The sequence below is a fragment of the Xiphias gladius genome, chromosome 18 (genome assembly GCF_016859285.1).
Source record: "Xiphias gladius isolate SHS-SW01 ecotype Sanya breed wild chromosome 18, ASM1685928v1, whole genome shotgun sequence".
Taxonomy (NCBI): domain Eukaryota; kingdom Metazoa; phylum Chordata; class Actinopteri; order Istiophoriformes; family Xiphiidae; genus Xiphias; species Xiphias gladius.
Window position 1 is genome coordinate 5,130,961 of NC_053417.1, and position 72,089 is coordinate 5,203,049.

General features: G+C 40.4%; 2 protein-coding genes across 6 annotated transcripts in view; one reads left to right on the forward strand and one right to left on the reverse strand.

Moving 5' to 3' along the window:
* The first annotated feature begins 25,590 nt into the window (after nucleotides 1-25,590).
* LOC120804390 (solute carrier family 41 member 1-like) lies at nucleotides 25,591-54,879 on the forward strand. 4 transcript variants are annotated; one of them, XM_040153834.1, is made up of 11 exons: nucleotides 25,591-25,690; nucleotides 28,365-28,720; nucleotides 38,325-38,432; nucleotides 39,795-39,866; nucleotides 40,143-40,287; nucleotides 42,008-42,154; nucleotides 43,923-44,067; nucleotides 44,849-44,928; nucleotides 48,920-49,054; nucleotides 49,866-50,014; nucleotides 53,587-54,879. In XM_040153834.1, the coding sequence occupies exons 2-11, from the start codon at nucleotides 28,409-28,411 to the stop codon at nucleotides 53,758-53,760; spliced, it is 1,467 nt and encodes a 488-aa protein (XP_040009768.1). In that variant the 5' UTR covers nucleotides 25,591-25,690; nucleotides 28,365-28,408; the 3' UTR covers nucleotides 53,761-54,879. The 4 variants fall into 4 exon arrangements, with proteins under 4 accessions (XP_040009768.1, XP_040009769.1, XP_040009770.1 ...); XM_040153835.1 differs by having other exon boundaries at nucleotides 25,598-25,750; XM_040153836.1 differs by lacking the exon at nucleotides 25,591-25,690 and adding an exon at nucleotides 25,763-26,192.
* Nucleotides 54,880-62,250: 7,371 nt separating this feature from the next.
* The window catches only part of LOC120804392 (carbohydrate sulfotransferase 11-like), an 18,240-nt gene continuing 8,401 nt past the window's right edge, over nucleotides 62,251-72,089 (reverse strand). Inside the window, exons 3-5 of one of the 2 annotated variants that reach the window (XM_040153838.1) lie at nucleotides 65,749-65,825; nucleotides 64,337-64,501; nucleotides 62,251-63,897 (exon numbers count right to left, since the gene is read on the reverse strand). In XM_040153838.1, coding sequence (XP_040009772.1) covers nucleotides 63,214-63,897; nucleotides 64,337-64,501; nucleotides 65,749-65,825 — 926 coding nt within the window. In that variant the 3' untranslated portion in view covers nucleotides 62,251-63,213. The remainder of the gene's footprint in view (nucleotides 63,898-64,336; nucleotides 64,502-65,748; nucleotides 65,826-72,089) is intronic. The other variant, XM_040153839.1, reaches the window with a different exon arrangement.

A 72,089-nucleotide genomic window follows, 5' to 3' on the forward strand; every position in this document is an offset into this window, starting at 1 on the left:
GTTTTATTATCCAGTGCTGATGGCTCAGACCAATTATAAGACTGATTAGGCTTTACTTGGCAGAAAACCATGAGGCTCTGCTTGCCTGCTTAAAGTCAATAAGAAACACAGTCAAAGAGTTAAATTGTTGTTTAACACAGTCACTCACACACTCAAAATGTTGCTTATTATAGTGTCCAATAGTTTTGTGGCAGAATTATGTAAGAAGATGCATGGCCTGTCAGAAAATGTGTTTTCCAGAAACTTTCATCGTCGTTCAACATTTCCTGGTTAGCGTTACAGATTCCTCTGTGGTTGGACTATTCTCTGCCCCTTGTGTGTGTGTGTGTGTGTGTGTGTGTGTGTGTGTGTGTGTGTGTTCCTTGGTCAATTTTCTCCACTTTTATATGAATGTCAGACCAGCCCTGGTAATTTCCAAGAGAAACCATTCATTCAGTAAAATGATCCCATCACATCATACTCCAGAACCACAATGAGATGAGAAAATCAAATCCAGCACATCTCACAGATGTGTGCGTTTGTCACTTAAAAACCCCCCATTAACAGCTGAAGAAAGAATTTTTTTGGTGTGCCTGACAAATGGTAGAGAGAATTTTGTGAGGTGTATTATTTAAGGATTTTACACACTTGACATAACCTGGTGAAAAACTCAGTATATATGTTTTAAAATGAAAGGCCAGCAATATATTTATAAAACATCTCAATCACAGAGTCGTGTCCAGAGTTACTATACTTACAGCCAAAATAAGCTGGAAGAGGAACTACACACTAAATTATCATTATTTCTTTCTTTATTTATTTATTTTGTACCATACACAGAATCACATAAATTCTTCTTGGGATATGATCATACAGGAGATTTTTTAAACAGCACACTAACTTTGCATGAAAAACTAATTTTTCAACTCAAAATTAGCTTGTATGTGTCTTTTTGGGTTTGATAGCGTGGTTTAGTCGAATTCTGGCACCCTAAGGTTCTGGCAGTATTTGACGGTGTAGTTACCCTTTAAAGCGAGCGTATGTAACTTGAATTGAACTGAATTAAAGTTTTCATTTCCAAGCGAAAGATTGTGTTATTTCGTCTTTCAAAAATTGCATAGTCTCACTCAAAGGCTTCTTGACTGGGTGTTCCTGTCACAACAGGATGGAATTAAATTGAAGTGAATGAGAGATGGTTCTGCTTTTCAATGTGATATTTTAGAAAAGATATTTACTCCAAGCATGTGGTAGATGTATATGGATGCCAGGTTAGGAAACTATGGGGCCATGGTCACCAAAATAATGCATTTATACTTAGAGGGAGTTCGAGAAAGAGTTCCACTAGTGACAGATTTTGAAATTCCTATACTTCTTTCCTATACTATACTATACAGTTTTAGGTTTAACTTGTCACTGATATTTTCTGATTAATCAACAACTTCATGCTGAATGTACACCGATCAGCCACAACATTAAAACCACTTTCAGTGTTGTGGCTGAATTGTGTGCAGTATATAAATATGTATATATGTATACAGTGGCATGAAAAAGTCTGGGCACCCCTGGTCAAAATTTCTGTAACTGTGAATAGTTAAGTGAGTAGAAGATGAACCGATATCCAAAAGACATTAAGTTAAAGGTGAAACATTCTTTTCAAGATTTTTAAGTAAGATTAGTGTATTATTTTTGTTTTGTACAAGTTTAGAGAGAAAAAAGAAAAGGAGCACCATAGTTTGGGCATCCCAAGAGATTTGAGCTCGCAGATAACTGTTAACAAGGTCTCAGACCTTAATTAGCTTGTTAGGGGCTACGGCTTGTTCACAGTCGTCATTGGGAAAGGCCAGGTTATGCAACTTTCAAACCTTGCCCAACAATCAGCAGCCATGAGCTCCACTAAGCAGCTGCCCAGCACTCTGACGATTAAAATAATCGATGTTCACAAGCAGGACAAGGCTGTAATAAGATAGCAAAGTGTTTTCATGTAGCTGTTTCCTCAGTTCGTAATGCAATTTAGAAATGGCAGTTAACAGGGACGGTGAAAGCCCTATAGCTATTGTGAAACACTTGCAGGCATACCATCTGCAACAACAGCTGGATTAAAGGAAAACAAAGCAAAGTGGATTAGAATGAATGAATAAAATGCCACAATTGTGCCAACCAACTGTTGAAAATAGCATGATTATATTTTTGAATTTATTAAAGCAATGGAAATGTACATTATGCTTAACTGGAATGCACATTATATGGCAGGCACTAGATTTTACTCACCCTTGTATTTCCCCCGGGCTGTATGTTGGAGCCAACCTTTATTTGTTCTTGTCGACCACGCCCTTGGCCAGTATTGGAGACCCGCTTTTAATTGACTACCGGTTTTTATTTGAGGAAATATGGTATGAACATAATTTCTGAGAGACAGGGTTGACTAGTGGTACAGTATTCAATCAGACAGATGGCTCTGGTTTCATTTGCCAAGGTTTTCAGATCCAAATATGTGGATGTAAATGGAATTTTGGGTTGCTCATTGAAAGCATTTAAATTACCATCTCGACCCGGGGACTTTCTGTGTGGAGTTTGCATGTTCTCCCCGTGTGCATGGGTTTCCTGGTACTCCGGCTTCCTCCCACAGTCCAGAGACATGCAGGTTAGGTTGTCTGGCGACTCTAAATTGCCCGTAGATGTGAATGTGAGCACGAATGGATGTTCGGCCCTGTGATAGATTGGTGCCTGCCTCTCTTGCCCTATGTCAGCTGGGATTGGCTCCAGCCCCATAAAATAGACCAATTTTGGTCTCAGACTTTTGGACCCTTCTGTATATTGTTTAATGCATTATGACAATCAGAAAATAAATGTTTGTGTAGTCTGAATGAAATTTTTTTAATCTAATGAAAAGATCTCGTTTTACCGTCTGTGAGTAAGAGTCTTATGAGTGGGTATGCAGCTCTGCATAGCCATTGATTATATCAAGTAACAGACCAAGGTCCTACTGGGACTCTGAATGCTACTTGGCGAAGAGAGGACAAGGTTTCAAGCTCATATGCAGAATAAATAGCTCTCTCTCTCTCTCTCTCCTTCTCCCGCTCTCTCTCTCTCGGAGGCATTCACTTTGATGGTTCTCCAGAGGTTGCGTCACTACAGTCAGAAAATGAAAGGTGGCTCAGTGACATTCTTTTGTGTCATTTTGTGTACTTAACGCTTGGACTCAAACAAGCAGATTTTCGAAGCAGATTTGGCAGATTTTCGAAGCAGATTTGGCAGATTTTCGAAGCAGAAACAGCAGACGTGGTCGGGAGCAATTTCACACTTGAAGCAAAGCCACTCACACACAGAAAATACGCATTCGCAAACACCACTTATATCTCACTTTTGGAAGATCTTTGGTCCTTCAGAGTTTTTACTGTGAGAGCTGAGAAATGCTGAAGCCATACACCCTTGAGCCCACCTTATTTCCTGTGTGTGCATGTGTGTGCATGTGTGTGTGTGTCTACCAACTGATGCAGTTTGCTTGGCAGAGGACAGGAGTGAAGACATACTTTTGTGTTGTACAGACACTGACACATCACACCACCACTGGGCACAATCCGGCTGGACTCCCTCAGTGTAAGCAAAGTTATTGTACTAGTTCGGTTTTGTCTACTCGCTGTGCACAGTCAGCAACATGGAAAGAAGCAAACTAACAAACAAACCAGCAAACAATATCATATGTATTTATTCATTCTTGATTTTTGTATTTGGTTTTGTATAAAGACAGAGGAAGGAAATGTTTCATGTACTGGATCATTTGTATACTGTGGCAGAATAAAATAAACTTTATGGTGAACTGATGTGGGAGTGATTTCCGTTTTATTTACAGAGAGAAAGAGCTATTACAAAAGCATCCAACAATATGAGAGTGCAGGAAGCACGGGTAGTTAAAAATGGTATTACTGACATTCCAACAACATAAAAATAAAAATACTAATTGAAGTGCAGCTGTTGCTCGTGGTTATTTTGTTAGGCCTTGGTGACAGCAGAGTCACAGAGGTTTGGTTGTAGATGTTTTTTTTTTGCCTCTCCTCTGTTTTACAACCTTTCCTGCACTCTGGTCTGTTTCCCTTTGCTCACAGCAGGCCGCAGGCTCTGTGGGAGGAATCAAAGAGTCTGCTCACTTCATTATGTCAGAGCGCTGCAAGCGTGTTATCAACTTTTCTGGACCATCTTTCAGGCTTTTAACTTCCACGAGCTAGCAGTAGTAGTAGTAGTAATGTAGTGGTAATGCTATTATTAGCAGCATTAGCACAAGTAATAGTAGAAGCAGTAATAATAGCTGTACAAACAGCAAGGCCGTCGCACTAACACCAGTGTTAATTTCGTCAACCAAAGCAAGGACGAAAAATATTAATTGACAACTTTCTAAACAATATAAACAAGACTAAACCTAAGTAAAAATTAACATTCAAAAAGCTATGATGAACTGTATTACAATTTTCATTAACAAATTGGATGACTTTTTCATGACTTGACTGCTGTGAGGTAAAATCTATCCTCTTTCACCCAAAGCTCTTCTTCAGAGGTCGATTGACCTGTTGCGCCAATAATCAGCACCTTGCATTTCAGTAATGCTATTTGTCCGCTTGTAATGTTTGCTAGCACAAACCATAAAAACAGACAGGTCAGCACACTGACAATACAGGTAATTAATGTCATTAAAGGTAATTAATGTCAGTGCATTAGGGTGAGGCTGTCAACCATCTTGTTCACTTAGGAATATCATTGTATCAATGGTTTTCAAAGTTTTAGCTGCTCTCAGGCTAAACTCTGATAGTTGACAGTATTTTAGTCACCAAGTAAAAGTGAATCCAGCTTCTGAATGATCCAGATGCTCTGTAGTGGACAGGTAGCTGCAATAATTCCAAGGCAGCAAGAACGGGGGTCCTGACACTGAGGGCCACACTTACCAAGGCTTTTCCATCTGTTTTAAAGGTGCAGATCTGATGCATTCTGCATATGCCATATTAATCAAACAGACAGCAGACTGGAAAGGCAGTTTGTTTGTCAATTGTGTTAGCAGTGTGCATGTCTCCTCATTGCATATGCATTTATGGGGAGACTGCACAAATAATGGAAGGAGACATGTTAACAAAGGGTCAGTATGTATTCCGCTAGATTGTTCAAGTTCATGCAATACACGACCATTAGTTTTGACGGGAAAGTTCTCCACCTCTGAAAAGAAGACATAAACATAGTGCAGATGGGATTTACAAGACCCACAAAGAAGATTGTAGTGGGGGAAAGAAAAATGCAGTAAATATAAGCTTGTATATAACTAAAACCTGTCTATTATAAACAATAAAGCAGTTTGGCTAATGTGTTAATATGCTGAAATAATTTTTTGGCTTTATTTCTTCATTTTTCAGCCAGTATAGAGAAACAGGAAATATGGAGAGAGAGAGGGGAGTAAAACACATTATTTTTTTTCCCACCCAATGTGGGCTAGGACCCGTCCCTACCCTGCTCCTGCTTCCCTTCCAGGCGTCTGCTAATGTTAGCCTAGCTATGATGCTAACTGGAGCTCAGCTCACATTGTTGTTCCCGGTTGTTGCAGCACCTAAAGGTAAGCTAATGTGAAATGCAGAAGCAAATCTCAGCTAACTACAGCTAAGTTAATCAGTATTTGACACCACACCACCAACATTTATTAAAATTTTAATTATTTGTGATTGTATGAAAACAATTGAATATGGAGAGAGATGTTCACCTTTAACCTCACTTTCAAACAGATCATCCATAAATATGGACCAACACTGTGAATTATTGGTAAGTGCTACAGGTTGTCCTATGATAAACATGTAAAAACACTGTCCCATTAAACAACATCTTGTTGCAAGGATTATCAGTGCTGTTTGTGTAGGTACAAAGTTGTGAGCCAGTCCAGTGGTGACCATATCAGTTTTGATGCCACAGTACCGACGTCCCTTAAGTCGAAGGAGGAGATCCTGGCGTGGCTGAAGTCCATGGCGGTCACAGGGAGAGAGGCCCACATCAGGCCCACGAAAGGCCACAGGATCATCATCAAAGTCGGTTGTTTTTTTTTAACAAAAGAGTTGGTTTTGTGGCATCGTCCCTGGGTAGTGATTTAATTTCCAGCTAATTTCAATATGTTCAGTTGAAAGGTGACTTCTTGTCCAGGGTGTCTGCAAGTCCTTAAAAAGTCCTCAGTTTCAATTTTTATAAATATTAGGCCTTAAAGGATTTCTAAGGACTTGATTGCGAGAAAATTTCTATCTAATTTAATTTACCCGTCTTTTAATGTCTATTTATCAAAACAGGTCAAGCACTTCCCCATGAAAGTTACCATTTCTGATGTTACAAGTCTTTAAACCTCCCACTAACCCTAATGCATTCTTTATACTTTATACTTGCACTTTCCTGTTGGCAAAATGTAGATGAACTTAACTCACTCTATACTTACTCTCATGCACTATATCAACATGCACAAAACAAACCAGATTATTCACTTTAGTATTTGATGAAAGAAATTCAAAGACAATACATGGACTTCCCTGTCCCAAATTCTGTTTTAAAAAGTCCTGGTTAAAGAAAAAAAGGTAAAGGAGACTGTTAAGAACATCTAGTTAATAAGGCACCATATTCCTACATAAAACTTACCTCTGCATGGACCACATATACACTACTTTCCTTTATACTTACTTGCAATGCTAGGAGAAAAAAACTATATGTCCAAAAATCAGTCTTAAATTTTGACAAAATTTATCTTATTAGTTATTATTCCAAACACTTTAGGCAGACTACTGGTGCCAGCATAACACCAAGCCCAGGAAAACAATAAAAGCAGGCAGGGTGTCCAAAAATACAGATTGCCCTGCTAAACTTAAAGTTACCCTTGTGTGTACTGAAGTCTCCCATGGGCAATGGAGCAGGTCCAACAGACAAACCGCACTTAAATTCCAAGGCAAATCTTTTTTTAATATATGTCCGTACATATCTGTTTAACAGTATGTTCTTTTTCCCCCTTTTCCCTCCAAAAACAATGATCCTCACATACCAGACTACCCAACACTTGTAGATATCACTCATATTCACAATCACAACGTACATGTGGCAGATGCTGTGCGTCACTGGGATGTGGACACTGAGACTGCGGAAAAGCTCACAGCACCAGAGGGTCAGTTTAATTATAAAGACATGTGTTCATAATGATGCACATAAATATATACATTACTGATTAAAATACAAGATAATCCATTGCTGTTTCTTTTTTCATGATAGAGGAGCGTTCATCAATGGGGCAGAGCAGTGAAGGGTTTCAATGAGCAGCATGAGCCATGATGAAGACCGTCCACAGGCTAAACGGGACCCCGCCATGCTGCAGTCGGCGATGCACGTTTGGCCACGTTTAACTTACCCCCAGCAGCTGCAACAACCGGGAACAACATAAGCTGCAGGAGCTGAGTTGCTCTCCTCCCGGCCCTGTCAAGCTCTTAGCACCAGTTAGCATCGTAGCTAGGCTACTGTTAGCGTTTAGCAGTTGCCTGGAAGGGATTAGCCAATCAGAAGCGGGGTAGGAGAGGGTAAAAAAGTAACGCAAGAATACCGTGCAACAAAGGTCCCCCAACTGGGAATCGACTGGGATGTTGCAGTTATGCAGTGTGCACCTTAACCACCAGGCTGCTAGTGGTCAATAGAATAAAGATTATTATATCATAGTTTTATGAATAATATTTTAAGAAACAGTATTACACTACCAGTAACAGTTTGTAAAAGTAAAATGTGGAGTTAATCCATGGCCCAAGTAAATATTTTTGAAATCAAGAACACTACATTATCATTTCTTTTCTGAGCGTAGTGATCTCATAGAAATCCAACTGCTTCACTTCCAGAGTGCGTCTGGACGGCTGTACCAGGTTAAATCCAAAGCTGGCTGTGTAATGAGCTGCTGCTGTAGTAAATCAGATGCTGAATACACACAGATTGTGACCACAAACTCAGTGAAAACTGCAGTGCACATTTTTGCAAAGCAATTTTCTTAGCTGAGGAGAGTCAGTCTGTTGTTTTACTGCAGAGCAGAGAGACATGGACACCGTGTGTGATAAACATTACAGTCTGGGATAACATGGAAAAGTGCCCTTTCCACTAACTTGCGATAGACAACAGAAATACCTGAAACCATGGTACAGATGGAGGCAGCTCTAGCCTCAAAATGCTTTGAAGGCAAAAATGAGACAAAAATCTCACTGACTGAACCTGGATTAAAATGTTATTAGTTCTTGTTGACTAAAACTTGACTAAAACAATAATAACTGCATTAATTATCTCCACCTCTTCACACACCTACATCAGCTTGCTGTTTGTTGATTTCAGCTCGGTATTCATTACATCTCCCCACAAGCTTAGAACTCTGGGCTTGAGTACAACACTCTGCAATTGGATATTGGACCTCACAAACAGACCCCAGACAGTTCGGATTGGCAGTCACACCTCCTCCACTCTAGTGCTCAACACCGGAGCCCCCCAGGGTTGTGTGTTCAGCCCCCTCCTGTTCACTCTGTACACCAATGACTGCGGTCCTGGATATGGATAGAAATCTATCGTGAAGTTTGCAGATGACACCACCATCATCGGCCGGGTTACAAACAATGATGAGAATTCATTTCGGGAGGAAATCAACAATCTTGTAGAGTGGTGCACAGACAACAACCTACTGCGTCAACAAAACCAAAGAGCTGATTGTTGATTTTAGATAAAAGGACGCAAAGACACACACTCCTGTCTGCATTAGTGCAGCTGAGGGGGAGCAGGTGAACCGTTTTAGGTTCCCTGGACTCAGGAGATGTGTGATAACCATCACAGAGAACGTGTCATGGTCATCACACATCACCAGCCTGGTAAAGAAAGCTCAGAAACGACTTTACTTCTGAAAGAGACTTGAGAAGGCTAAATTCCCATGCCAAGTTGTTAACTTGTACAGGGGAGCTATAGAAAGCGTCCCAACTGGAAACATCACAAACTGGCCTGGGATGTGAACAGCCTGGGACTGCAAGCTCTGCAGGGGGTGATTCAAACCACTCAGAACATCACCGGTACCTTTCTACTGCGCATCAGTCATATCTGTGAGGTGAGGGGCCTGCGCAGAGCCCAAAGGAAACTAAAACACAATACCAATACCATTCATCCTCCACACTCCACCACAAATATAGTTTCATTTTTATGACTTGATTATTTATTCATCCTTTTATACAAGTTTTGGTTTTTTTTGAGTAGCATAAAGGGACTACAGCTGCAATTTCCTTATACAACCTTGTGTTGCATAATGATAATTAAATTTAATCTTGAATTATTAATTACAATAATTACATGACTTAAACTTCTGTACATTTTCATTGAAACACAGACTAAATCAGAGTCAGGTTCCAAAATTTACACTAACACGAATAGTACCAAATTGTAGCTGAAGTCCTTGTACTCATAGCAGTACTAATTGCAAGAGTAGCAGTATTAATAGCTTTGTTAGTCGCATTTGTAACAGCAGCAGGAATAATGGCACTGCAGGAAGAAATGACTCTCAGCGTGACATGTGAGCAGCAAAAGCTGCTGTCCCTGCACCTGTGTGCTCGTGGCAGAGTTAACAACTGGTTGAGCCACTGAGATTTACAGTGACAGTGTATAGAAATAAACCACACACACACACACACACACACACACACACACACACACACACACACACACACACACACACACACACACACACACACACACACACAGACATTACTGCATGGCATGATCTTACTGTGGAATAGGCTGTGTCGGACAAGAGGCTTGAGTGCAACATGCACCGCATTTCAAAGTGACTACATAATACAATATGTATTGTATGTTGCTGTTGCTGTCAAACATCTGAACAAATAACAAACTGGAATCGGCAACTGTGATCTTGTAATAGTGAATATAATATAATATATAATATTACATTTGACTCAGCACTAAATCCAGCTGAGTAATCCTCTTATCCCTGTAATAATTATTTATGAGACACTTAGTGAAGCAAGAAAGAAACTAGCAACACCTGCTGCTCTCAAGTTCATCTTGAGAAGAGGAGAGTGCCGGGAAAATAAATCAAAATAAGAGCTGTGAAAAAAATTAGAGACTAAGTGCTGGAAAGATGAAGAAAGGAAAGAGGTGAGACGAGCAGTGGAAACAAGGCGGTGTTTATGGGTGGGCAGAGTAATTGTAGCAATAAAACATCTCAATACTATTCACAAATGTCAAGTTACAGAACTTGTAAAACAAAATGCACAGACAAATGCAGACTGATTTGTATCTGTTAAATCTCTGCATCTGTATCTGTTCCTCTATTTTACAACTCGTACATCATCATTTGTTCATCAACTACTCAATCTCAACCTACTTGCGTGGATCCTTTCGAGACTGTTCTACTTCGCCGTTTGTGTCACACAAAATTCACAAATGCACCTAGCACTTTCCAGTAGATGGCGGTAATGCAACATTTATGGAGGCCAAGACGCTGTTAAACTACGCAGAAGACGAAGACCCAACCAAGCACTGTCGAAGGGGCAGCAGCAGCGTGAATTTTGTGTGACACAAAATGGCGCAGTAGAACAGTCTCAAAAGGATCCACGCGAATAAGTTGGGATACATTTCCCTTGGAAAATGCTAGATTGATGAGCAAATGATGATATACAAGTTGTGCAGGGTGTTTTACAAGTCACGTAACTTGACATTTGTTTCTGAATAGTGTTGAGACTGTTTTAACACCATAGCAATCCTGATAATTTACCACGCACTGACTGCTTCCTTGCAGGCAGGACACGTCAGTTGACCCTTCTCACACAACCCGACTGACCCCGAAACTTTGAGCCTCTCCACAAATGCTGGTGGACCAAGCACCCTGAGACCCCTGTCCCCTTACAAGATTTCCCAAAATGCTGAGCAGAGGACTCTTTAAACCTGACGCTTGAACCTATTTAAACTACAGAATCAGATAACTTGAATATTTGTGTAATTGCAGGAGGTACATTAGTAATTAAGAGTTATTTATAGTATTGACATTAGCTTATTTAACAAGTTATAGATTGTTTTTGTCATAGTGAAACACGTTCAGCTTACCATGTATTTTTTTCACTTTGAACCTTAAATTGACCTTAAAATGATATTTTACACGACTCTGCTTATACAGTATATTTGTCATCCCAAACATTCACTGTGTAAAAGATCTTTCTTTCATTTCTCACAAAATTGAAAAGCAAAAGGTGCCAAACTACAGTGCTAGAATCAAGTCATTAAAAAATATATGTGTTTATTTGTTATTTACCATACATTAATGTTCCAGTCTGTGGCCGTTCGAATGGGAATTTTTATTAGTACCCTCTTTATTTTGATGTGTCAGAACTTCACTGCATGTTCAGCTCATAAAGGTATTGGCACACACAAAGACTATTTAGCTCCAGTCATCCATCATACTGTAAACTTCAGCAGGATTATGCAACGTGTCCCCTTATCTGCATAGACAGCAGTGGATCAACAGATGTCCCATCTGAACTCCCTCAGTGAAAGCTCATTTCTCAAACATGCCTACTACACATGCACATACGTACTGAATGCACCTGCAGGCATGCAGGCTGGGACTGGATATGCCTGTTACATCCTGCCACTGATAGGCATGTGACAGCTGTATCTAGAACAGAGTTTGAGAATGAGAAATCTTACTGATTGTGAGAATGATAATTTAGACTGTAAACCCCTACCCCTTTGTAAAAATAAAAAATGTTTTGGCGACAAAACGAGAAAGTTAACTAATCCAAATCCACTGTGAAAACTAAATTAAACAATAAAATAAAAAATAGACGAATGCAGAGTCAGTGAACAGGGGCTAGCTTCATTTGTTGATGACATGATACTCAACAGAATAATGACCACCAAGATGGCAGCTGTCATGGCCAGACTGCACAAAAATGAGGCTTTCATGGCAAAATTTTGCTCTTGGGTCATGTTGGCTCCCTGCACCGTCCTACCACCCTCTGTATATTGTGTACTGTAAGTGCCCTGTCACCTCCAAGTTCCCACGGAGTGCAGACCACACAGCAGATTATACATGGCAACTTCATGACGGGCCAGAAAACCAGAGACCAACCAGTAATCCTCTGCTGAAATGAGCAGGCTATACTTGGCTCCAGGTTTTCTGTGTCAATTGGTCTGTGGTCAGTTGATTCAACACAGTTTTGTTCAGGAATATGCACCATGTAAGCAAAATCTAAATAAAAAATTTAATAGAGGAATTAAAGCTAAATTTAACTCCAGGCCTCACGTTCACGTACCTACCTAACAAATTTGCAATTAATCAGATGGCCAAAACCAGTTACGTGCAGTTAACCACTGACTTGGGTCCCTTGGGGGTCTGAGGCCCCACGCTTCAATCCAGCTATGGTGACCTAACCACGTTGTGTAACCAATGCTGTGTGTGTGTGTGTGTGTGTGTGTGTGTGTGTGTGTGCGTGTGTATACATATATATATATATATATATATATATATACACACACACACACATCTATAGGATAAATTGTAATCACTTTGGCAACCCCTTAACTTTTGCATCAAATGCCATCATCAAGTCAAATTTTTACTCTGTCACAGGAAAACATGAATTTAAACTGATGAAGTGAAATGAATGATAAAGTGTATAAAGTAAGAAAAACTTTACTTCCATATCTCAGCCTGACTCTTTGACAGAGAAAAGTTCCTACATTTGGCAAGCGTTCCTTTAAAAACTTGACTGTACAATTATGAATTAGTATCGAATATCTAGCAATATCTGCAGGAGATTTGTCGTTAAGATTTCGTATTATTCAATGTTTTTTCAATTGATGTTTCAAATCAATCCATTCACCCCGAATGGTCACCTGACATTAAATGAATTTCTTTTCTTTTCTGTCTTCACTCTTTCTTTAATAACTCATATCATTAAATAGATCATTCTCACAGCAGACATTTTGGCTGTCACAGCAGGAAAAGCACAGGTAAAATTTAAATGTCAAGTCAAGACAAGTCAGTTTTATTTATTTAGATAGAGCCAAATCATAACAGAAGTTATCTTTGGGCACTTTTCATACAGAGCAGGTCTAGACCCCACATTCCCCCATGAGCAAGCACTTGGCGACAGCAGCAAGGAAAATCTCCCTTTTTACACGTACAAACCTCGAGCGGAACCAGACTCTAGGTGGGCGACCATTTGCCTCAACTGATTGGGTTTTTCATGTCTGCTTTTTGTATGTTTCATTCTCATGCTCATCCTCCTGCTTCTCCTCGCCAATCTCCTGATGCTCTGGCACTTTCCCGTCTCAGTCTTGAGCTTCTTGGAGAGCTCTCCCTACATAAACATTTCCTTCTTATTTATGAATATATCTGGGATTGGAGAGAATCTGACTCTAAGATGTAAACTTGGGACCCTCACAGCATGTCTACAAGGAGGCGTTTCAGCTGCACTTTTTACTCGTCCATCTTACACGTGTCTGATGGAGTAAACTCTTTATCAATCCAGGTGTCTACAGAGGCTGCATAAAAGCAAACATAAATGTGACCCAAAGCGTATTTTTATGCTTCAAGTCTATTTTCTTCCACTTTTACAAGAATAACTTAATGCGTAGACTCTGAGTGTTGCCAAAGTGCAGGTGACCTACAGTCAATACTATGTCTGAGCACGTCCTGTGTAGACACAGACGGAGCACTGAGGCTGCTGCTGCTCTATTATTTTATATTTAACTCTTTATATATGCAGTACTGTGAAAAGCTTTGAGACACTTGTAAAAAAAGAAATGCTATGAAATGAGGATGCTTTCAGAAATAATGCCATGAACGGTTCTTATTTATCGATTAATTTACAAAGTGCAGTAAACTAAAAAAGTGAGAGTCCTAAGCTCCATCAGAGCTGCTGGGACCTTTTTATTTTACAGTAAAAGTCTGATCCATTTACTCTGTCAAGTTTATTATTGCAAGGATTTTTCAGTTTTGCTGCCTAAATTCAAAGTCTCACAGTATTTGCAGTAGTGACGTTACCATGTGCATCAATGCATCCTCTTTAATCCTTTAAATAGCCTAACAAAAAAAATGGCTAGACGATGTAACAATGAAACAGGATCATAACACATGGTCAGGAATTTCACTTTTTAGAAAATCATACTTTCAACGACATCTCTTTTCAGAACCAGTGCCCAATACAATGGAGCTGATTAGATCAATTGAGCTGAGCAGATATTCCACGGACTGAACTGTCTACAACAACAGTCTCAGAGAAAGACATCTCTGATTGTTGCTACATACATTGAAACATACACTGCATATCTTAACCTCTACCCCAATATTACCAAAAAAAACCCAAAACAAAACAAAAAAACCCAATAAATAAATGAATAAAAAACACACTCCAACTGGTCTGAGATGTGATGTTAGCGTGCATGTTACGTTAGCTGACGCCAAACTCTAGTTAGCTAAACGTTATTTAATGTTGCCTAGCGTTAGCTATGTTGGGGTTAAACTTGATTAAACTTGACCTCAAAGTTACAGTGACTTATTTGTTTGATATCTACATATTTACCGTTTACCCAAATTCACGTCACCCTACTCGTGGTTGACTCACCATGTTCTGTCTTTAAAAGACTGGCTTTGACGTTATGCCCTCTGGTCAACAGTAGTCTACAAATACATGACACAGTGACCTTCGCATACAAATTATATGTAATATAGGGAAACTTTTTAGTTGAAGGATGTTTATTAATAGCTTTTTTAATGTTGACACTGACAGTTCATTGCTCAAAACACTGACAAGCCCTATCAAAACATCCTCCTGGCAATTTATTCTGAATGCACTAAATTTTTGTGTCAGAAATGAAAGGCTGCACCCAAATGTGGTATTTCTTGTTAATGAGTTGTGTGGTAGAGAGAGCCATGTATAGGTAATGAAGTAATAGAAATGGATTTTATTCTGCTCGTAAACACCTTCTGATATGGTTGATTTTAAGTAAATTTTAAAAATTTGGCATGTTCATCTCACATTGTATGCCCTGGACTTTGATTTAATGTCCCAATAGAGCCCAGTCAGCTGTGCATTGTATATTATAAATTAAATTTAATATTAAGTCTACCAAATTTTTATTTTAAAATTATTTGAACGTTACTGGTTCCAGTCTTTCTTGAGCATTTGAATAGGCTACTGCATCACTAGAATTTTAGTTTTATCGTAGCACATTTAGTGTTTCCTTATTTAAAAAAAACAAAAAAACATGCTTTTATAATTCATGACTCTTACCAGAATACCTAGTTTATAAAATATTAAAATCAGCTGTATTTCACCAAGTACATAAATTTGAAATAGATTCAGCAACCTACAAGACACACACACACAAACTTGTACTTCTATCTTTGTGAGGACACCTATTGACGTGGTGCATTCCCTAAGCCCCTTATGCTCACTTTAACCATTAAAACTAAAGGCCTAACCCCAACGGTAACCCTAACCCTAACCTGATTTTAACCTGAACCTTAAAACAAAGTCTTAACCCTCAAACAGCGCTTTAAAGGTGGGAGGACCGTCCAGAATGTCCTCATTTTCTTTAAGGTCTATAAGTCAAACTGGTCCTTGCAAAGATAGAAGTACAAGTACACACACACTACACACACACAACACACACACACACACAAACACATTCACACATCGAAGGCAATTTGGAGTTTAGTATCTTGCCCCAAGGACACTTCAACATGCAGACTGGAGAGGCCAGTGATCAAACCACCGACCTTCTGGTTAGTGGACGACCTGCTCTACCTCCTGAGCCACAGCCGTTCCAGCCGTTCTTTTTTCTGATCAGCCGAGAGCTCAAGGTTGGGCGAGATCTGAACGATGGGCTGATTTATAACTCTAATGATTTTCATCTCCGCCATCTTTTAAGAGACGGCGTCCGCTCGCCCTTCAAGTTACTGATCAGATGCAGGTCCTGTGACACCCTGTCTGCATGAGACTTGATTTCCGTTCTCTGGCTCACGCTGAAGGTTGTCAGCCTGCTGCCTGACTGTGAGGATGTCAGTTTCAAACCTTCAGCTGACCTCGTGGCGTGAAACTGTGATCCTCTCGGTTCTTCCTGGACAGTCTTGTGTTTCTCCTGGCTGATTATATGCACCACATGCAGGAGCCACAGAATTTAGCCCCACTGACCTTTCAACTCCAACACATTATTCACAGAAACAAGAATCTATGTGATTATGTATACAGCACAATTAAGTATGTGGTGTTTGTCTTTTTTTTGTAAATATGAAGGCAAAATATTCAAAAATGTTTGGTGAATAAATCATGAGTCATGTGATGTGTTTTAATTAGGATGTACTTAGATCTGTATTGTTTCCATAACAGCAGAATATATTTTCATCAAGTCGAATTGCACCTGTTTATGTATAACTTGAACTATTATATATTATATTATATTTGTGAAAATACTACGTACAGTCCCCGTACTACAGTGCCTATCTATGGGCGAAAAATAAAGATAAAAAATACTGACTGTATTCCTTTAAGTAAAATCTCCCTTTGAACTGTGATTCATTGAAACAAAAATGGAATTAACTACTTTAAGAATGCAAAACTGCAGCGTGGCTGTTTCACGTCTGCATTACAACACCGCTGGATTAATTATTAATTAATTTTTTTTTTTCTTTGGTTTGGTCTCCACCAACTATGGAGAAAAATACCTTGGTTGTTAACTGGTTAATGAGGCTTGAAGTCTTCCCCAGCTGGTCACTAATGTCTGTGTGCCATTACAGAAAAGGGTTGACGGGAGGGGTGAGACTAAACCAATAAAGGTATGTGATGTAAAACCAGAGGTTAAGAAATGCATCATCAACTGATAATCTTTTGTGAGCAGAAGCGACTGCTTGATTAATTGTTATTGATGGGGTTCTGAACTAAATCTAACATTATCTAAATTACAGCGATGCATTTCCATCAATAAAATGTCATTCAAAATAATGACCGCATGCAGTTGTTTAGGCAATAAACATCAACACATAGGATAGGATAACTACTCTCATTAGATCTTTCTTGAAATTCTGCTACGGAAATGTTATATAGCAAACAGCAGTGTAGCTGATGAATGACAAGTAGCCAAAGAAGAAATGATCATGTTCCAGTGAATTTGTAGAAACAGAATAACATAATGAATTAGACTCTGGTCACCCTGTTTCATCAAAACAAATGAGTCGTGGCATCATTTCTAAAGTGTCTCTTGAAAAGCTGTCCACCTAAACAGGGAGATGGGATTGTACTGTTGAGTCATCCCTGTGCCGATGCACCCAAGCAGCAGAACACAGGGAAGCACTGATTCACAAGACATTGACAATCAAGTCATAAGAAGCTAAGTGACCTCTTTTTAGAATACTGTATTCCAGTTCAAAGACAACATATTGAAACTCCAGTGGGGGGACATTTAGTGTCACTATAAAGGTGTGATGTACTGTAGTTCGCTTGATCAAGTCAGCAAAATGCACCAGTTTCATCTCTTTTTGAATGATGAATGAATAGAATGATGTTTTTCATTGCCTCGTTTGTTTGGTTTTGTTTTTTAAACCTGGAGGGACACTTGTGATTTCTGTTCAGATGAGCTGCTCTCATGCATTTTAGCCCTACGTTTTATAATATAAGAAATTGAGTCTGGCACCAAAAAGAAAGTTTTCAGCAAAGATTAACAGGCTTTTTCTAAAGAAGTTCAACTCAGATTTTGCCAGAAGGGGAAACTAAAACTACGGTAAGAACAAACTGGATTATGGTCAATTTATGAATAACAATTCATTATCAGGGGGTATTCTTCCTTTGGTTTCAATATAATTTACAGAGACAGCAGAGACAACAGACACACAGAGACAAAGCCTAATGGTGATGATGGATCCTCTCATATACAGTAATAATAATGTAATATTTGTAGTCTTTATTTGTATAGCACTTTTCAATACAGGTAGAAGAGAAATCTTTTCTCAATTTTTTCTTGTTAACGGTTTTTAACACATAGTGAAGGTGGTAAAAGGAGACAGTCATAGTAGCTGTAGTGACACATGGAGGTGTTGAGTGGGTGAAATACCCACACCCACAGACAGGGAGGGACAGGGCGACAGAGTGGGTGAAGTGGGAGTATCACAAGACCAACAGCTGCTGGTGTGATCAGAAACAGGTGCTCCAAGGTAAACCAGAGGTACACCAAAGAGAAAGGCAGGCAGTCAGAGCGAAAGAGACGTTTAGTATCTTTTTGCTGATACCTTCACTTACACTACTGTTTATCTATCCACTTCTGATACGTATAGTACAGGTCCCTCCAAAACAAATAAGCTGGTCTTGGTCAGTGAATAAGCTGGTGTTGGCAGTTAGTGAAGCTATTTGAATGACACTGTGCATTAGCATAAAACAGTTTAACCCTGTCTCCGCCTGACAGGCAGCGGACAGAAGGGCAAGAATGCAGACAGACAAGTGGACAGTCAAACTAGTAAACAGAAGGACGGGACAGATGTTTCATAATGGAACAGATATAAAGAAGACAGTCGAGTGGGCAGTCAGAGAGAGAGACACAAACACAGACAGACCGCTGACTGACTGATAGAGTGGCTGGCAACAGGGGACGGGGACATTTATTTATAGCAGCATTACAAGTTTCCATGATGGTTTCCACCATGCAGGCCAGAGACCCTTGAAGCACATGGCTATCTATCAACCACTGCGCTTATCATCACACAAGTACCAAAGCTACTCTGTTGGCAACAGCTTACGAAATGCAGCATGGACCACGACTCTCATTGTCCTGAAGCACACGGAATTAATGAATTTCTTTTTCTTAGTAGAAGGACCCAGCAGTGTGGTCTGGTGTATGCATAAGTATGCAGCGTGCTCCCCTCATTCTCCAGTCTGACTACAAAGTCAACAAGCTTTTGGGAAAGTAGGCAATCTATAAAGTACAGTTAAATTACTGAGAATAAAGACACCAAAATTGTCCATGTTCCCCAATAGCTACATCAGCTGCTTCTGTGCTGCTGAGTCCTCGACACAGTCTGCTAAATGGAAACTCCTATAACTCACATGGCATGCGACAGCGTTGGCATGGAGCCAACAGTATCACTCAGCTTAATATGTGTTATATAAGTGCTGGTCAGGAGCACTGGAGCCGACGGTCCACGATTAGCACACACAGTACATGATTAAGGAGCTGAATTTAAGCTGAGGTATCCTGATTTGTAGCTGCTAGTATGGGTCAAGCTCCAACAGCACTGGATCCCGCAGTCCCCATTACGTGATTCAGTTGCGTCTTTTTGTTAGAACCCCTCTGCCTGTTAAAAACTCACACCTTTCGAACCCCACACTCCCAGTTTATAAGGCAGGATTTCTGTTAAAAAAAAAAATAAAAAATCTTAAGCCTCCGAGCTCAAGCCACTGTAAGATAACACTGATGACATCATCGGTTATTTTCTCAAACTGGGCAATGCTCCGTCCAGAGCCACAGAAGACATTAAACAACTCTTTCCACAGGCTGAGTAGTAAAAAGAAAGAGAAAAGAAGAAGAAAACTGATCTCTATGTGTAAGAAAGGAGTACCTGTTAACATCCCATTTCTTTTCATGTCTTTGTGAAGTAGCTTTAACGCTGGAAAAACAAAATTATTACTCAATGACAATATCGTAGATATCCTGTAACTCTTTGTTCCAGCTTTTCATTGAAGCTCTATGATGTTCACACTGAAATTCTCAAACCTAAGAAAATGGAAATAATTTAGGTGTTTGCACATGGCTTCACAACCTTCTTTGGTTTCTCTAGAGACTTTTGGATTTCTAATAGAGTTTAGAGACCCGTGATTTTAGGTATTGTCAATAAATTTCACGAAAAGAAAAACAAACCATGTGTTGGTCAGTCTCTCGATACTTTCCGTCTCCCTGAGCCTGTCTGGGTCACTCAGCACTTAAACCCGTCCATCCTAATTGAAGATGTCCATTTTTACAAACAGCTCACAGATATTTGGTTTTATTTTTAAAGACGACTCACTAAATACCCAAAAAGATTAAGTAAATGTTAGTCCAACAGGAGGCCATGGTGCATTTGTTGGGGACTACATTCATCTGCAGATTAATGAATATGTAGTGGTTTAGAGTGTTTACAGCATCAGGGTGGAGAAGGTAGGATCGACTCGAAATAAACCGAAGTGTCTGTTCCAAAACAACAGTGTGACTGACTGGGATTGATTTCTTTTTAATAGTTTTATGGATAAACAATGGAGCTCTGTGGCACTGGGGAATAAGATACGGTAAATGAGGCTTTCATTTACAAAAGCACTACTTGTAAGTGAGATCAGTTTGTAGTTAATTTTGATCTTTTCATGGGATTTGTTAACAATAATTAGAGCATAACAAAGTTAGAGCAATGCCTGACTTATTCTTTGTATGTGGTTCAGAGGATGAGTTTGTAATGATCCTCCTGCTGCTGTTACAGTGATAAATTCTCAATTTACCGTGTACACTTTCATGATTAAAGTCCAATCCAGACTAACATCCACTAACTACTAAATGTGTTTATGTAGATGGAGTAATCTCAGAATACCTGTGTGACCTAAAGCAGATCTATACAGGAGTGGAAGACCGTCACCATACATTGGTGGAATGTTATGTGGGTATTATCTCAGCTGGGTAACAGCATCATTCGAAGGTTATGAATGTCATACTGTCTCTTTTGCTACATAAAATGACAACTTCGACAATGGCCAAGTCAAGCAATTTGGATAGCAGTGCTTCAACAGAATAGAAAAGAAAAAAAACCCACCGCCACAGGAGCTGGCATAACTTGTGTGTGGTGCTGTGTTTGAAGGAAAGTTGCCTTTTTTTTAAAAATGATTTAACTCACACATGAAGTTCTGCCTGTGCATGCATGTGCGCTACATCTGCATGAAGGTGTTAACGAGGTGCTGAAAATGCCAAGGCTCACACAGCCATGGTGATCTGCAGCCAAAGAAAAAGTACACCACAAAACACATACAGTACACATGGGAAGGCAATCTTAGTCTTTCCTGGTTTTGATTATGGTTAATATGAGTTGAAAATAAACAGTGAGGGGCTGTAAACCAGATTTCCATAACCTCCAGGGGCTTTCCACCTCTGAATAGAGGGATATAGGAACCCTTAACTATAACATGGATCATGTTACTATAAACTCAAATAAGACACGGACTTAAAGCCTGTTACAGACAGATCATCCTGACAGACCACCGTGCTGCTGACACCACCAAGACTCGCTGCACCTGAAAGTGCACCAGTGCTCTTCATACTCGTCGACTCTCATACGTTGAACATCTTTATACGTCTCTTTGTTTCGATTGCAGCAGTTAAGAAGCAGGCCAAAACTGTCCAAGTGTGCTCATAAAAACGGAGTCTCTCCGGTGGGGTCTGTTTGTAGCCTCAGTATAATGTTGCAAGTGGGTGAGAATTTTGCCAGGCTATTGCCTATTCTAAAGTAACCAAGACATGAACCGAGCCTCTCTTTCTCTTTAGTCCATGCTACCACCTAGTGGGGAGATTGTGTACTGTTGGCAGGTGAGGGTGACGTGACACTCGGTACTGCCATCTGCTGGTGGTCAAATGTCAGTGCTGGCGACAGAGCAGCCTCACTCAAGGGGGGCTCCATCCAGGAGGAACAAGCAAGAGCAGAAACACAGGAGCTGTGTCCTCGTGGTGGGTTGATGGTCTTGTCTGTGAACTCATCAGGATGTCCTGCAGCCTCAACAGAAAAAGGGAATGTCATCATATGCTTTCCCATTGAGCTCTCTGGGTGTTGATTCAGCCATAGGAAATGCGTCGTAATGTACAAGTTCCGTAAGGTAGATTGATATTCAGTGCATTTTTTTGGGTCCATGTGGTCACCTAGCCAAGGCTATTTCACTTTACATCCCAAAGCGTATTGCAGCTTTGTGGGACACATACGTTGCACCCTCAGTGCCGTCAAATACCGCCACAGCAATAAGCACATCTCCACTCACATTTCAGCTACTCGGTTCTGTACGGAGTTTGGTGTAGGCTCCCTGCTGCATTTACCACTTTACCAGATTTACCTGCTTCATTTCATGGTCATATTGTAAAACAAGAGTGACTTAGACCCCATGTGACAGATTTCAGACTTTCTCATCCTTTTTTTTGTTTTACTGTAGCTGTTCTAAACAATATTTTATATGAACAATTGGGTGGAATAACTGTGCGTAGTGCGAAAGTTGTAGTGATGAACCCACGGAGAATTAGTTCCCCTCAGCTCTACGGAGTGTGTTAGTGTCTTTCAGCTCGTTGTGTTGCTTGGTTCACTCACTGCTCTCATCAGCCTCATTTCCAGCAGCAGCAGCGGGAAAAAAAAAAAAAAAAAAAAAACTTTGAAAAACTCACTGTCCACTACCTGCTCATAGGCAAACAGCAGGCAGACAAAGTCAGTGACTAGCTTGTGAATAGAGTGACGCATTTCGCAGCTGAAGAGCCAGATATTAAGGGACAGCTCATTGAACAAGTTCAGTGCTACAGATATGTGGGTACCCAATTGATAAACAGCTGACATTCAGTGACAACATCATGGCAATCTGTAAAAAAGCCCAGCAACATCTGCACTTTCTTAGGGAGCTAAATTGGTTTGAGGTGTGAGGAAAACTCAAGACACTCTTCTAATAATTCTGTGATAGAGTAGGTAATTTTTAGTATTGCTTGGTTTGGGAGTCTTTAGACAGGGGGCAAGAACTGGCTGCACCACATAGTTAAAGTGGCCATTAATATAATTGCCGTCAAACTATCTGATCTGCCTTACATTTTCTGAAAGAGGCTCGAGTCGTTTTAGAGTGTCCTCTTCATCCTCTGTACGGAGAGTTTAAGCTTCTCCCCTGCGGACTGGGATTCAGAGTACCAAAGGCCAGGCCTAACAGAATGAAAAATGATTTTATCTCTCATTCTATCAAACTGTTAAATCTTCAGGATGAGAGAGGTTATAATCTGTTTTCCATATAATACTGGCGCGCGATGATGGTGATCTTTTAACCACGGGTGATTCGGGTGGGATGATAATGGCCGCATGTACTCCAGCTTTTATGTTGTGCTGTGACTGATGCACATTTCTCTTTATCTGAGTTTGTGTGTGGAGCCAAAAAACAGAACTAAAAGGAGAGTGAATATTGGACTTATATTTAGACAGAAACGCCATTCCAAATGAATGGTAATGTCCACTGGATATCAACTATCAACTATTAGGTGATACATCTCGTTGCACTGCCCCCCAGGGGCCAAAAAATAATCAAAGCAGGTTAAATAACCGATGCATGATTTAAATTGATATCGCACATGGAAGACAGTCCCCAGAAAACTGGGTAATGTGTTTACATGTCATGGTATCCCAGTTTCTGGGTTACTGGGTTACATGTTTGGGTTTTTCAGAACAGGGACAAGCTTTATCAAGGTTTCTGGAACCAGGGTGTTTACATGGACAAACACATGACCAGGATACTCAGAACACCGGAACACAACAGGGACAGTAGTGTGCGTGTAAAGTCACTCAGTGATTCATAGTGACACACTTTTTAAACATGGAAACTTTTTCAAGAGCCTGTATAATTTTGCACAAAGACATTATCATTATGGTACAAAATGGATCGACATGCAAGTCGATAAAAGGTGCCACTCAAGTCCCTAGATACAGCATATTAACCATACTATATAGTGTACTATATAGCAGATTATACACCCACAATAATAAACCCCAACATGTCCTGATATAAAAAATAATGGACAGGATACTATTTATTATTGTTTTACTATATACGAAAAGGATACATTTCATTTGGCACTGATTTTCGGTGAGGCTTAATGTAGCTATTCCACTACAGTGAAGTAGCTGACACAATACATTAGGTATTACTGGTACAGTTATGACTTACAACCAGGAGTTGGGGCAGCTTGTTATCGGATAGGCTACATTTTCAGCGTAGACGTAAAAGAAGAAATTCGCGCCCTGTCACCCACGTGAATGAAATACACAAGTGAGGGTTCTATTTAGACACAGACCGGGGAGGCATTTACAGCATCGCCATGACATGACCATTAAATGTCACAGCATGCGCACGACGCTGTGTCAAATTACGAGCAACAGTAAAAAGATCTCCAGTAAAAAAGATCAAGATGCTGCTCTGCGGTACAAATCGAGCTTAGTGGACGGCATCAAATCAGCCACGCCATGAATCTATTCTTGATGATAGATACTGAAAATTTAATTTTAGTTGTTTTAATCTCTTAAGTAGTCTTTGGCTACTAAAAAAAAAAAAAAAAAAAAAAAAAATCTGAACAAGTCATTTGGCTGGAAACTGGCTTCAATTATAAACTTCAGATATCTGCATAACAAAAGCATTCTGAAAAGACTAGAAGACTAGTTTTAAAAACACGTTACAGGACTTGCATAGATTACAAATCAGGACATGGCAATGAGTCGTCTAATGTGTCAAAATAAAAGGGGTTCCCGTTTCTGGCTGTAAGACGCTGGACTCGCGGAACTAAAGACGCTTAAATGTAAAAACCCCAAACGTCTCTGTTACAGATTAGCGGCCCCAAGCAGACACACGAATTTTGCGGCGATTCGCCGAGTGCCGGAGTCGAGTGTGGCCGGTCTGCTGTAGACTTTATTCCTCCCATGAATGAAACAGGGGAAGCACTCGGGCTCTCGGCTGCTGTCACCACTCTCCCGGAGATGGGGAGAGACAGGAGGGGGGGATATCCTTATCTGCTAATGCCTTGAAATTCGAGCGGGTGCCCCATGATGTGTGCGCACTAGCTCATGCACTGCACACACACACACACACACACACACACGGACAGACACGGCGAGTTTAAAGCACAAACATACGTACAAGAATACACGAGCACACGGAGAGCGGAGCACACGCGCAGCCTTACTACAGGCGGACATTCACACCCAAACGCGTACACACAGCTCGGTCCCGGAGCTCGCGGCCAGCGCAGCCGTGCGCACGCTCAGCATCAAGGGCTCTGGAGACAAAAGGTAAGGGCGACGAACCGAAATCTCAGCCTCTCGTCCGCTGCGCGCTCCCCGGGGCTGAGGGAGGGAGGGAGCGGGGGTGTGCTTTCCCGCCCGAAGCTGCAGGGAGGGCGGCGAACGAGCGTGTCCGCAGACCCGACCGGGGGTTGCGCCGCCGGTCCCGGAGCTTTCGCTCGCAATGATACCTACAGCGGCTTCCCCGGTGGGGTCCAGGAGGTCCCGGGGAGTCCCCGGCAAGATGTCTTCTTTAGGACCGTCATTTTCACGCAGTCTGCAATTTGGACCCTTTGGCCTATTAGTTGGCGCTACTACAGATGTGATCAATCCTGCCGTGGCGCAGTGACTAAAGGCCATCCAGGCTCGGGCTGTCCGGACGTTCAGTACTTCACGTAACGGCTCTTTTTCGCCCCGTAATTGAATTTGCCCACTCTCGCCACAGGGGGGCGGCGCTACTAGTCGCCGCTTCTTTCACCACTGTTACTCTAGCCAATCGGAAAGGGCCCGGCTGTGTCACTACGGGTTACAGCGGCAGTGGCGGTATTATGGGATGTACACATGGCAGCCTCCGGCGGCGGGCTGCGTGTCAACACAAGACCGCGGCAGTCGTCCGTCCCGGTTTTTCCGGTGCGTCTCCCATGGAGCTGCCGATGAATTTTGAATTCCGGGGGCTCCGTCGTCGACACCGTGTGTATTTCCTGCTTTTGTTTATTCCTCGCTTTAGTCACCGGTCGCTAAACGCCTTCCTTGGTTAGCCTTCCTCGGAATGAATGACAGACCGATGCGTGGGTGAATCGGCGGGCTGCCCTCCGTTACTCATCGGCTCTTCGCCGGTGCGCATCGGACTCAACGTGCAGAACTCGCCCTGAGCTCGTCGCAGAAAATGGAAAGTGCTCTCGGACGAGTGGCGAGAGTTTCCCAGAGCGCGGTTTCGGCATTTTTAAACGACGCGGTTGATACCTGCAGGTTAGCTCGAAGTACTTGACGCGATGCAGAGGATTTCATGTGACACTCATCCACTCACTGGATGTTTCTACTAGATAACGTAGGCCGTTAGACTGGCTTTACACTTCATCCACCACGTTGTGTGTTTACACAAGAAGCCACACGTTACACTGCCGGTCAGAAGGTACAGAACACCTCCATTTTCCCCCAGCGGTTATTTAAGTTCACGTCATTCGATGGGGCAATGTTTCTGAAATTAAAAACAATAAATAACAATAAACAGCTGGAGATTTTAAAAACAAGGAATCATGGAATCTTGTTGAGCAAAATTTATTCTAAAAGTTTGACTCATCCATCAGCTGAACACACCCTTGATGTTCTCCCTACAATGGAAATCAAATATTTATCAGAAAGTTCCTCCCAACACTGTGGCAGAAATTCCAACAGATGTGTTGCACTTGCAGGTCGCTCTGCTTCCACCTTCTGTCCAGTTCCTCCCGAACCAGCTCCATGGGGTTCAGGTCTGGAGACTGTGCTGGTCTCCCATCCTGTGAAGCCGCCGTCTAGTTTTGTTCCTCTAATGTTCTGGGTCATTATCTTGCTGCAGGATGAACCCCTGACCAACCAGTCTGCCTTCCCCTGTTACTTTTCTTTTTCTCTCCATTCTGATAGCAACATACAGTCCTACTCCCTGCAGCACAGTGTTGTCCTGATAACGCATCAGAGGGTGTAGGAACACAGTTTGTCCAAATACTGCCTTTGTACAGACAGAGGGTTTTTTCAGTAATCAACAGGAATTGTTTACATCAACTTTAAAGGCTTCATTTACTTCCATTGCTGCAGGAAAGCTGTAAGCTAACCATTTTCTTAATCCTTGAAAAAGGCCTGTTTTCTATCAAATTTACATGATTTTCCAGTTTCTGGTGACCTAAACTTTTTTTTTTTAAATGTTTACCTTGGGCAGTCTCCCGCTTATCTTTGTACCATTTAAGGTTATTCACTGGACCTTAGTTGCCGAAATTTCAATAAAAACTGAACTGCATGTCCTAAAACTTTTGACTGGTAGTGTCAATTTTTTTTTTTTTTTTGTCATGAGTCTAATAATTGTAAACATAGTAAGCAAATACTGTTATGCTAGCAACCACTAAAAAGTCCCAGTTAGGTAGCCTAGTGTATCTATTAGCCTTCTATGTAGTGGAAAAGTGGTTTGCCTTCAAGTGTAAATGCTACTCACCTGAGCAAAGTCATATTAGAAAGGACAACAATATTCTTGTCTTTGAAGGTAAGCAAGAAGCTTAGCAAGACAGCAAACCGAGTTTAAGAAATGACAAAGTAGTGTAATTCCATGAAGCAGCAATTTGGGATTATTAGAGCTGCCAGTGAGAAGCTGAGGAGAAAGGCTTTGCCAGTGTTCAAAATGAAAAGTTAATAGCTTGTCATTCAGAAATTATATGTCCGAAAAGACACAGAAGATGGTATAGTAATACCAAAGTAGGTAAAATAATACCGGGAAGAGATACTTTACACACAACACATGTATTAAGAACCAGACACCATCTGATATGAAATATATAAAAGACCAGCTATCCTATGTTAGACAGTTAGCAGCCAATCCATGGGCCAGGCTGATTAATGGGCTCATTAATGGAAAAAAAAATATGATTGATGTGAATGATTTATTTTGGGGTTTTGTGCAGGGGGAGACGTGCATATTTTTCTGACAACTAACTTACAAAAGATAGAAAAAGTCAAAAATATATGAATACGCAGTAAATAATTAAAATGGAGTGTAAATAGTATTAAAAAGCTTTATACTTTTCCTTTAAACCTCCAATCACTTGATAAAATAAACAACAAAATGTATCTTACTTTTCTATTTACAGTATCTTCGACTAGCACATTTTATTTTTCAGCTGTGTTTTGGGATCTTGGTTATCATCTATTGCCTGTTTTCCTCATGCAACATTGTGTGTATGTGTGTGTGTGTGTGTGTGTGTGTACAGTATGTGTGTTTTTAATGTCAGCGGAGCAGTCGAGGACTGGCTAGCTAGCTTGACCGAAGTTGACTGACTGGAAGTAAAGGAAATAATTAAATGTTTTCTAGATTTTTACCCAGTCATTGGATGTTAAAGGAAAGGTTTACAGCTTTACGTATTTTTTTCTTTTTACACTCCATTTTCACCGTTTAACTGACTCTTATTTATTGATGCATATGAAGTTTTATTTTTGACTGGTCCTATAACCTATTGCTCCTTTCGTCAGTTTCTTGGTTCCATATACAGTAGATTTGGGGATACAAGTGTGATAAAACAACAGTTGCCCATTTCAAATGTCCCATGTTATTCTGTATCCCCAGATTAAACCAACACTGTCCCAACTGTCACAGCCACCACCGCCATCATGCCCGTTGAGGATAAACCATCACATCAGACCCGCCAGAGGAAAAAGAACAAAAAGTCCCGCTCCAAGGGGAAGAGCCCCAGTGGCAGTCCTGGTGCCCACTTGGGAGGCACATTAGACCGCCAGGATGACCTCATCTTACCCCCCGCCCTCCAGCCGCCTCCTAAAAAGCGGGCAGAGGAGAGGCCGAAAGTGTCAGTGGCTAAGTTGGTGGAGGAGTCGTCCATAGCTATCTGTCTTCAGGTGCTTTTTCCCTACCTGCTGGCTGGGATGGGCATGGTGATGGCCGGCATGGTGCTGGACAGTGTTCAGGTGAGTATGATCAGTCCTGGGGCATCAGTGGTATCACAAATTCCAATTTGAACTGATAGCATAGACACGACACTCTAACAGAAAACAGTAAATTTAAATAGTATCAGCTGCATAAGTGAATATTTTTTTATAATGTCTTAAATCAATTAATAAAAGCAAAGTTGCCAAAGTTTTTACAATTCATTTTCATCCAGTAGTAATGCTTAGATTTAGTGTTAGTGCGTCATGTTTCGCTGCCATTAATAAGTTGCTATGTCATCGACATTGTGTGCCCATATTTTGGTCCGTTCAATTTCCACTTTTTTTTCTCAACTTCTGGTCTCTATCACGGGCAATAGTAAATTCAAGTGAAAGATTTCTGTACTGATGGCTTCAAATAACCTGCTAGTCATTTCTCAAAGTTCGGAGCAGATGACTTATGAGGAGGTCATATGGCCTCACGACACCACATCCACCACGGATATCAGATTAAAAAAGATGATCTTTGGTTAAAGCTACCAACTGCATTATCTTCAGGTAGTTTCGTTTGTATTAAAGCGGTAGTTTGATGTTTCTATCATGAAACTTTTCAAGAGCACTGATTCAGTACAATGATGCAAGTTTGTCTAGAAGCTGATTTATAAATACAACCTTTCACCCAACTATAATGTATATTTTATTCACAAAGTAATTTGGAATTATCATCTTGTAACACAAGAATGAGTCCAAGAAAACCTCTTGTTTATATCCCATACATTGAACCTTTTAGTGTTGCAACTAGTGATTATTTTCATTATCTGTTAATCAGCCAATAACTTTCTTGATTAATCGATTCATCATTTTAAATTGTGAAAAAAAAAATTTTACCAAAAAAACCCGCTAGATATCTTGTTTTGTCCGACCCACAGCCAAAAACCCCAAAATATTCATTTCACAGTGATATAAAACAGAAACGAGCAGGAAATCCTGACGTTGGAGAGCCTGGGAACCAGCAAATGTTTGGCATTTTTCATAAAAAATGACTAAAATGATTATTAGATAATCAAAATAGTTGCAGATTAATCTTTTGTCAACTGACTAATTGATTACACAATAATCATTGTAGCTTTAAACCTGATACATAGACGAGGTGACCTAATAGCTGAGTGGTTAGGGAGAATACCACACTGGCGTAAATGCCCTGAGCAGCCAGACCATTTGCTGCATGTCATTCCCCTACTCTATTTCCCTACATATTCTGTTCTGTCTTTACTGTTCCTGTCATAATAAACACATAAAAATGTCCAGAGAAATAATTTAAAAAAAAAACCTTATACAGACACTCGACGATACGAGAACGAGTCTTCCCTTAAACGTGTGAAAAAAGGTTTGATTGGACATTAAATATATCTGATATGAAAATTCTGTGTAGTGGAATAGTAATAGTGCTGCTACTTTGAAAGCCAAATGAATATCCATTATTCACACTATTCAATACTGTATGAGCAAATATTTTTCATTGCACATTAAGAAAACCAGGTGATGTCAGCCGTCATGAAGGCTGTCACAGGGGTTTTTGTTCTATGTACAGTTATGTCACCTGAAGGCTCTCTCTATTTTGTGAGTGTGTTTGTGTGTCTACTCGGCAGTCTGCGTCTTCCCTTTTAATTGATGTTGAGTGGATACCTTTGTATGTGTGTGTTTGTGTGTCTGTGTGTGTGTGTGTGTGTGTGTGTGTGTGTGTGTGTGTGTGGGTGAGTTGTGCCTTTATCTTCTGCCAGGCGTCTCTGGCATTTGGTCTGCAGCCAGCTGGGCTCAGGGAAATCAGACGCACTGCTGTCTGTTTTATGATGAGCTGGTACCTCTTTCTTCCTCTCTGTCCTCCGCTGATAAACACACGACTGTCCTCATACCGCTTATTCACTCCTTCTGTTGCTCATCAGTATTTCCTCGATTTTCTCCTGTACAGTGTCTGTTATTGTCCTGTGTCTGATGTAGGGCGAGTACTCAAAGGTTTGGCAGTGCTGTGTTTCAAAGCAGAGGGGACATAGAGGGACATGGAGGGTAGCCTATCTAAACGGAAAGGAGATAAAGACCACAGCACTTAACTGTCAGCAATTAGGATTGTTACTGTAGCCTGTGGGGGTTGTGGATTTTGTCCAAGCAACCATATCCTGTTGTCATACCTACAGCCAAGGCCCGGAACTTTGGACAGTTACACATTTTGTGTTCTTCAGGCTCTGAGCCTCAGCACATCCATCCATCCAGTAACTATAACACTTAACCTTTGAGGGTAGCTGAGATTGGGCAAGAGAGGCGAGGTACAAACCTGGACAGGTCGCCAGACTATCACAGGGCCAACATATAGAGACAAACAACCGGTCACGCTCACATTCACACCCAGGGCAAATGTAGAGTCACCGATTAACCTGCATGTCTTTGGACTGTGGGAGGAAGCCGGAATACCCGGCGAAAGCCCACGCAGGCACAGGGAGAACATGCAAACTCCACACAGAAATAATGGATACTACAGTTCCAAGTCTCAGCTTTATTTGAGTAGGGTTACATCAGTATAGAAATAACTTTGTGGGAGATATAGCCCTTGTAAAATTAATTGGACAAACACACATGAAGTTAAACAAAATCATCATATTTAATAGAAAACCCTTTTCAGTCAATGACTGCCTGAGGTCTTTGACCCACACACATTTTGTATCTTCCCTGGTGATGCTCTCTCAGAGCTTCACTACAGCCCCGTCAGCTCCTGCTTGTTGTGGAGTCTCTCTGACTTTAGTCTGATCTTCAGCAAGTGGAACGCTGCTCAGTTGGACTGAGATCAGGTGAGTGACTCGGCAACACAAACACAAGAGCCAAGAGTGTGGGATGGCCAAAGACCATGTTCGTTCTATTATTTTTATTGCATACAAATGATAATTGAGAGGGGTATGTAGGTGATAGAAAGAAAGAAACAAAAACATCTTTTGTGCAGTCAAAGGATTGATCCCTGGTGATGATGTATGGGTCTTCTTGTATACTGTACAATCTGATGATTTTGTTGTTTGTATGGAATAAACAGCTAACAGGAAGAATAATATTAATGGTGCCTCCGCCTTGTGTTCCACAGCTCTTCAAGTCAGGGGCATTACACATGACCTAGTCAGTGAATCATGTTGTCAATTAACATGTCTATAGTCCTATTTCTTTATGAGCAAATTTAGATATCATGCTTGCCAATAACTTATCCACGCAGGTTATTATGGTTATCCAAGCAAAATGTGTTCAAATCCAATTTGGTTGTGTCCCACTCTACTCAGGTGAGGGAAGAGGCTGTAAAGAGTTCACAGACACTTTATGAATCCTAATGAATGCATTTTGTAACTGTATTTTTTCTTTTTACATTTATATAATCCATCATAATTGCTGCTGTTTACATCAAATTTCTCTTCATCAAAGCCCTTCTCAAAATGCATTTTGAGATTGAAAATGTCTCGAGATGATATACTCAACAGAGGTGCCGATCTGAGTGTTCCACATCAAACGCTCGGTCACGGTGACTATTAAAACTCTTAAACGGGACACAACCAGGAGCCCTTGTTCCGATGACCTATGAGGCCTATTGAATTTGTCTGGGATCAGCAACCCCTTGATGTATGCTGGAGCTAAAGTATGTAACGCCTCAAAAGTTGTTAAGAGGATTTTTAACTCCACCTCAGATTTGATGGAAAGCCAGCACCACGGTGATATGAACGATGTGGAGTTTCAGTTAGTAACCGTGTATCAGAATTTTGAACTACTTTAGACAATGCCAACGCTTCTTGGCTTAAACAATAATGCAATGCTTTACAATAGTGAAGGTGTGAGGGGAGGAAACAATGGGTGATTTGTGTAAACTGTTTGAAAGACATGAAGGGGCATAGTTTAGCAATGTTTCTTAATTGAAAACAGGACTGAACTTGAGACAATCTTGCGATTGGTTGACGCAGCCGCGATGCCCGTCAACATGTTGAAGTTACAACCCATGAGTACTCATAGTCATTACTGCATTATTACATGAGTACTCAGTAGTCATGGCTCAGACCACATCCATCTTCCAGTGTTTCCTCCTTAGCACTTATAGCTTGAAAGCTTAGGAAAAAGCAAGTAAGTAGACGCTGAGTGAGATGTTTTTTTTTGTCAAAGTACAGTTAACATTGTTTACGGTCATACAACTCATATAAATTAGATAAACACAAACATGATTTTACAGAAATAAATGAGTCAAAAATTTCACCCTAACTGAGTTTTATTCCTAATGCTTACATAGGTGAAGGAAGAAAAAAAAACAATTGAGGTGAAAAAGACCTTTACTAGTAAAGTGGGAATCAAAGAAAATATTTGATAATAATAAGGAAGAGAATACCCATTACCTTCATTCAAAAAAGAAAGGGACAGCATTGCAAAAACATGTTTCAATGTAAGAGAAAAGGGTGAAGAGACAAGTGATTCTCATGAACTGAAAAGTGCCAAAAAATCAATATTCTAATCCAGTCCAGCTTCTTAAAAACGTCAAACATTTTTGTCACACAGTACAATATGACTGTTTGGTCTTACATGTGCTCTTACAGAACAAGGAGATGCAGTACCAGGGCTACAGTTACAGGATCACAGTGCAAATGTACTGTAGCAGGTGGAAAGGACATACAGATGGAGGGAATGGACAGAGAGAGAGAATGAGTCACGATAGGGAGAGAGAGCTTAGAAAAAGAGGGATGATAGAGAGAGAAATGCAGCGAGACTGGCTGATGCAGAGAGAGGGATGTCACATGGCAAGAGGAAGGAAGGATGAGAGGCAGACACGCAGCAAGAAATAGCAAGAGGGACAGTGTGAGACGGTAAGCCGGTTGTTTCCCTCATGAGTTTGCATGTCGGGCAGTGCAGACAGCCCTGCCTCTTTCTCTGCTACGTCACAGCAGAGCAGAGCGGAGGCAGCAGGACTACCCTGATGCTGACAAGAGGAAAGAAACACTCCAGCCTGCCAGGAGCTGGCTGCTGCATCTCGTCACTGGACCTTTTAGATCACTTATTGACGTTATGGAGCTCTTTTTGTTTTCCTCTTTAATCTCACTGTGACCCTCCCAAAAGAGAGGAATGGACCGGAATGACAAAAACATCAAGGGATCCAGCTGCTTATCACTCTCAAGACCTTTTTGGCAATTCTTCATCCTCTTGCCACTGTCAGTCAATTTGCTGTCACTGACGAGATACAGCTGTGCCTTTAGACTGGAGGTCAGGTAGATTCTAGACCGGATCGATGGATTCAGGACTACATCAGGGAAACATTAGACTCAGTTGAAAGGACTTTGAACTACATCAAATGGATTCTCGATCAAATCTCAGCAACTGGACTTAATCAGGACTCCTTGAAATCCAAACTCTCTATTGTCAGGTCTATTCTCTATGACCTGTGTGTGGACATCAAAGCCATCTTACTAACCTTAATTTAAAAAGGCCAGTAGGCTGGAGAGAAACTGAAAATTTGACTGCAGATGTGGAGCTTCTGTGCTTGTAGAGAACGTTGTGACCTATGAATCAGAAATGGTGTTAATGATCGTGTTCCCCAGTGGTGCTGGCAAATGTATACCTCATCACTGCTGACTCACCACTGGGCCAAAGATGCTACGCTCCATTGCTCTCAAATTAGAGTTGAAGCTATTGACTTTGATTTTGACTGGGGAAAAATTCAACTAATTTTAACAAATGGAAAATTACGTCACAATCTTCTAAATGTTTATAACTAGATTGTCTCTTCTGAACATCTGAAGACATGATTCAAGAAAAGCCTGTCATTTCATTGTAATCCCTCGAGAGAAGAACAACCATGCATTCACAAATTCTGTCTCAGTTCTTCAAGAGAGGCCGTAGTGACTGCTTGAAACATATGCCCTAGACCTGTTTTAAACCAAGGAGAACAACATTGATTTGTTTCTTCTTCAGCATTCATCTCGCTCACTTCTTAGGACAAGTGAAACTGTGAAACCAAGTTCATTTGGACATACAGAAGCTGATGTTTTTTGCCTCGACTAAAGACTTGTGTGGACTGCATTTACACTTACAATGAGATAACTATACTCTAAGCTAAGTGATTAAGTGACCCCTCGTTCAACATGGTGGTGACTCGTCTGGAGCTGGAGCTACGCTACCAGGGCAAAAAGTTACGTGGTGTGACGTGGAAGTTGACTCGCTCTGAACATGGTTTCCTACCAGAGAGCTCTTGGCTGATTGCTGCCCAGGTTATAGTGCCGTACCTGGTGTCAGGGCTTGGGATGGTCTCCGCTGGTATCGTTATGGACCTAATACAAGTAGGAAAGTCTAAGAAAAAACATTTGTGGAATTCTTTTTGAGAGATTGATTGATAGACCAATGGATATAATGGGGTAACATCTGAAATATCTGGTAGTAGTATCATACAATAACTGAATTTTGATGCTAGAACCAAAACAATACCTTTTCTATGCTAACTTATTTAACATATACAAACTAATTTTCTGCCAATCCATTTTTCTCCTAATCCTTTTTTCTGCCAATCCCCAGTGACAGTTTTTGTATCCAATGTAACGTTTTTAGAATTTGACGTTTTCTACAATATATGAACATGGCAACAACAGTATGTTAATGTTAGGGAGAGATGGTGATTACGGCAAATTAACTGTGGTTAAGATATGCTTAAGGCTAGATAACCCTTTCTTAAGATTATGGAAATATCGTGGTTATTGTTAATACAGAAGCAAATATTAATTGGAACTGACCTGCTTTGCTTTGCCAGTCCACCAGCCTGAACTGTACCTCATTTAACCCTTATTTCTAACCCTTATTTTCCACTTTGCCACATGAAGGCCCTACTATATCCAGCATTTTTTACTAAATGCTGACATTGAACATAAATTGTGAGGTGTGGAGTCATCCAATATGGATGTAATTCCAGGGATACTAGGCTGAAACACAAATAGACCTACAAGAATTTTGCCAAAATTTCAATTTGAATACCAAAGTGTCTGATGATCAAAAATATAAGAAAAGGATCAATCATCAAATGATCATTGATGCACCTTTGACCCCGGACTTTTTTCACTTTTTTGATACTTTGACACTTTTCAGTTTGTACCAAAGAAGCATTGAGGTTCGATAACTAGCCCTTTGAATGGATGGGTTAATGTTTGGATGGACTGACCTGGCATAAATAGTTTATCATGTTGGCATGGATTAATGAATCATGTAGAGAGAAGGGTGGATGGGTACATACTGTTTAAAGCCTGCTTTAGACATTTGAATGAGTCATTAGAGTATGGAGAATGGACAAACACTAGAGTGAGAGGCAGAGATTGACTTAACCTGCTGATGGGTTGAGAGTGGTCTCAGCTGGCATCATTTCATATCCACAAGTATAAATTACAGTCAGACCGACATTGGCCTTCTATTAAATACTAGATAGTTGCCAGTCTACCTTCTTCATGACTTCGGCAACTCTCAGAGTCTTTCAAACATATTTTGTGTGTGGAGACAGTGATGAGAAAAAGTGGCTGACGGAGACAGAGGCAGAATTTTGGAATAACTGCACACATGGAGGGAAAATGGAGTGCAGTTTTTCCTTCAAAACAGGCAGACAACTGGATGGGTGATAGGGTGAATAGATGGATGTATCAATGAAATGATGTAATGATTGATGGATGGATGGAAATAATGAAGAGGGTACTATATGCTATATATACATTAGCTTTAACATTCCTGCTTCCCCGTTTCGGTGCTATTTTCTGTTCAACAGATGGAGTCTTGTGTAACATCCATCTTTCTAAGCTTTCGAAATAAGAATTACGTGTGAGAGAGAGAGGAGAACCTTGGGATAAAATTGAACAGTTAATTCAATAAGTGGTTAGAGGATGAAAGAAAATAGGCCAGAGAGGGGGGGATAAGAAACTCTAACACCACGGTATCACCAGCATAAAGAAGGTGATTCTGCAGTAGAGGGAAAAGCAGTCAAAGAAAGCGATGTCCACACTGTCCGCAGTAGGTCCAATATTGCGTTCTTTAGTGTGAATATGAAATGTTGTGTAAACAGTTCTGAGAATAACTAAATGCAAATGCTGATGATCAAATAATGGGGTCTCCACTGATGGAGAATTAATATCAGTAATTATATTAACAGCAAAAAAATTATAAACATTGTTTTTTCTCCTGAGAGACCTTGAGTAGCACAGAGTTTTGGCTTCTAGCCCACAGCCAAGCAGCAGCAGCAGCAGTATTATGGCAGAAGCGGGCCATGTCCCAAGATAGCCTCCCAATATGACAGGCGTCAGCTAGAGCTACCAGTCCAGAACCTGAGAGTTATGTGTATAAATAGACATTCACACACAAGCACACACACTGAGGCACAAAGAGCATTACCCTACCTTTCGCTATATACCTCCCATTTATCCTTCTCTCCTCTCTTCTGGATCTGCTAGGGCCCCTTAAACCCCCTCACTGCCACTCCATCTGGCATAATACTGTTGTGCTTATACAAACAATTCAGGGGGCAGAAATGATATCACTGGGAATGGAAATATGGCATTTATGTTTGTTTCATGTATTCATTTGAGCAAGGTTACAGTCTCCTCATCAGTCCACAGATGTTTTCATCTGATTTATCGATCATCTGATTTATTCATCTGTTTCCATTGCGCTTTTTATCAACATATCTTGGCTGGTCAGGCTAGCTAAGAAGCATATCTACTTAGCTGTTAGCCTTGCCTTTTTCATTTTTTCTTCTATATTTGCTGGGGAAATTAATCTTTTCATGATCATACAAGGAAACATTTGCTGAAAAGACAATGGCTTCTACAATGCACAGAGTAGCTGGCCTAATGAGAACAGTGTTTTGGGCACCGACCGTTAAATGATGCATCATGTCTAGTTAGTATATGTGGTAGAAAAGCTCCTGATCCATGGCCATTGTTTATATCATATTATATTATTGAAAGTGCTTATTTTCTGTCATTGCTCTGCCAGCAAAATATTTCCTTCCTTCATTTCACCCATCTAACTAACTCACTAATACTATTTCTTTGCTCTGAGAAATGTTTTTATAACAAAACTTCTTATTTGACGCTTTTTCCTTTTTCCCCTCTCCTTCCTCTGTTTCCGGCCTGCTCTGTCAGCCTCTCCTCTCATCTTTAATTCCCTGCCTCCCCGCCTGCCTCTGCTCCACATCACTGTGCTCTTGGCAGCTGCGTTGTTCTTTTATATGTACATCTATTTAAAGATCTAAACCATCTTGGACCTGCCAGCTGGAGTTTTAGTCAGAAAAAATGACGCAGACTCTGTGAACTTTATGTCTTCTAAACCCGGTGAACCTGTGCATTACGGCGTGGGTTCAGATGATGCTCAGAGATGTGGAAACAGGAAAAGTAGGCTATTGGGTTAGTCTAGAATATGTTATGTGCTTACTTAACTGCATCGGGAAGGGACACGGTTCAGGAAGTTCGTCTGTGGCGGTGGAGATGACACAGATTGCTTCTAGACTAGGAATATGTCAGTATTAAGATGGAAGAACTGAAAGAATGGTAATTAAGTGAATTTGTGTTTTACGGTTTCAGTCTATTCATTGTTTTATTTTCCCATGTGTGTGTTCCAGCACTGGGAGGTGTTTAAGGTGATAACAGAGATTTTCATCCTGGTGCCTGCGCTGGTTGGACTCAAAGGAAACCTGGAGATGACCCTGGCCGCTCGCCTCTCCACTGCTGTAAGAAGCGCTAGGTGTTAAATATCTTCAGGTCCTCTTGCAAATTCATATTTAATTCAGAACTTGACAAGTTCCCTCAAGCCCACTGTTTGTTGAAAGACAGTGTTTTTTAATGTATCCCTACTACTTACATTTATCTCCCTACGTACAATCCATCATCTGCAGTTGATTCAGTACAAAGTCACAGTAGGAGAAATGTGTTTCTTTTAAACCTCCTAAAACAATATGATTTCATTAAAAACTAAGATTGTTGGCAAAATGAGGTGTGTTTATTTTTCCGCTAAGTCTGAGCTGCACATAGGTCCACCTAGTAAACTACTGTAACTTTCAGTCGTCAAATGGTTTCTTGAAGTCCGACTTTGCAGGATAATGTGTAATGCAACGTGCTACATTATTCAGAATGACACTGGGATCATGTTTTAGTACTGGGTCCTGGGTAAGCAGAACAGCAGTTTTATTACAACCTGCCTGGGTCTAATGTTCCGCCCAACAGGTTACGATAACATTTTACCGACCAACTTCATTATTGAGTTCTCGGGACATGGTAACATTGCTACAATAGTGTCCAACAGGGAACAGCCATCAATTTTTTTTTAAACTCTTTAACTCTTTTCATTAAGCCCATTATTTAGTGCATATGGGGTAATAAAAAAAAAAAAACTTCTCTTGATCTCTATCGGGACAAACATGTAGGTACAGGTGAAGAAGATGAGAGATTAAGGAACAAAGGGAGTAACAACTCTAGGTTTAAGAGAGTCTTAGAAATAAATTACACTTTATATGTACCTACTTAATAAGTACAGGGTACAATAGTAACATTATTGTGCAACAAGACAGGAAAAATAAGTAAAATTGGGCAGCTCTCCCAACATTCTTGATATGTTGTATGTTGCTGTGGAACAAAACATTATGCCAAGACTGGAAATAAAGTAGTGCCATTCTGTCTACAGCAATAAAATAGCTATGTGTATGTTTTTAAAATGATAATGAGCATTGTTTTGGGGTCCAGTGTAACTGCACAAGTACAAACGTACTTACAGTGTAATGTATTACCATGCCCCTCCTAAATCCCTCGTTACTGTCTTATTCTTGTACTTCTTCCCTTGTACCTACTGGCAGGTACTCAGTAAGTATTTCACTGGTATTTGTAATATAATTACCAAAACCCCAGGTTGTAAGAAAAAGGTTTTTTTGTTGGACTGGTTGACTTTCAGTGGGACCTAATTAATTATTTACTCAGCTCTTTCATCTCTCACTAACATATAACTGTAAGAAAAACATTTGCAATACTTAATCTTATCAAACCTTTATAATTTGAACATCTGAAACTGCCTTATTAAATTGGTATCACCATGTTTTTAGGCCAACACAGGCCAAATGGACGACCCTGATAAACAATGGACCATGGTGTGCAGCAATCTGGCACTAATACAGGTAACTTGTACTTTCTGTATGCATTCACATAGCCTGCTGTTTTCTCTCATTGGAACATCTTTTGGATTGCTGTTTGGGCGGAACAAGGAAATGGCTTGGAGCATTTTTAATGGTTTTCTGATGTTTTATAGACCAAACGATTAATTGTTGGATTGCAGGGAATAATCAGCAGATTAATCGGTAATGGAAATGTGTAAATGCCACACTACTGTATGCCACATTCATTGGTGTACTGCAGATGAGTAATGTCCTCTGTCTCTTTTCATTTTGCGGCAGGTTCAGGCCACAGTGGTGGGCTTCCTCGCAGCGTTGGCCGCCGTGTGTTTAGGAGCACTTTCCAGAGGAGGTGTTGAACTGGACCAGGCAGCTGTTTTGTGTGCCAGCAGCATCACCACTGCCTTTGTAGCTGCTCTCTCTTTAGGTCAGTGACCTGGAACACTTTTATTGTTTTGCATCAGAACATCTATTGCAGTATTTTACGGTTGCTTTGGCTCAGTTTTCACAATAGTGTCTCAGTCTGCGAAACAGCTTTGCTGCAGGGTTGTTGCACACTAGAAAGTCATTGACATGTGTGTAGAATCAAAAACTCTGACTATGAAAGAACCAAATCCCACTCACTTCCGATTACTTATATAATATAGGTGTGTGTGTGTGTGTGTGTGTGTGTGTGTGTGTGTGTGTGTGTGTGTGTGTGTGTGTGTGTATGGTGCTTGGGCTGTTTGTCTGTATTATTTTTCCTGATAAAGGTGAGTAACGTGAGTAAAAATGATCAGCATTGTACGGGACTTTTGGTTCTTTTATTAACTCCTACCACTAATCTAGGCCTCAGGATATCACATGACAGATGGCGTAAAACATCTGTAGGAAATGAGGTAATACATCACACAGAAGGCTTAGGAGAGCATCACAACATTTTTTTTACGCATTTTTTAACAATTTAAAAATAACAATGTCATCGTTATCAGATAATGCTATTAAAGAATAATTAACGCTTATCAAAACAGAGTATGCACATAGAAATGAGGAAGTCGATATTTCATTTGAAGTGGTGTAGAGTAAGAATGACTTGTGAAAACTTTAATTATATTTATTTAACATGTTACATTACTGTAAGTAGAGATAAAGTTTAGATGTAAAGAACAGTACGTTCTCTGTTCTTCGTTGCATCACTCATGTTTTCCTGTTCTGTCTCTGATGAGGTGTGTGTACTCTGAGGACTGAGCATGTTGATTTCATGCTGTGCACTTTGTGAATGAAAGGACAGCATGTGGTGTTTAAAGGGGAGAATTTAGCAAGTCAGTTTGGCTCCTTTGCACATTTAAACTCCAGAGCAATTGGAAAAATTCCACGGAGCAATCCAAAAGGAAGCTCTCAAGTGGTCAGGATATATATTGTACTTTCCTTGGATCAAGACGATATCTGGCAGATGATTCAGGTTGCTGAAATTCCTTTTGATGGATTAAAAGCAAGGAACAGATACATGTCTCACGGTTACAGTAAACACCATCAGACTAGCTCAGCATACAGACCCAGCAGATTTTTAGCTGTGCACCTATCCCCACATCACCCCTCCATGCTATGTTATTTCTGCATATTCCATAATTTATCCTTGCCATAAATGTTCTAGTGTTAGGCAGGCTTGACGAGTGAGGGAACTCAATTACCCCCGGTTCTTCTTTTTTGCTCGTGTTTTGAGTCGTGTCTCAGCAGAGAGTAATCTCTTTCTAGCTCTCCTCTCCTTCCTCGGCCATTTCAACATTTCTCTATAAATCACTTTTCTGATGTACAATAGGTTTTTGAATTTGCAGCATCGCATTGTTTGAGTCTTCGTTGCTCTTTTCAGGGCGAGCCGTCACTGTGAGGCTGGTTGATGTTTGGAAAATTGCCTTTATTGATAGAAAAAAGCCAACACACTTCAGCTGAAAGCTTTCCTCGGCATTATGTTGTCTTGTGGCCCTGATGAAAGCTTTCTCCCAGAACACGCTGAATTATGTCTTTCTATCTGCATTTTTACTTTACATACATCACGGTGGAAAGTAATGACAGTCTTGCTTTTTCTCATTCATCTTCTTTTCGGCTTTTTGTCATTTCTGTCTGTCTTCACTCTCACTCCCTCCTTGGTCCACTCCCCCACCCCGTAGGCCTGGTGATGATTGGAGTGATCATCGGCTCCAGGAAGGTGGGGATCAACCCTGACAATGTGGCCACCCCCATCGCTGCAAGTCTGGGGGACTTGATCACACTGTCCCTGTTGGCCGGGGTCAGCAGCACGCTCTACGAGTATATAGGTGAGTACATACAATAACACTTTCCGTGGAGGCACGAGGGAGATGAACCAGACTTCAGATCTGATTTATGAATCTGTGTCACACTTGTCTGTGCCGCTCTGGTGTGTTATGGGTCAGTTGATTCAAGATTTTGTGCGTGTGCGTGTGTGTGTGTGTGTGTGTGTGTGTGTGTGTGTGTGTGTGTGTGTGTGTGTGTGTGTGTGTATCCCCAGTAAGAGAGACACTTTGAAGGTCTGTGAAATAATGAGTAATGAGATCAATGTTATAATGTTTTCCCTAACCAGAGAAAACATATTGACCATTAGAGAACGTCCTATTTTTGAGTTTATCAGGCTGACAACACAAGATGGCAGCAAAACTCTGATTTATTTTCCCAGACATCCCATCATGATGTGTGTGTGTGTGTGTTTTTGTACTTTAGTATAGCACTATAAATGTGTGTGTTCATACTGTCTATTCTGTGTTCACAGTAGCTCTCTTTGTTCCAGGCTTCTTAATATATGTGGCCTGTCCCTTATCTATTCCAGGGCCTGTCTGTGTAAGTGTTTGTGAGCCTCTTGTCTGTGTATCAAAGTGTTTTGACACATATCAGTGGGGGCTTTGCAAGTGTTGATTTAGCTTGTATAACTTCTTTTACCTAACATAGTTATTTATGACTTGAGATCCCTGCAATAAATACTCCCTCAGTGAAGCTTACAATGTGGATTTTTCTTGTATGCTTGTACAATGTAATGCAGAGCAATTCGACATAATCTTGAGTTTCTTGATATTGTTGTAAATGTATAAACTAATTTATATGTTTATTTTTGAGGTCACAGTTAAAGGTGCACTACATAATATAGAGAAGTGTTTCTAATTTTTTGTCTTCTCTGTTTACATACATGAGGGGTATGCAGTCCAGTACAGCACCATCACAGACTTTGAGCTCAATGCTAGCACATACAGTGGCACCAAAAAATATGCGAACCCTTTGGAACCTTATAGCCCATCACAATGTGCTTAAGCTAATAACGCGCCAACCCTCACAATCCGGTGTGTCTCTCCACCGTGCTTCACCTTTGGGGTGTTTGGGATTTTCATGCCGGTGTGCAGTGCGCTTTTTGCGGCCTATGTCATGATGCGTGTTCTTCCCAAACAATTCAACCTTGGTTTCATCCGTCCACAAAACCTTTTCCGAGTAGTGTTGTGGAGAGTCAAGGTTGCATTTTGGCAAACTCCAGGCAGCAGCAAGGAGGACAACATGCACCGTGATGTGTGTATTATAGACTCATGAACAGAGTTTTAACCAGCTCCAATTAAGCTTTAAGCTTTTAGCTGTTGTAGGCCCACTTGTAGGGAGAGTAACCACGGTATTAAATCGTCTCCATTTTATGGACAGTTTTTGTAACTGTGGACTGATGAATGTCTGAACTCTTTGAGATGACTTTGTAACCCTTTCCGGCTTTATGCAAATCAACAATTCTTCTTGGGAGGTGTGGGAGGTCTGTTACCGATCAACAAAAACAGAACATTGTAAGCATCAAAGTCGACTTTATTAGTTTCTGCACTTGTGTCTAATGAAGTGGACAACGAGTGTACATGGTCAGGTGTTCCCTCTACTGTGTCCTCTCCTTACATCTCCCTGAGTGTTAAACAAATGATACTATGTTCTGGTAAGGAGAGCACACTGTAATTCATGGCTTATCTGAAAATCTAGTATAGATGGTCACCCTTTGACAAGATATTGCAAGGTAGTGTGTTTGTTCACCACCTCATACCTGTTCTTCAGATATATGGTACCTGTCCCCCCTGGTGTGTCTGGTCTTCTTGGCTCTGATCCCACTCTGGGTGGTGGTGGCTCGACAGAGCCCTCAGATCAGGGAGGTTCTCCGCTCAGGGTGGCAGCCTGTTATAGTAGCCATGTCTATTAGCAGGTATATACATCGACACACTCATGTTTGTTATTTTTATTGTGGAATGTTGATTATCACTTTAATTTATTCAGTGAAAATGTACACTGATGTTTGAAGTTCAACACTTCAAACAGCTGAATGCAAATAAAAACTGACAGACTTGAATAAAACTGTTTAGAGAAGCATAAAATAAGAAGTTGCAGGCTACTGTCAAACTTCATGCTGCAAGAAAAATCATTTCGCACAAATCAATCTATTCTTTTTCAAGGAGTAGACAGTATAATTAAAAACTGCAGCGCACCCCTCCAGGGGTCAAAATAGAAAAATATCGCCTGGACTGTATCAGATGTATATCATCCACTGACAATCAAACACTGCTTGCACAGTTTCTTAATTTGCACGACATACAGGACAGGACACATGTTGTAGTATTTTATTCTATAGACACTGATTATTTATCTTTTTCTTATATTCAGTGGGTATAAATAATCACCTGAAAACCATCTAACCCCCCCAGCCCGTTTATTCTGAAGGTCATAGGTCTATATTGGAAGTGTTATCTTTCCCGTGAGTGCAATTTGGCTATGTGAACAGAGCAGTTTAAATTCAATTATCTGTGCAGATTGCAGATCTAAGTAATCCAGGTAGCAAGATGTTCAGTGAGCTCTGTGAACTGGTAATTAAATAGCTCAAAGCAGGGTAAGATATTATCTGAAAGGTTTCTTCAGGTCTGACATCAGGCTGGGGAACCCTGGCAGTAAGTGCGTGTGGTTCTGATTCCCTCTTTGTTTGTCATTTCCAGTTTTGGAGGCCTTATACTGGACAAGACAGTGAGTGATCCTAACTTTGAGGGCATAGCTGTCTTTACACCCGTCATTAACGGTAAGCCGATTGGTTCCTTAAAGCTATTTTAGCCATTTACTGGATGTTGCCCAGAGTGACGGTGAAATAACACTTGCATCATTTAGATGAAACCGTTGCTGTAGAGATATTTGTACAGCAGTGTTTGGCATTACAAAGCGAGATTCACAAGATTCAACGATGAGCACGGTAACCCCCAGGTGAATCCAGACAAACACACATCACTCGTCTATGGAATGTACATAATGAAAATGGCAAGAGGTGCCATCACAGTTGTATTGATAGTGATATTATATTGATCTAAAAACAGGAATAAAGGAGGTTAGGGTGGTAGAGGGAGAGGCAGCAGGGAAGAATCAGCTATTTGAAACAAACTAAATATGCATGCAGTAACAACATTTTCAGTCAGACACACTTCATCATATAGTCAGGCCTGCTCCTGTCTCAAAAAGTTACGTTTGGAGAAAGAGTTTGTGCTCTTCGGGTGCTTCTTCCATGAATCCGAGCAGCATACCAAACACTGAGTTGAAAACTCAGTCCAACTCTCACAGCAGAATATTAATGCCTCTCACTGAAAGTTTCCTGAGATGTGGTGTTGAGTGCGTCACTAATGCCCAGCAACATACTCTACCTAGGCTTCTGCAAATAACTTTTTGGATTAATTTCCTTCCTTCCAGACAGCCTCTGGTGGCTGACCATGTTTATTTTTATTTATTTTTATTTTATTTATCTTTTCTCACTTTTCTCACTCACACGTTCTCACACGTTACGTGGTTGTGCAGTTGTATGCAGTGATAATGAAAATTCTTATAGTAGGTGAGCTAAAGGATGCCTGACATGTGAAATTAGAAAGGTAAATGCGGTTATTTCTTGAATTGAAAAGTGTCCTTTCCAGCAAGTGACTCTGAAGCTTTAGAGTGTGTATCAACTCGTAGAGCTGGGTATCAGTAGCTTGTTTTGAGGGGTATACACATTTATTATTTAAAAAAAAAAAGGTTTTATTTGCACAAAAGAGGACAAATTCCTCAAATGTTAATTGGTGTCAAAAACAAGCAGCTGGATAAAAACTTTTCTTACGTAAAATGCAGTCATGGCAGTAAATGGCAAAATTATGGTCAAAAACGGGAACAATCTAATCAAAAATAAGTGAACAAGAACAGTAATCTGACCAGGCATTTGGCTCCAAATCTCTGTACTTGCCAGTTTTTGATTCTCTGTGCCCCAGACACCTTTGAATCAGTACCATAAAAGTATGATGGTAAAATAAACAGCCCTAGCAAAAAGGGCAGTGATCAGAACGCTCCTTGTTCAGAACTCAAGTACCATACATGACGACCTATCTCAGTCTGGTTTCATGAGTTGATTTAAATTGTAGGTAGGAAGTCAGTCATAAATCGTAGATGATACTTTGGAAAATGTTTGGCTCTAATATTAAAGTGTACATGATTTACAGTCATTGGGTCAGAGCTGCCAAAACATCCTGTAAATGAAGCCGTAAAGCTACTGGAACATTTTGAGAAGCACCAGCTATTTCAGATGCATCAAAGCCAACACGTTCCAGTTTTGCAGTCTGTTATGCGTAGTTTTTTTTTAAATTGTGTGAGTTAACAACACATGGAGCTCAGCCAGGTCGATATACCAGTTATAGGAATCAATTGAGCGTTTTCTAAAGTCCTCCTCCAAACAGCGATTGTCCAATCATAGCTTAGCAAATGTAACCATGCGCGGCAGGTCTGTAAGGCTTTGGATTTCTCTACTTGGAGAAAGTGAAGGAAGATAATGTTAGCTGCAAACATTAGAATGTCCCTTTAACTAGCTTGCTACCCACAGTAGTAGCCTAACGCAGCATCACCTCCACAGCCAAGGAGCATTTCATCATACTACTTTATTTGTTTGGGTTACAGGTTGTGTTACAAAAAAAAAAAAAGAAAACCTCACAATAGCGCATCCACTGTCTAGCCTTTAAGTTTAGGCTAACATTAGCAACTGTCTGGCTATTTATTTGACTTTGGGAAGTTCACACTCCAGAAACTCCAGCCAAATGGATTACTAGAAATAGTGTTACATTCACTAAACACTTCGGTTACTCCCCATTCTAAGTGCCATTTTCTCTTATTTGCTTTTTGAAAATATGAGCAATAAAGCGTCAGCAGCCAAATAGGGCTATGTTAAAATGAAAACAAGTCTGATCCTACATTAGTCCTAATCATACATAAAACATTGGAGCTAATCAGCTCTAGACTGCAATAAGACATTTTATGTGTAGCCTAAGACTCAGTCTTTATCATTAATTTATGAATGTAGCCATGTGCTTATTTAAGAATCCTTTTTTAAAACTTGTCAGCTGGAAGGAGTAAAAAGTATCCTGAGACAGCTTGCTCACCCCACTCACAGAGCTAATGTTAGCTTAAATAGCCAACTAGCTAAAGCCAATAAAATCTGTTGGTGACAGTTTTACTACAGGACGCAGTCCGAGGATTAGATAAAGCAGAAGAAATGATCAAGAACATAGTGAAGGAGAAAAGGGAGAGAAAACAGCGTTTTGCAGTGTGTACTGATTTTGTAAACCGACTCATGTGCAATCCCTAAAAGATTAAAGGAACTTTTTGGGTTTGCATGCAGCTCTTTTCTCCATGAGAAAATCCCAATCAACTGTAAGAATCAGAGGATAAACTATGCTTTATATACATAAAAAAATGATTTTCAGCCCATAATGCTGTTTCAGAATGATGAAAAATGCACTCAGACATAGAGAAGTGGAAGCAAAAAAGAAACAGCCTTCAGAATGAGTGGTTTTGCTATGAAGTGATGCATGCTGGGATCCACTGACTATAAGAGAGAGGTCAATTTATCCCATATCCTGGCACAGCTGACAGGTCTTTAATAACCATCCACTCTCGCTGTCACTGTTTCTCATCTTCACATCTTCCCGCTGTTTTGTGGTCTTTCTCTCTTTGCACCCCTCTCTGTGAAATTTTAAATTTGCCAATCTGGTTTAACTTTCCAATTTTCCCTCACTGGCTTGCGTATAAACCATTATTTTGTTTTACCAAAAGTTCCCCCAAGTCTTTTAAATTTCACAAGAGAACATCTGTCCCATTTCTTTGGGGTAAATAACTTGGAAAGGTGTCTGACAGCCTTGTCACCACCAAAAATAAAATGGACTTTTAGAACCAGTGGGATCAGTAAAGGTTGTTTTGCATTCATTAGAAACTTGGCTTTGAAGAAGTGAAGAAAAAAGGCTCAACTCACACTAGAATGAAAGGATAAAATGTTGTATCTCTAACATTTAACCCCGTGAGCCTTTTTTGGTTGCTTTAAAGCATGTAACATCTGGGAAAGATTTAAAAATCAGAAAATGACAGATCAGACCTCTTGACACAAGCTCAGTCAGAAAATAGGCTGTCTACCAGAATCTGAGAAATGCCATGTAATGATTTTTGCACAACCAGAGTCATATTTCACTGTCTGAACCCTATGGCTGCATGCGGTTGACTTCCATACTTTAGGTGTTGCTGCTCGTGCCTTTCTGAGGTATCCGGTCGAGCTTTTGTTATTGTTCATCTCTTTCATTTCTTTCACTTGCTGTGACTCCACTGGCCAGGTTCTAGCTGTGCTTCTGCCTGTGTGGCTTTTTAAGACGGAATCAGCTTTCTATAAACCCTGGCCGGAACGTGGCCGAGCCAAGTTTGGGTCATTACTTGGTTTAATGTGTGTGCAGGCGATGATGAAAGAAATGAAGCTTTACTGATTCTAAAGCTGTGTTTGCTGTCTGTTATTTGGAAGAACTTTTTGTTTCACTTAATTATGATAACACAAAATCATGTCAGCTTTTCAGATCAATGTGTTGGAAAACAATAAGCCTTGTTATTTGTTTAGGCTTTTTTTTGAACACACACAATATAAGTCTTGATATTTTTTGTCAGAAATGAAGTTATAACCAGTGGGTCAAAGTGGTTGCCCTGCATTGTGTCCCAACCTCATACTCTTTGTTTTTCCCTCCCCTTTGTAGGAGTGGGTGGTAACTTGGTGGCCATCCAGGCCAGCAGGATCTCAACCTACCTGCACTTTTGGAGCATCCCAGGTGTGCTGCCCTATAAGATGAGGCAGCACTGGCCCAATCCCTGTATTACCTTCTTCTCTTCAGGTAGCACTGCCATAATGGATACACACCGTGGCATCTATACGCATAAAATTCTAAGTATTTTCACCAGTGCTTACACAGGAGCGCTTACAACTGTATGTAATGTAATGTAATTTGAATTCTTAGATAATGGGTGTTAAAAGCAACCACTAGTAAGAAGTTGAAATTTTACTTTCTGGTGCAAATGCTTTCATCTTCACAAAAGAATGTGCTCCTGCTGCATTATGTGCTTATAACATATGCACACAATCTGCACTTTATTAGGGTCAGACCTAAAAGCTGCTCTGATCAGGTTTTTATGTTAACAATGGATCAAAGGACTGTGTGTCACGTGGACAGGGTCGCTCCTGGTGACAAACCCACAGAAAATTATCACAGAAGCATTATCAGAAACACAACTCCAAATGAATGCCAATGTTGCCTTGTGTATATTGGCAACTGTTTGCTAACAGGTTTGCAATAACAACTTTATTAGTTATTAATATATGAATGTTACGCCTTTAGCTTGTTCTGCTGTCCAGAAGTGGCCAAAAAAAATCAATCAATGCAGCTTTAACATCATTATCTTTGACTATATGATACTAATTAGTTTGGAGAACACATATACATTTACGTATTCATAATTTAGTCATACTTGAAGATAGTATATGAATTCCTCAGAGCAGAACACCCTGAAAATGGAACACCAAAATCCATCCAGATGAGATTTAGTTAACAGCAAGGGAAATCCATGCATAACGTGATCAGACCACCAAAACAAATTAACCTGCCTGTTTACCAAGCTTAATGAAAGCCTCTCCTCTCGGTCTCCCAGGGGTGAACTCCAAGTCGGCACGCGTGTTGCTGATGCTGGTTATCCCTGGTCACCTGGTCTTCCTCTACGCCATCTCTCTGCTGCAGGGAGAGGAGGCACCCATCACTATAGCCTTCACCATCTGCTACCTATGTGCTGCTCTGTTACAGGTAAACTGATGCAGTAATGGTGATGAAAAGTAATGCATTTATGTGGAAGTATGTATGTGTGTGTGTGTGTGTGTGTGTGTGTGTGTGTGTGTGTGTGTGTGTGTGTGTGTGTGTGTGTGTGTGTGTGTGTGTGTGTGTGTGTGTGTGTGTGAATGTGGGTGTTGTGTGTGTGCGTGTGCGCAGTTGCGCACAGAAAAGAGGACGAGGAGGGGGAGAGAGAGAGAGAGAGGCTATGAGACACACAAAGGTGGGAGGTGTGTGCGTGTGTGCCTGTGTGCGTGCGTGTGTGTGTGAGTGTGTGTGTGTGTGTGTGTGTGAGTGTGTGAGAGAGTGTAGTGCACATGCATCTGTGCCAGGCACCAGTGAGAGTGGGGGTGGCAGCAGAAAGCACACGATTTGTTGAGGGAGACAAAGGATCTCCGACTTGATCTAGTCCCAACTAGGCCTTTAACCCAACAAACTAACCGAACCCTAGCTGGCTCTAAGTCCCAACTTTTGCAGTGTATGTGTGTTAAAATTTTAACAAATGGAGTTATAGGTAAAAAGAGAGAGAGAGCATGCATAATCTATCTACACAGGCAGCAAACAAAAGAAAGGTAACAAGTGGTCAAAGACTGAATTCTACGTGAATCACAGTGTGCATATCTAGGTCACAAAGGAATTCAAATAACAGCACCTTTTCCGTGTTATCTAAACACCACTAAGACGAACTCTGCCCAGATGCCAGCCTTACTTGAAAATGTCTTGCGTGGCGACTGATGGTGTGTCTTCCGTTGCCTGGTAAATAGCACAGGCCACGGGTCCAGGGAAACAGTTCTTTTACTCCACAGCTCATCAGCTGATGATCTCCGGCAGTCCGTTGGTCGTCCTATGATTTTTAAGGAGTTTAACTTAAAGTTGGTTGATGTTTGAGAAATGAAAAGGGATCCAGTCGCCTCCTCTTTCTTTGAAAACTCCGTGGGCTGCAGTATAATTAAATGGTTCAAATTGAAAGTAGCAACTGTGCAAGGGAGAGTACATTAAACCTTGGCCAGGGGTCCACTACAAATGGCTCGCTGCGTTGTTCTTTGCTCTTCTTCCTTTAGGGTAACAGTATCTCTTTACGCATGTGAAATTACCACCACAGAGAAAGAATTTCAATTTCACCTTGGTTTTAAGGATGTAATTGCATCAGCGCTTACAGTACATCTGTATCCAATACTGTTACGGTGAAAGTTGAGAAGATAGGTGCAGATTGTCTTTGAGGTAGAGCAGGGAATTTTGGGTATTGTAGGCTACAGGCAGGGCAGCTCCTACATGGCAGAGGGTACCTGTAACGCTGAGGACGGAGAGGAATTGACCCAGATGGCGCTGCCATGGCTGTATCTTGAGAAATACATGAGTTTTACTGAAACAACAGAGAAAAATTATGTGTTCAGGTGCTTACTGTGAAAACACAACAGAAAGTTGCTCTCAACTTCCAAGACATCTAACACTAATTTAAGAACACAGTAAGGTAATTCCTAAATAACCTAACGCAACAATCGCCAACCAAGCTAATCAGTAGCAACTTGTCAACAGCTACCTACTAGCTAGCTAGATTTTTGTTCTCAAATATAAAAAAAATAATCCAACAGAATAACTAAAAGTACAGTCATTTCAAATCTTCAATTCTTCAAAACAAAAATACATATATATATAAAAAAGTAGCTTCTGATGTAGTTAATTACTACCATGTTGGTGTAGCTTAGCTTGCTACATTGCTCGGGGTGTAGCTTCAGTGTAGTGAAGCTTCATTTAATTTAGAGTATCTGGTGGCTTGGTTCACTACCCTTTTCAGGTATTCTTCCCAACACTGATGGTTTCTCATGAACTCATTGGCCCTCAGTTGGCCCTGACGTTTCACACGACCTTCTGATACAAACTGTGGAAACCAGTCGTCAGAAGGTACATTATAAGACTTTGTGCAGCCTAAAAATGGCCGCTGCCACCTGTTACCTAACTGTGAAATGACCTGTGCCAGATATTGGTGGTGTTTCAGCAGCTCGGTGAGATAAAGATTTGTTCCAGGAGAGAACCAAAAGTACACCGCACTTCTGCCATGGTCACCTTTCTGACCCCCTCAAAATAACATTATCTCATCATCTCTGATAAGTGTTTGTAAAAACCTAAGACTCATTAAACACACAGTGTGTGACGGTATTGTTAGTGTACTTGCACAGAATCGGATGTTGTGTTCTTCGGTATCAGGTCAATGACTGTTTGGAGATTGAAATAAAGCTCAGATTTCATATTTGCCCGAGTCCGGAAAAGTTGACTTAGACCTTGAATGATTTCACTGCTTGGAAGATTCGTAGGAAGCTGCTATTGAGATCACTCGACTGGGTGATGTGATACAATGACACACAAAAAACATACACAGGTGCAGAGAGAAATACACCAATACATATCCATTATGAGCATTTGAGGTTCAGTAGTCGAGTGGCTCGTCAGCTTTTGTCTGACGTGCCCCCACAGCCTTATCAGATGACCTTAAGTGCCCCTTGAACGCCCATCATGTTTCAAACATGATCCAAATGAACTTTAATTACATGTTGTTTAGTTCTATCGATCATTTAAAAGTACATATCGCTACAATACTTTTTTCATGCAATTGGATTGTTGTCGCTGAATAGGTTGGTTGGTTTGGTCAAGTATATGCACTAAAACCACTTGGAGTGGCAGAATTTTATTTTAACTATTTATCCATTACATTTGTATCTATAAAGTTATCTGTATCTATTTTAGTGGTTACTCCATTACTTTTACCCAACTACTTCAACCATATATCCATTACTTTGACCTAACTTTTTCAACCATTTATCCATTACTGGATAACAAACTAACTAATTATGTATACATTTCTGTAGGCAGAATTCAATAATCCTTTCCTTTAACTTTCTGTTTCAGCTGTTTAATAATTAATTTTAGCAATTTCCACTGTTTATATTCATTAGTTAACCATCTATTTCAAATGTTTATCCATTACTTTTTGCTAACTATTTCAACCATTTATCCATTACCTTTACTATTAGCTATAACGATTTCAACTGTTATCCAATACTCGCGAATAACTGTTTCGACATCTCGCATTCTGACTAGTTTTCAGGCACTCTCGATAGCAACATGAGGTGTTATGGTGCTAACACTGAATCAGGTTGATGGGAAATACTGTTCACACAGCCTATTGTAGCGTGTAGCTAAATGGTCATTGTCAATAGGATAATGAGTAGCATCAGACCAGTATTCAATTTGGCTTTTTTTTTCTCTTTAACATAAATATGTGTTGTTGTTGTTTTTTTTTTAAATCAAATCATAATTTGAATTTTTTCAAATTAGTTGAGCTACTCCACAGTATTTCCAAATATCCCATTTCAACTGGTGAAGTACCCCTGACTGGGAATCACTGAACTAGTCACGTGTTATGATGCTCATTGCTCATGTATATGCTGTGGATTGCAGCTTTAAAAATCAGATTTTTCACTTTTTTTGTCATTTTATCAATTTTTTTCTCTAATTGCAGCCTATTCGGATCTGTTTCCTTATCTCTTTAGGTGGCTATCCTCCTTTATGTTGCCGACCTCATCGTCCGTTTGATGTGGAGAAGGAGTCTGGACCCTGACAACTTCTCCATCCCCTACCTGACTGCCCTTGGGGACCTGCTGGGCACTGGCTTCCTGGCCCTGTGCTTCCGCTGCGTCGCGCTAGCTCAGAGCCTGGGTCTATAAATTTTTCCCCTTTACCCTGAATTCTTAGCCAGCCACTGTCTTGTTGCACCAATTTTGTTTCCACAGATATGCTTTTAATTGGATTTTCATAAAGCATTTTCTGATCTTTATTGCTGGGCCAGTTCATACCAAGGAATTTGTCTTTGTCACAAATTCAAACCTTTACGCTGGTGGAGACAGCACATCTGACACCCACCCATTTACATCTGGGTGTAGGGTTAGCTGCCTATAACAAGTCAAGCCCTCAGCTGGATGTAATTCTTTTATTTGAGTGCAGAAGACTTTAAAGTATTTAGAAGTTTTACTTGGTTGTCCTTCAGAACCTTTACCACAATATATTGAACTTTAGTTTAAAATCATTCCTCTTTATCAGTCTGTCATTTCATTTTCCTGCACTTACGAGATTTGAGTTTGGTGGCTGTGTGCTCACCTCATCGTCTCTTTGGCTTTATCAGAGGAATATGTAGCAGCTTTACATCATAGCAGCATGACATTATGACAGCATATCAACTGTGTAGGCCAGTAGAAAAGTTTTTCAACGGCCTTTACTTTGCACAATTGGTGCGTTTGTGGAAATCAGTTTGTACTTGAATAGAACAAACAGACTTAAAGCAGTCTGGGCGGCTTTACTATGCATCAATATATGAGTTTGGAACCATCATTACTTATTTAGAACGAAAGGGATAGATGTTGTTTTCATGCACATCAGGCTAAATACCTGTAACACAGGAGAATATTTCATCATCACATGAAAAAACTGAATCTCCATTATAATCCATATAATGTACTGTGCATATTAATAATGTAATGTGTAGTCTGATAACCAAAATAACCCCAAATTTCTAAAGGTTTTCTCGTAATTAATTTTTAAGACATTTTTAGACACCGTTGTAACAGAGTCTGACAAACAGAGAGCCTGAGGTATTTTCATGGCCAAAGCCAAAGCACATGGCTGCACGGTGGAAACAGCCTCATTAGTAGTTGTGGTTGGAGTTTTTATCAGTCATGAACAATGGAATCCCATCTTCCCTCGCGGCTTCATGATGCAGGGGACAGTGCGAAGCGGCTCCACCTCAAGCACTTCTTGCAAACAGTGACGGATGTGTAGGAGGTGCAGATTCATCTTGCGCTGGTTATAGCTCTCTTCCTGAGAGTTGGATTAGGAGATTGATACCACTCCTGTGGCTGTCCGCTAAATAAGAAGTTACAGCCAGCAGCCGGCTAATGTAGCTTAGCACAGAGACTGGAAAAGGGGAAACAGCTAGCCTGGTTCTGTCCGATGGTAACAAAACCCAACACCTTGAAAGCTCAATAATTAACACGCATCTTGCATGTTTAAGGGGTTTTATGGGGTTATGTGCCAAACTATCTTTTGGCCAAGAACTTCACTGTGTATGGATTAAACAAATGAGGTGTAATGTGTTTGTTAGTAAGCTTTAGGGATCCTTGTAGGTGCCTGGATTCTGATAATGCCAGGCTAGCTGTTTCCTCCTGTTTCTAGTCTTCCAGTCGTGCAGGCTGAATTCCAATTGGTATAAACCTTCTCATCTAATTCTTGGAAAAAAAGCGAGTACGCATGTTTCCTACAATGTTAATCTTTTCCTTTAAGGTTTGGAATCAGATCTATGCATTGTAAAAATGACTTGATAAAGCTAAGAGAACTCCATTTCACAGCTAGTCACCAAAATACATACTGTATTTGTGACTGTTGAAAATTCCAAATTTCTGACTTAAAGCCCTCATGGTCCCTCACAAAAACTGTCTCCAGAATGTCCAATATGCAGATGAAGTATTGTCTTTTGTTGCAAATACAATAGGAATATACAAGGCCATTAAACGGGCACATGCAACTAATACAGTAATAAGCGGTAAAGCTACGGTTATAGTCCTGTGCATAATATTATAAGCAATGAATTTTGTTTTTCAGATTCTACATCATAATAGAAACTGTTTAAAGGCCCAAACCCTTCAACAGTCCCCTTCCAAAGCACTCTGATTCCCTGAAAATTGTGTCCACACCTCGCACTATTTGTTTAGCAATTTGTTTTGCAATATTTTATTTATTGTGAATTTGGTCCTGCCACCCAATGTAAAAAAAAAAAAAAAAAAAAAAAAAAGCAGCGAGCTGATGCGGATGACCTCTACAAGTACTTGTTTTCATCCATCAGCCCAGGTTTATGTGTTTACATCTCCTGTCTAGATGCAGAGGATCTTGGGTATTCCCTCACTTACTGCCTTACTGCTCATTATGAAGTTGTCAGAACCATAAAACCTCATCATTACTGCAGTGAGTGCGTATACATGCACATGTTACTCTTAAGGGTGTTCAGACATGTCTGTCTGAACGCGAAGTGGATTTCGGCCTTGCATCAGACGCACAGATCTGACCACTGCACAGCCTGGGTTCGGCTCAGTGGCTGACTGAAGCTGGAACTCACCTTTAGCTCCAGTTCTGTATTATTTTTCCTTCTGGTCTCTCTCTCTCTCTCTCACTTTTCCTCTTGTGTCTGTGCATTTATGAGGCAAACTCATGAAGCCCTTGGGTGCAGATACAGTTTCTGCTGAAGTCGAGACATTTTCAACTCAACGCGGACTCGTCTTCGCGTCACTTGACGCCGTCCCGGGCGACTTTGCCTCCGATCGCGTCTTTCCGTTGACTTTGTTTACAGTCAGGTCCTGTCTAAAGTTCGCCTCGCTTTCTGATTGAAGTAGCACTCATCAGTCATTTAGTATTTAAGGTAATGTCTCAGCATCTTCATATCCCAATTGTGTATTATTTCAGCTGACACAAATGGACAAAAAGATTACAATTCATCTATAACTGCAAAAAAAAACCCCACACTGTTTAGGACACAGAACTTGAAGACTGAAATACCCTGGCTGTCTCCCTCTCCTCGCTATCACACTCGCACCCTTACATTTCTTAATTTGTGTATGAGCTCCATCTCAGAGATTTACACGGTGTCTCCAAACAACACAGAAATACAAACGTGTGTGTAAATGCACTCATCAAACCACATGGAACATTTTTGCTGCTTGCTGTTATACTAGGTGTACCTCTTTTTTAGAGACAAACCTCATAAACACTGAAATCTGAAAAGAACCTGTTGAAAACAACAATCTCGTCAGTGACTGAATATTTATGTGAGGTATTTCAGTGTTAGTAGTGCTGTGCTAAAAGCTTTTCTTGTGACACTGTCACACAAGTACTCGCTACACTAGACGGTACTGAAGTGCAGATGTACCATTTGAATCACAGTTTATTTCACTCGAGCTTACTGTATGAGATTAATGTCTTAACTGTGATACTGTGAGAATTAGAGCTGAGGTAGTGTTGTACCAGCACATGAGTGTGTCTTAATCAGTTGGGCTGGAAGATATAACCAAAAAATATGTATCATTAATTACTGTCACATTTATATAGATAATGAATGTAATAATAACCTTTTTTTAAAAAAAACATACATCATTGCGTTTACGTCCATTATTGTGTTGGGTCACATCTGATGTTTGTCCTAGTGAATCACAGTCTGACCAGTCACAGATTCTAGACAGCTGGACATAGCTTATTGATGGTTAAATGTCTGGTTGGATGTCACCGGATTCTGTAGTTTGGGCTGGTAATAATGATGGTAATTTAAAAGAATAGTTCATTGTTTGGGAAATACTTTTATTCATTCTTTGCCAGGGTTTAGATGAGAAGATTGCTAGACAGCCAAAACGAGACCAGAAGCTCAGGTTCTGTTCCAGAAGTTAAAAAAAAAAAACCTCACTCACCCACCGACATTTCTTATGATGCAAATAACTAAAAACCCAGAGTTGGAATATAGCCTTTCTCAACATGCAGTATGTCATGTGGTTCACTCCGTATGTTTAGATAAGAAAAAAGAAAAAAGATCTGATGTTTATTCAGAATTTCTTCTATTAGCGGCCTTCGAGGAACAGCATTTCCCAGAAATCTTAGACCACCGCGGACTCATGCTCTGAGCTGTGCGGTTAGCTCAGCTGTTTCTGTAATAACAGCAGCACAATGGGACTGAGCAGTGTAGACGCTTCTACATACAAGAATACTTCATTTTCCTAAGAATGACAGATGAGAGACATTCTGAAGGAGAACACGAATGAGTTACATAGGCTGATGGAACAGCTGACAGCCTGTGCGACACCTCGGGTTTCCGTGCCATTACACCTACAGGATCTATGCTAAATATGAAACTAAAGCTGCCGGTGGGCAGTTGGTTGAGCTCAGCATAGACTGGGAGCAGTCTACGTTCTATGTTCACAGCAGTTTTAGTTTCACGCTGTAGCTATGTCATGCGCCAGTGACTTCAGGACATTAGGTGAATAGCTCGTGTAACTCCCCATAAAGCTGCAACTCGTAAATTTATATTTCAACAAAAGAAAAACATAATGTACTTTTTGGTCAAATTTTATTGGTGCGGGCAGGCAGTTTTTTAACTTTGGACAAAGCCACACTCGTGGTTTCCCCCTGCAACAAGTCTTTATGCTCAGTAAGCTAAGCTGACTGCCTGCTGACTACAGCTTTATATTTAGCACACACAAGAGTGCGATCCATCTGATAAGTGTATTTCCCAAAATGATAAACTATTCCTTGAACAGAGTTTATCATCCAGCCCTGTTAATCAGTTTGTCAAAGACTGTGATGGCAAAATATCTGTTTGCAAACTTGCACTTTTGTTTTAAAAGTTGCCTTGCAAACCAAATTAATGTCAACTGTGTCTTAGCTAAAATCTCCTCATCTACAACCACGTCAGTGTCAGAACCAAGTAGTAGCTTTATTTAAATGTCGCAGCAGTCCTCTCTCTCTTGCTTTCTGTGGGCAAAACGTCGTACTGTACTTCAATGTTGACACTGCCACATAAGGACTTTCGGGGTTTTTGAAATGCCTTTGTTTTCTAATCTTGCTGTGTTCACTGTCACCCGAGCTTCCACATCTACACTATGCTGTCTTATGTGTGCGCAGAGGTCAAGGTGTGGAATCAAAAACCTGACAAATGTTTGCTGAGTGTTTATGTGATTTTTGTGGCTATGAACAATTATATTTTAATAAAAAGCAACAGTGTAATGAAATCTGTGTTACTTAAGCACCATCACATAAATGAGTCAGACTTACTTACTGGCTGCATCACATGTAGTATTAAGAACGACGCTAGTCAGGTGTCCATCCATATGGAGCTCAAATTTTAACCACATTTCCAGAAAAATGAAAGAAAAACACAAATTCAAGTTTCCATCCACTGCAGTAATGCAAGTGTTAGGAGTTGGGCTCACTGAGCTAAACAGTTGGTGGTGCTAATTCTCCGGCCGTGTGCCTTGAAATCATTGCAGGGGAAGAGGCCGCCGACGCCACAGCGTAGATAAAAGTGCGTCGTGGAATCTCATACGATAGAAAAGAACATAGAGAACATGACGGAAACATGATATTTATGTTTGTTTTGTGTTGATGACCTCCTTATTGCTCCACACTCATCTGCCACTGTTTTTCAGTGGATGCTGAAGTCACATGCCTCATGTACGCCACCATTTATTCACTGATTGTTTCCATTGTAGTTACTGCTCATCGACACACCAACTTTCCACCTCAGCCGCGCTGAAAGTCTTTGTGGAGATATTTGAGGTTTTTTCTGACTTTCTAGGGTGTCCACTCAAGTTTTTTTTTAAAACGCACATTGAAACTTGTGAATAAAAACAGGTGGGTGGAAACACACTTACTCTGACTTGCCACAATGCACCACTTAAACTGCAAAATTTTCTGTTTGGGGTTGTTTCATTTTTTATGAACATGTACACATCAGAATAATTTGGTAATTGCTATACTCACCTAAAAATAGTTTGAAACATGTTAAATTACAGATCTGTTGGAACGTGTCACCTAATCACAACTGGCATTTCTAAAACTCCTCGTCTAAAACAAGAATCCTCCAGCACTGCAGGCAACCATAAGTAGGGCGCGGAGGAAAAAAAAAAGGTCATCTTTGTCCAGTATAACTCAATGGAAAACTTCCTCTACCATCAGCATAGAAAAAACAAAACTGCCTTTGAGAGAATATCTGAGTTCAACATAACTGTATGTGATGAGAAGCAATAATAGACCACACACGCTCAGTGCTGCTGTCAAGGGACTGTATTTGTTGAAACTTCAACTTGAGCAGCCAGTCAATCCTCACATCAGCAAGTGTACTTCAATAATCACATTCACGGTTTTGTGGTACAACTAAACTGGTGCATGAGATTCTTTCAGATTGTGCTCTGTTCACTGTTTCACAATGACTCACCGACTCACTGGTCTGACTAAAGGAACATTTCCACATAAATGGCTTGATATGTCTGACTAGCCGTGCTCAAACACAGCAGCGTCTGGGCGTTTAAAATGGAAATACAGTATGTGTAATCCTGCTGCAAGAACAAGCTACTTGTTATTTGTATTCTGTATTTTCCAGAAAAAAAGGAAATTAAAAGGTAAAACATATAGTTTGTGCAGCATGACATTGAGCCAGTGGGAAGAAAAAACATTAAGGGTGTGATTGGGTTTTTTGGCAAGTCACAGCTTCTTGCAAATTGTGGCTTAAATCACACACTGCTACAAAGCAGAGCTTTAAAAGTGAAAACCCTGTAATCCATGGCAATCATGGCCAAACAGAAAAATAAAATGTGGCATAAGCATGATCACACAAAATTTAAGGCTTGAAGAAAAAGGGAAGTCACTTATGAAAACATAGCTTTTAAAACACTACCTATACCAACACACAGATATTGCACTTTTCTAAGCACGACTACAGAGTGGGCCTGCACGGACCTGTCTGACAAAATGAAGTGTTTTGTAAAAGAAATCTGGAAGATAAAGAGACTAAGCCGCTTCCAGCTACTTCAGTGCCAACTTGCCTTGACACATACTAACGGCTTTGGTTGTTTTTTTTGCGGTTCATTCTTTTTTGTTGTTTTTTTTAGGAATAACTAGTTAAACAAAGACATGAGAGATCCAGATTAGTCCCGGCACTAAATCACCATCCAGGCTAGACTAGTATCTTGATAAACAGAGTAGCCCCAAGATGTTCTAAGGGGAGACTGGAAAACGACACATTCCAAAATGCAAGTAACGGTTACACTTTTTTTTTTTGTTTTGTTCTTAAGGCTCTATGCTTCTATGCAGTATGAAATTAAATAATGGATACTATATTAAAGGGCAGGCTCTCAGCTTTAATTTGAGTAGACCCCACAACAAGCAAGAGCTGATGGGATTCAGAGCATCTGCTGATGTCTGTGGGTCAAAGAGTTCAGGCAGACAAATCAAAGGATTTTAGATAAAATATTATTCAATTCCAATATTATTCCATCCATTTGCTGCCGCTCATCTGGGGTTAGGTTGCAGCAGCAGGTTGAGCAAAGCAGCCCAGACATCCCTCTCCCCAGCAAGGTTTTCCAGCTCGTCCTGTGGGACCCGAAGGTGTTCCCAGGCCAGATGAAATATATAGTCTCTCCAGTGTGTTCTGGGTCTACCCCGGGGTCTCCTTACAGCTGGATATGCCCTCAACGTGCGACCTTCGTCGGAAGGTGTCCAGGAGGCATCCCGATCACATGCCAGAACCATCTCGGTTCCTTTTGATGCGAAGGACCAGCGGCTCTACTCCGAGCTCCCTCGGGATATCGGAGCTCCTCACATTATCTCCAAGGCTGAGCCAAGCCAGCCTGCGGAGGAAACTCATTTCAGCCGTTTGTATCTGTGATCTCATTCTTTTGCTCGCTACCCAAAGCTCATGACCACAGGTGAGGGTCGGAAAGTATGGGGAGTGGTAAATCGAGCGCTTTGCCTGTCGGCTCTGCGCCTTCTTCACCACAATGGTCTGGTACAACTCCTACTTTACTGCTGAAGCAGCACCACAATCCTACCGCTCCTTCCTACCCTGAGTCGTGAGCGGGACCCCAAGATACTTAAACTCCTTCACTTGGGGCAAAAAACTCCATCCCAATCCGCTGCTTTCCAGCAGAGAACCATGGCCTGAGACTTGAAGGTGCTGAGGTAACCGTATGAAGCCATTTGTTAAAACTGATATTTCTGCATCACAGGTCATTATTAAACATTTCCCTACCTCTGTACTCTTTGCATAAATTCACCGACATTTGCTGAGCAAGGTTGTAGTTGGATTAACCCCTCATGTGCCTGCCTTCACCCTAACAAGGGGAGCTCTGACCAGGGGTAGTGCTGGGCTGGACCCAGCCCTGACCACAGCTATGCAGTTGTTTGTTCAGCCTACCTGCCCAGAGCTAAATACAGACAGTGATAGAGGAGGGATGGCAACAAGCTTTTACTGAAAGGAGTGACTGCTTTCCCTGGAAATGAATCAGATGTAAATTTATAGATACTATGAGCAAGTGCTGTGACAAGTACAATAAGACAAGCCCTGCATGTAGTTTTCAGATCGGTTTGATCCAAAAAGTAAAAAAAAAAAAAAAAAGTGTGATGTGATAAGTTTACAGTTGCTCAGAAGATTTGTATTTGGCATAAGTTTATGTGCAAAGCCAAGACAGCAAGTTACTTTCCATGCAAGTAAATATTTACTTTGAAAGAAAAAAACTCTTATTCTTTCATACAAATCCACACATTTCCACAATAAATACTTTGTGCGCTGACACACATAAATAAAGGCCTTCCAGAGTTATTGTACTTTAGGTGCTTTGAAATACTCTGCTGTGTTCAGATTCACAGTCAGCATATTCACCTGTATACCCATGTGAGAGGAGAACCTGCTCCCCTGAAGTGTGACTTTAATTTATGGCTCAGAAAAACAAGCCATGGGAAAAATCTTACTGTAGTGGGCACTGCAGGAAGGCTGGTAAGGCACGTTACACCAACTCGAAAACCACATGTAAAAGACAAAACAATAAAGGTGAAAAAAAAAACGTCTGCTCAATTTGACTAATTGTAATTTCTAGACAACAAAATGGCAATAAATACTGAATTCTAACTGAACCTAAAGCCCCGAAAGAAAGGACCTGTTTGTGAAGACTTAAATGCGTCACCTGCATTTTCCAACACATTTTGCATTCCCGTATGCATTCTGTTCTGCTAAACACCAAAACAATACAACGTTTACCCGCTTGGCAGCAATCCAACAAATGTGACATATTCTTGGTAGATTACAGCACAAACTGTCTGTCTTTTCCAACCCAGGACGAACTTTGGTTCCACTTAGAAAGTTCCATTCACTTTAACCAGAGAATCAAGTCATTCTCCTCAGCCGTCAGTTCTTGTTGGAGAGTAGTAGTGACAAGTCTGTGCCTGTGATGGACCACCCTACAAAGGGATGAAAATTGTCCATGGCAACTGAAAAGTGCAAAATTATCATTGCTAGGAAGTATCGATGGGATGTGAAAGGAAAACTATCACAACCAATCCATCCGTGGCACTGACATCAGTCCTCTTTTCTCTGCCCCTCATCGAGTCCTGAGATACTCTGGTGTGGAGTAGTTGAAGAGCAGGAAGTCCATTCGATACAGGTTGAACAGTTTCTTCTGGTAAAAAGGACTGATTTGCTTAAAGAAGCTTGCTGCCATGTTCCCATCAGTCCTGGTGCTCTTACCAGACGTTGGAAATTTAAGTGTCCCCTCTACTCCGGCCAACCTGAGCACAGCCTGAGCATCTGGCTCCAGAGTCTCGTACTTCCCCACTATATCATAGTGGATCAGACAGGGGTGGCAGAGGGAGTGCACCCGTTCCCAGTGCTCATTCAAAGGTTCCTCCCGTTGGGTCCGCGGATCCACGAGGTACTGGACAAACTCGTGGAAAGAAACGTTATTCCCTTTCTCCAGCGCTTCCGGCTGCGGGTTTAACCGGTGCCGACGGATGATCTTGGTTCCGTAGCGCTTGTGGAAAGCGGTGTTGTAGCGACGTGTGAACTTGTTCCGGTAGGCGGACACCAGACGCTCAAAGGGCTCCCGCACGAAGATGAACTTGAGGTAGCTGCGAAGGCGCTGGTTGATCTCAGGGACTGAGAACTCGGAAAGTGTGCGGAGGTTACCAGCTACGTGTGCCTCGTTGGCAGGGATGGCAAGAGGGTCAGTGTAGCGCCCATCACTAGTGAGGACCATAAGGACACGCTTCCAATTTGTGCAGGCTACCTGGAAGTCATAAAAGGGAGGAGGATTTTCTTTCAAGCAAAAATTTACACATTTATGCATAGAGATACTTACAGCTGCTGTTTTTATACACTGCAACAAACTTGCATCTCAGCAATCTGAACTACGAATTCAGCAACTGCATATGATTCTAGTAATTACTTGTGGCAGGATATTTTCGGTTTAGAACAAAGATTTTCAGTATCTGATACTATGTGCCGAAACAAAATCGAGACAACTACCCCCCACCATCCCCCATCCTTGTCAACAGGAAACATAATGTTGCCACAGTAACTTACACTGTGCACTGCAATTTGAGTTCTGTTTTTTTTTTTTCTTTAGTCCATATTTTCCGTACATTTTTGCAAATTGTCAAAAATGTACACAAGAGCCCCTCTGGTCTAGAATATCAGCTGCACTACTTAATGTAATTGTAACCAACCTTGGGTACATAGCAGTAAATAAGGCTGTGTTTATCATCCACAATGAGGTGTTTGAGGTCTCCCGACGAGAGCACCCGGCGCTTCCTTGTGTGGCTCAGACACGCCTGCTCCAACAGCTCCCTACGGCTTTGGAGGGACCTCTGAGCTGCCAACAGCTCCAGCTGCTTGTGATGAGGACGATGTAGTACGGATGAAAGAGGGACCAAACATGCAATTGAGGGAGGAAGAAGAACAAACAGAAACACCTCTTAAAAATTGCTGCAGTGTGAGTTGCCTGCCCAGAGCAAGACTCACATAACAAGAGCTTTAATACTTTTGACACAAGTGGTTTCATCTATATCTTAAAATAGTTTACAAAAACTGCATATGTCAAGTTTACTGTAATATTTAAAAAATGTTATTACTGACTCAAAGGCCGGAAACTGTTGGGATATACATAATTTGCACTTTCCTTACTCCTTAACCCTTGCACCTACTTGCAGGATGTTTGGTACCTCTACTGACTTGACTCGCTTACTACAGAGCAGCTTGTTACTGTATGGTTTTTTAATGGGAGGATCACATGTATTTTCTCACTGCATTGCATGCTAATCCAAAAAGACAGGCTGCAATGTGAACTCAGTGATGGCCTTGAATCAATTCTACAAATCTTAACCAATCAGCCATACTCTGTATGTGATGATAAGCATCATTAGGTGGTCAGTGTTCAGGTTACTGTGACCCTAAAAGTTAATATCCTACAGCTGAAACTTCCACTGAAATGGAAAACTGTCATAAAATTATAATTACAGAGATATTTGGGAATATTGCTAAACTTTTTTTCCCTTCCAATAGCAGTAACTGTTCCACAGGAAATGGAATATTTGAGTTTAAAATCTGCAAAGACCTCCTGGCTAAAACTTTTACACTTTGGTTTTTGTGCAGAGTAAATAAACATGATATATTATGTTAATTAGTGAGCTTGTAGAGGTGCTGGTAGGCAGAGTTTGTTACCTTTGGACTTAGTAAGGCTAACTGTTACCCCTGTTTCCAGTATGTATGGTAAGCTAAGCTGCTGGCTGTAGCTTCTCATTGAGAAGCTACATATTAGTAAAGAAATGAATAAGCATACTTTCCAAAATTTTAAAATATCTTTAGGGAAATATGGTCTTGAGATGGATAAACCCATACAGTGTGGCAGCTGCATAGGTAGCCAAACATCCAAAATTTAAATTATTCTGGTAGAGCACAAGTCAAGGACGGCTTAAGATCTGGAAACAAAGACCCACTAAGTGAAAATAAAAATGGAGTGCATGGTTATGTATTATTAGTAATGTGTTATTAGTAATTAATCACCCATTGCAAAGCTGGTGGAACCTCTAAGAAATTGAAAATACATGTTTTTTTTGTGTGTGTGCATTTGTGCTCTCACCTGGTCTCCATTGTAGAGGGTCTGCAGCGGACTTCTCCTGCTTTTCCCTGGTCTGCTGCCAGTCTTCACACCAGGTTCTATAGTTAAGACAAGGGAAGATTAAAATCCACATTATTTTTGATTAACTAGCTAGTAAACAAAGACCATTTACTAGAAGAAGTGTGTTTCTGTGTGATCTTTATGCATTCATGCTCCAGTTCATTTCTCACCTTTTGACAGGATTTATGATAAATTGGTAACACCACATGTTGTGAGTTATATGCCAACAAGAGAACATTTCTGGTGAAATTTCACCACGGGTGCTTTGTTGACTTGTCACCACTGATTTAAGTCGGACCACATTACTGTTATTTTTCATAAGCCTGTATGTAGGTCACAAATGAGAAACACTTTTAACAATGTATCATGTATTTGCACAGAGGTTTAAATATCACTGTATAGATGTCCAAATACAGTTTTAGGGAAGGTCAGTCAGAGCCAACTTTCCAACCCTCCTCTGGTCTGCCTTTGTCATGATGTGATCTTTCTTAAAATAAATCCTCCCATTTATAGATTCCATAGGAGCTAGGGTTGGGTGATGTCTACTGAATTGGCATATGACGATGTCCACATTGAAACATCACAATGGACAGTCATCGCGATAATGAGCTAAACATCGTGATGATTGTCGGTTATCGGCAACCCTCAGCCCAACCCTAATAGGAACAGTGTTTTCCTTCCAAATCTGTAACCCTTACGCTTCTCACTTTAAACCTCTCTTTGATCTAGCTGCAAACTTTTTTTTAATCAGTCCTTCTTAATCTGACTTTATGAAATTAATCTAGCTACAGCAAATTAAGTGTAGGACACAGTACAAAACACAAACACAAACTGATTAGTTTTGAACAAAGCTTGCCTGCATAAAGTGTATTTGTAATGGTGGACCTGCTGGAGACTCTGCTGGTTTAAAGAAGTTACAATATCTGGATAGTGACCTTATTATCGTCTCTCCTCCCTCCTCCAGCCTCTATAAACACATCTGTCTTCTCCTTGCATCCCCAACCACTCCCATCCCCCTTCTCTCCAGGCCAAATGGCAGTCAGTGTCGGTGTCTGCAGTCAATGGCATTTAGCAAGAACACTGATTTGTTTCGCACATGTGGCTAAACAATGCCTAGGGCTGTTTTACATCTTAAACAAAGCTGAAAAAGGAAGAGGTGCAGAGAGATGGGGAATGTGATTTAAGTAGGTATTTGCATGAGGGAAACTAATTGAAACAAAGTCTTTGGAATGGTGAGAAAACTCCATACCATCACAAAGAAAAAATATCAGTTGGCAATAAAAAGCAAGGTGAAGGGCTGTTCTATGGAAGTATGGAATCCATAAGAAGACGCAGGATATTTGTCTCCCACTGTCTCTCTTCTTTCTGCTGACCTGGCATCAATCAAATAAAATGGGTTTTTATTTTTTAAAATGGAAATTTCACTAAGTGGAAATGGCACATAAGTATAATAAATCTGTCCGCTTGGGACTTTAGTGTCAAGCTCTAAATCATAACAGCCTCCTGCCATTTTGAAGAAGAAAACAAAAAATGGAGAACTGTTACAGTGCTGGTGAGTCAGCAAATACAATTGAACATGTAGTGAAAGAGGATCTGAGATAGACAGTCAGTCTGAGACTGCCGTGATACAGCCTCTATCTGTCCCTCCTATGCGTGAGCTCACATGAATCACCAAAAATCCTCAACTTCCTCTGGGTGAATCTGTGCCACATCATCTGAACACACAGAGATAGGCATCTAAGTCCTGCGGGACCCTGCTGAAAAGCTTTACTTGATATGTATAAAATCCACATCTTAGGCTATGTATGGATACAGGGCACACACATAGTTACATCTCATTTCTAGATGCTATTTTATGAATATGATTAAGTATACATATATGATAAAATGTTTTTCACAGCAGTGAGAGAATCAAAGTGACAATGTGATGCTGTTAGGATGAAATATTGAAGAGGTCATAGAAACAGCACACTGACATCCCAGAGGCCTGAAACATAAAGGCTCATTGTACACAAAAATCAGATGGTCTAAGTCCCAGGTAACACTGAATATAATGAATGAGGGGTCTAAGCTGTCAGTCAACAGCCCTCTCGTTCACATCTTATGCAGCAAAGCCTTCAGCAAACTCAGGGCGCTTCCTTGGGAAGCTGAAAAGTAGGTCAAGAGACACTTGTGGAGGCTCTACTCATACTAATGGTTTACTGTCTGTTTGGAAGCTTAAACACAAGATGATGGAGAGGGAACATTAAAGTATTTCATTCATACTGATATCATGAGAGGAAGACAGGAACACGGGAGAATAAATGTCACATACAGAGCTAATTGATCAACTAAAATCATCAATCATCAAGGAAGCACTCCCTTTAAAGTCCTAAAACCTGGAAGTGCTGTAACTTGTTTAAAAGCTCTGAAAAGATTGAGTGGTTTAAGACAATACATATTTAATAAATTGAACATTCTATTTGTATCTGCCCTTGAAAGGTAATGTATAGGTAACATGCTAACAATTAGCTAATTTCTTAAAACTAAACTACACTGGTTTTGTCACAAAAAACCCATATCATGACACCACCACAAAGTCTTCAAGCTTTTGTACTCTGGCTCTTTAACTCATTAACTCATATTCCTCTGTAGCATTTCAAACTGAGGGATTTTGAATTAGTAAGTAATGCAAGTAGTGCTACTTGGTTTTCTTCAAGTTTATGATTTATAACTGGTAAAAGGGGTGACAATTTTTGAACACTGTTTTACTTTAACAAGGCTGTGTTAAACACATTGTTCAATGATCCAAAGACATATATGATAACAATTAAAATTCCAGTGGGTTAGGGTTAAAAAAAAAAAAAAAACTTTAAACAGCAAGAGCAAGTCAGATGTAGACTGACATCCTTATTTGAAGTGGGTCCACACTTTCACCCAATCTGTATATTTTTCTAAAGAAAAGAAAAGTAATGTACAGTCCTGGTTCAAATTATTGGCACGCCCGAAGTTTAAGTACAGAATTTAGAATATCTTTAGAAATAAATGTAAATTAGCCAACTCTGTATAATCAATGTATTGAAAGAATACGATTCTTCCCCCACTATTGAAAGAAAGGCAAAAAAAGACAAGACAAGACTAATGTTTGCAAAAACTCTCATAGATGCCATGCTTTGCTGCTTCTGGTACTGGTGGCATTGAATGTATCAAAGGAATGATGAAATCAGAAGATTAGCAAGGCATTTTAGAGCGAAATGTGTTACCCAGTGTCAGAGAACTAGATTTTAGGCGAAGGTTTTCGGTCTTTCAGCAGGACAACAAGCCAAAGCAGACGTCCAGCAGCACAAAAGAATGGTTGAAAAGTAAAAGATGGACTGTTTTAAACTGGACAGCAACGAGTCCTGACATAAATCCCATTGAAAACCTTTGGGGAGCACTGAAATCTGCCATTGCAAGAAGGACTCCTGCAAACTTAAAAGAGCTTGAACACATAGCAACGGAAGAATGGCAGAAACTATCAGCAGACAGCTGCAGCAGCAGGAGAAAGCTTTTAGATGGCTACAAGAAACATTTAGAGGCTGTCACTGTTGCCAAAGGTTCTGCAACCAAATATTAGTGAAGGGTGCCAATAACTGTGTCGGGGGTAAATTTTGTGTTTGTATAATTTCACTATTATGCAAGTTTTTTTTTGTTTTGTTTTCTTCTGTTCATTAACCTTGGACATTTAAAAAAAAAAATATTTAAAATATACAAAACTGGTTCATTTGCGTTAATTTCTGAAGCTATTCTAAGCCTTTGAGGAATCCCCATCACCCTATGATCCAATTCTGGATATAGCCTACATGGGTGCTTGAGTGAGTTAACTGCTTGGAAATCCCAAAAAGGAAAAATAAAGCTTACAAGGTTTCAATACACAATTGTTTTTTTTTGCCACATTAGTGGTGTGACTCAAGGGATGGCAATGATGGTCTATCAGGCTGGCAATCTCCCATGTTGGCACAGACTAAAATATCTCAACTTTTGGACAGATTGCCATTAAATTTTGTACAGGCAGTCATGGTTCCCAGAGCCTCCTGACTTTTATGATCCCCTGACTTTTCTTCTACTGCCACCAGAAGGTCCAAGTTTACAATTGTGAAATATCACATATATTAGGGGGACTGGCACAAAATGTTGTTTTTGTGGTTTCCAAATGATTTATTCTGATAACTTTGGTGATCCACAGACTTTCCATCTACTATCATCATCATCTCAAAATTTGACTTTGCCCTATGCTTTGAATTATGACCAAATACCTGCAAAACTAAAGGCACTCCCTTCCCCCTCTGCTGTACAGTGTGTGTTTAGCGCTAATTACCAACTGTTAGCATGCTGGCACATTATACTAAGATGGTAAACATGGTAAACATTGAAAAGCACCACAGTGCCTAGACTCTTAGTCTGACTGTGATACTAGCTGTGTGTTATCTGGACACATCTCTAAATGTGTGAGTATATATTAGCGTGATAGAATTTCCGTATGACATGGTACTTGATTTGTAGGTCTGTAACTCTATAAATTTTATTTTGAAATCTCATAACTCATTCTACTGATCCTTTATCTTCAGATTAAAGACTCTATACATAAAGGTCTCTATATCTACTGACCCTACAAGACATCAGCCAGCCTAGAGATTCTCTCCCATTAGCAGTGCTATCTTTTGTTGTGGATAAAAAGTTTAACATAATTTTCTTATCCCCCATAATGCATCAAAGCTTTTACCTGCACTAACATTGATAGTGTTTTCTGTTAAAATGAGAAGCACATTTCAGTAACTACTCCTTCCCTATCATTACAAACCACATCTTATTTGTGTTTTGTGCTTTATCACATCACCAAAAAAACCACCACTTCCTCTCAGACTCAGGAAGTGACATTACACTGACAGTTGAAGAAGAACAGAAGAGGCCCAGTCTTACTACACACACAAACAGGCCAATTTTGAACTTGAGTCTGTCTGGTTTAACAGTCTGCCAGGTGTGTGAAGCTTTGGTGATGTTATATTCCCAGACAAACAAACCATTATCAATAGACAGAACTATTTTATGTCTATTCATTTGACAGAAAAACAGTGACAATGTGTGTTAACAGGTTTACTAAAAAGCTTTGACTGTGTGTGGCCATAAAGTTTTTAGCTGATGTTTTTTTTTTTCCAAGACAAATTTCTGCTCTCCTCTTCTGGCAGATAATCTCTTTTTTTTTTTTTTTTTTTTTTTTTTAAATAACCTCTTCCCCCTGTGACTATGATAAAGAGCAGAAAGGATCCTTTGGCATCAATAATGTAAACATTTACTAAAATAGGGAAAACTGCACCTAAGTGCACTTGAAATGATGGCCTATCTTTATTAGGGCTTAAACAAAACCACAATGAAATTTGCTTTGATCTGGGTATTTAAAAGTCTGTTTCACAATACAACTGAAAGTGACTTACGGAGAAATTCAGATCTTACAAATGAACAACAAACAACGGAAGGCAGGATGAGTTATGGGGTTACCAGAAATAACATGCTTTTGGGTTTGTTTTGAGCGTAGCTCAGTTTAAAAGTGTCACACCATCCACCTACTAAGAGCTGCAGATGGTGGTAATTAGGCCTACAAGATTTGGTGACTTTACGATCAGTGATATCCCTTATAATGGGGCAGGCACTTCCTTTTAATCTTACCCATACCATACTTATGCTCCCTTGCAAATTCTTTAAAATGGGTCAAAAATGCAACAGAAACATCCCTATAACAGATTTCTGGAGTAATTACTACATCAGCCAGCTAATATCTCACTTCAAAAACATGATGTCAGACTTCAGGCTGACCTGAAATATATTTGCAACCTCCCTCTAATTCTCCAGGAAAAAAAAGAAAAAAATGGTGGAAAAAGGGTTTAGTTTGACAGACTATGAGTTCACTTAGGGTAGAGTGGCTCCCCTAAATGGGTGAGTCCCTAATAACTTTGGGTTATTATTCACAATTGTATAAATGCAGCTTGAATGTTAGGGCCAGGACGAAAGAAACCAAAGGGGATTAAGTGACCCCGATAGATAAGGCTTTTAAACTTAAACCTACAGCGCGGAACTTTTGTCTCCCCCTTTTGACACTCCCCTTCTGGCAGTGAGAGTAATTACACAAACACTGTTGAATACAGAGAAATTTCCACAGTTCCAAGACAATAATCCATTCTTTAGGTAGAGTAAATGTAATAGCTACATAACCTATTTCAAATATTTTACAAATGCCAAACTGTCCAAGAGCAGTAAGGCGACATCTGTGTCTGCCCTCAGTCCCTTCT

What these genes read in the sequence shown, in the direction of transcription:
- LOC120804390 (XM_040153834.1), top strand. Translation starts at nt 28,409, where the DNA reads ATGCCCGTTGAGGATAAACCATCACATCAGACCCGCCAGAGGAAAAAG. An exon ending in GCAATCTGGCACTAATACAG is followed by an intron (nt 39,867 to 40,142) that starts GTAACTTGTACT and finishes ATTTTGCGGCAG; the next exon opens with GTTCAGGCCACAGTGGTGGG. An exon ending in TATGTGCTGCTCTGTTACAG is followed by an intron (nt 50,015 to 53,586) that starts GTAAACTGATGC and finishes TTATCTCTTTAG; the next exon opens with GTGGCTATCCTCCTTTATGT.